The following is a 69195-nucleotide window of genomic DNA, read 5'->3' as shown; positions in this document are numbered from 1 at the left end:
ACAACGGTGAGAGCAGGGAGACAACAGTGAAGGTGGGGGAAGAGAAATCAGATTCTAGGTCTTTCTGTTTTATCTTTGTGTGTGTGTGTGTCAGGGGAGGCATGCCATGGGGTTTGCAGGATCTTAGTTCCCTGACCAGGGATCAAACCCGTGTCCTTGGCAGTGAAAGCCTAGAGTCTTAACCACTGGACTGCCAAGGAATTTCCAGTATGCTCTTTTATTTTGAAATTTTTCAAGCAAGAAAAGTCCCAAGAATAATACAGTGAACACCTGCAGATCTTTCACATGTCTTCACCACTTAAAAAAAAAAGTCCCTTTATTAGATGCTTGAACACGTAATGGGCTTCCCTGGTGGCTTGGAGGTAAAGAATTTGCCTGCAATGCAGGAGACGCAGGTTTGATCTCTGTTTCGGGAAGATATCCTGGAGAAGAAAATGACAACCCACTCCAGTATTCTTACCTGCGAAATCCCATGGACAGAGGAACCTGGTGGACTACAGTCCACGGGGTGGCAGAGACACAACTCAGTGACTAAACGACAAAGAATAGAAGAATGATGGAATTACATTTTCAGTATGGTGTCTGGATACATCTTAAAAACTCAGAAGCTCTGAGTCCTCTTTGTTCCTGACTTAGGGAAAACATAATGAAGCCATTCACCTTTTTTGTTAATGACTGCTAACTAGAAACCTTTTTTTTTTCCTTTTCTTTTATGGGCACCTGCGAAGAGATTTGCAAGATAGGCGTTTCTGCTTTCTCGTTTTGAAGTGGAGTTCTCGAATGTCAGGCCAGGTGCTAAATATATAGTGGGAAATAGTGGCTCAGGAAAACGTTTAGATATATTCAATAACCGGTTTGTTATGAAAGTTTATAATGCAGGAACAGCGAGATGGAAGAGAGGAAAAGGACAAGGTCTGGGGGAGAGAGGGCGGAGCTTCCTAGCCCCGCCCCCATCTCGCCCCATCTCTGTATGTTCATCAACCTGGAAGCCCCCTCACTTCATATTATTTTTCCATATTTGCTTTACTTTTATCTTCCAAATTTTTAAATTTTCTACTGTTTTCATTGTGTGTGTGAAACTATTGAAGTGGAACTCACTGGATTATGCACCGTGATTCCTACATTCTTTAAACATGTTATTTCCTTCAAACTAGGAATATAGCCATAATATGCTTATCAAACTCAAGGAAATTAATATTAACTCACCAGTATTATCTATTCCACAGTCTAATCAAATTTTGCCAGTTATCCCATGGTGTCCTTTACAGCATCTTTTTTTTTTTCCAGTTGATGATCCCATATTGCATTTAGTTCTCAAGCCTCTTTACTCTTTTAAGTTCTGAAAGAGTGTCTCAGGCTTTCTTTGTTCTTCCTGCCACTGACGTTTTTGAAGAGTAAGGGCCAGTTGCTTTTGTAAAGTGCCCTTCAATTTGGATCTGCCGGATATTTCTCAATGATTAGATTCAGGTTTTGCATTTGTTTGCTAGGACAGAAGTGATCCTTCTCAGCGCATCATATCTGGAGCCTCTTGTTGGGTTTGTCCCATCACTGGTCATGTGAACTTTGATCGCTCTGGTTCAAGTGTCTGTTAGTTTTCTCCACTGTAAAGTTGCTACTTTCCCTTAATGAATACATAGCTTGTGGACTATAAATACACAGCTTTAACACTATAAAAATATCCTATGTGCATGCCACACCTCCCTGCTCCAATTTCACCCAATGGTTTTAAATATTCATTCTTATCTGAATCCATTATTATTATGTTGGTTGTAAATTGGTCTTTTTTAATCTCTATTATCATTATTTTTAATATCTATTTATTTGGACACATCAGGTCTTAGTTGAGGGAAGCGGAATTTTTTTTTAGTTACAATGTGTAAATTCTTAATTGTGCCATGTGGTATCTTAGTTCCCTCACCAGGAGTTGAACCCATGCCCCCTGCAGTGGGAGCTGGGAGTCTTAACCACTGGATCGCCAAAGACCCTCTTGTCTTTTTGATAGTAGTCATTCTGACAGGTGCAAGGTGATAATCTCATTGTGGTTTTGATTTGCATTTCCTTGATGATTAGTGATATTGAACATCTTTTCATGTGTCTGTTGGCCATCTGTGTGTCTTCTTTGAAAAAAATGCCTATTTGAGTCCTCTGCCCATTTCTATTCTTTTTAATTTTTCTTTTTCCTCTGCCCATTTTTAAATCAGACTTTTTTGTTGTTGTTATTGAGTTGCACGGGTTCCTTATGTATTTTGGATATTAACTCCTTATCAGATACATGATTTGCAAATATTTTCTCCTATTCTGTAGGTTGTCTTTTCATTTTGTTGATGGTTTCCTTTGTGGAGAAGCTTTCTAGTTTGATATAGTCCCATTTATTTTTGCTTCTAATGTCAAATCTAAAAAGTCATTGTCAACACCAATGTCAAGGAGATTATCATCTATATTTTCCTCTAGTTTTATGGTTTCAAGTCTTACATTCAAGTTTTTAAATTATTTTGAGTTTACTTTTGCATATGGTGTGAGAAAGTAGTACAGTTTGTTTCTTTTGTAAGTAGTATAGTTTTCCCAACACCATTTAATGAGGAGGCTGTCTTTCCCAATAGCATATTCTTGACTCATTTGTCATAGGTTAATTGACAGTTTAATTAATTGATATATTAATTAATCAATTAAGTGTGAGTTTGTTTCTGGGTTCTCTGTTCTGTTTCATTGATCTATGTGTCTGTTTTTATGCCAGTGCCATACTGTTTTGATTACTGTAGCATGAGATGTAGCTTGAAATCAGGGAACAAGATAGTTCTTTGGGTTCATCTTATACTTTCCAGGCTCCAGTCTTGGGGTCAGCCATTTTCCAAGGAGCCTGGTGGAAGAGGCAGTCCACTGCAGCCCAGAGCATACTTGCACACTCTTGCTATGCGTGCATACATCCATGCATGCTCAGTCTCTAAGTTGTGTCCACCTCTTTGTGACCCTCTGGCCTATAGCCCACCAGGCTCTTCTGTCCATGGAATTCTTCAGGCAAGAATACTGGAGGGGGTTGCCATTTCCTTCTCCAGGGGATCTCCCTGACCCAGGGATCGAACCCTTATCTCCTGTCTTGGCAGGTACCTTCTTTTATCATTGAGCCACCTGTGAAGCCCACACTCTTGCTGATACGCCAACAATACATGGTCCTGGTCGTTTTGTGTCCAGGCAGTTTCTCAAGTTTGTGTTGACAGTGAGTAACGCTGAGGGATGAAGTAATGTCTCCCTTTCAGGACAAGGGCAAGTTTGCTTACCACCTACTCAAAAAGAAGGAAATTCTCCAAACTCAGAGTTCCTCAGCTGTGGGGCAAGCCTCTCCGTGTTCACCCCTGTGCGAATCGGGGAGTAAGCGGAACTGAAGCAGGCAGTGCACCTGCTGTTTGCTGAATGATGAGTGGTGGGTTTCTGTGTCTCTGACTCAGGAGTCTCATGTCTTTGTCAGACTAACTCGTTAGCTTGTGAGTTGGGTACAATCCCAGGCCCTGATATTGGCCTGTTTCAGTCACATGTCATGTACATATATTATTACTTGTGCAACATAAAAATTCCTGACGGAGGAAATGGCAACCCACTCCAGTATTCTTGCCTGGGAAATCCCATGGACAGAGGAGCCTCTCGGGCTACAGTCCATGTGGTCATAAAGAGTTGGACATGACCGAGTGACTGAGCACAACATAAATATCAGTTTTGATTTTTTCTAAAAGAAAGGCAAAAAAAGAAAAAAATCATACATATACCAAAAGTCAAAGCTTACAAATTAAAGGAACGTGAGAAAACAGCAGCCACCCAAAGAAGAAAATAGAGAACTCTGCTCATTCCTACCCAACAAAATTTGTTAATCCCTCTGTAGATATCTTCTCAGTGTCTTCCATGTAGATACCCACATTTTTATTAGTCTTCTGCAAAAATAAGATCATAGTATAAAGGGAGGGGGCTCAAGAGTGAGGGGCTATATATATACTTAGAGCTGATTCATGTTGTTGTACAGCAGAATCCAACGTGACATTGTAAAGCAATTATCCTCCAATTAAAATGAAAAAAGGAGGGGGAGCTTCCCTGGTGCCTCAGTGGTAAAGAATCCGCCTGCCAATGCAGGAGACACAGGTTTGATCCCTGATCTAGGAAGATCCCACATGCTGTGAAACAACTAAAGCCCATACCCCACAACTATTGAGCCTGTGCTCTAGAGCCCCGGAGGTGCAGCTACTGAGCCCACGTGTAGCACCTACTAAAGCCCGAGTGCCCTAGAGCCCGTGTTCCGCAACAAGAGAAGCCACCGAAATCCTGTGCAGCAACGAAGACCCAGCACAGCCAAAAGTGAGTAAATAAATATCAATTTTTTAAAATTAAAAAAATAAGATCATAGCATATTCAGTGCTTAATAACCACTTTGATTTAGTCAGGCAGTCCACGCCTGGGGCTGTTGCGGTGACCACCCCCAGCTTCTTGAGAAGTCCAGAGCCCACCAGGAATTTCACGCAGCCTGCAAAGGCTCTCACTGGCCCCCAGCCAGAGTCGAGGGCTTCCTCTTACCCTGGTATTTCCTGGGAGCTCCTGGGGCAGAAGTGCTAGCCTTGGGGGCACACCACAGCTTGGGGACCACAAAGGCAAAGGAAACCGCCTTCCCCTCCCATCTCCTCCTCCACACCCCTTGGTTTTCAAGCACCCATCTCCACTAGCCCTGCTCTGATCCCTATACCTGTTCCAGAGTCATCAGCTTGCCATCCCATTTTCCAGCGAAGATCCAGGAATCCCCATTCCAGAACCCGCCCACCATCCCCACCTGCTGAGACCCCAGAGCCTGTGACCCGGGACCCTGAAAAAGTGAGTGATGCCTCCCTCATCACACGGCAATGGAGGAGTGGGGCGGGTGGGGCAGGATGCTGGGGGGGGGGGGGTGGAGCCAGGGCCACTTCCTTTCCCCTTGGGGCCCCCGACCGCCAGTCTTACCCCAGCTTCAGGAGGAGTTGGAGCAGCGTGGTTGCAGCCCTGTGCCCTTTTCAAGTGAGCTGGTAAGTGGCGGGACGTGGTGGGGCAGGGGCCTCAGTGGACCTGGGAATGTGCCTCTGGCTTGAGAAGACCTTGCCGGATGATGGGAAAAAAGGACAGGGAGCCGTCGGAGCTGTGTGGGGTCAGGGCAGGGCAGGATGGGGGGCAATGGCTAGAGCGCACTGAGGGGTCCTGTGGGATAGAGTTGATGGGGGTGCTGCCAGCATCTTGTGATTTCTGCCACTAGTGAAAGCAAGGGTGGAAAAGGCCGTTGAACCGCAGAGCTCGGCCTGGCAGTTGGCAGGGAAGTGGGCAGGAGGGGAGGGCCTGGCTCGGTCCTCCCCCCACCCCCAGATCCTTATGTGTTCTACTTCTCCAACTTCCCCACCCTCAGGTCCCAACTCCTGCTCACGCCCGTTGCTTTGGAAATGATCCTGCTTCTCCTCCTCTTCGGGAGCGTGGGGGCAAAAAACATGACTGAAGCATCTCCAAACAGCGCTCCTTTGTGGATATCTGAAACCAGAACACGCTCTTTTTCTTCGGTCTCTGGGATCCCAACATTCAGCTCAATGACAACCAGTCTTACAACAAACAAGGTCCCTGAGATGGGTGATAACCCTGGGAACCAGACTTTCCCGCTTTCCTCAACTCCCGATACAGCCAATGTGGTGTCCTCTCCTGAAACTTCCCCTGCTGCCAGCAGGGGCAGTCCTGTATCTGAGTCAACAATCTCCCAGGAAGATTCAACCAAGAAGTCAACAATGCCCATGAAAATCTCTGATGGTCCCAGCATACCTGATGTCTCAGTAACGAAAACTATAGGATTCCCCACTATGACTGGTGAAACCATGGCAACTAGCCCTCTGGAGACCACCAATGGGACCAGTGGAACCCCTGTCACCATGGCAACTAGCCCTCTGGAGCCCTCCAGTGGGACCAGTGGAACCCCTGTCACCATGGCAACTAGCCCTCTGGAGACCTCCAGTGGGACCAGCAAATTCCTATTAACTATGGCAACTAGCTCTCTGGAGATCTCTGGTGGGACCAGTAGATCTCCTGTCACCATGGCAACAAGCTCTCTGGAGACCTCCAGTGGAACCAGGGAACCCCTTGTCACCACAGCAACTAACTCTCTGAAGACCATCAGTATGACCAGTGGATCCCCTGTCATCATGAAAACTAGCTCTCCTGAGATCTCCAAGGGGACCAGTGGACTCTTGGTCACCATGCCAGCTACCTCTCAGAAGACTCCCGTGGGGACCAGAGGCTCCCCTAGCCCTGGAGTAACAATATCCAGCCCAAATAGCTCCACAAACGTAAGCAGGAGGGACCAACTAATTCCAGCTCAGGGGGCAAAAGGCACCCTGCTGGTGGCTGTGCTTGTGGCCCTGCTGGTGGTCATTGTCCTCGTGGCATTAATCCTGTTGTGGCGCCGGCGGCAGAAGCGGAAGACAGGAGTCCTGACACTAAGCAGGAGTGGAAAACGCAACGGGGTGGTAGATGCCTGGGCTGGGGTCGCCCGGGTGTCTGATGAGGAGGCCATGACAGCAACAGAGGGAGCGTCTGGAGGTAACAGTGACTCTGATGGCCCCCACAGGGAGGGGTCTGGCCAGCGACCCACACTCACCACTTTCTTTGGTAGACGGAAGTCTCGCCAGGGCTCCGTGGCGCTGGAGGAGCTAAAGGCAGGGCCAGCCTCCAGCTTAAAGGGGGAAGAGGAGCCGCTGGTGGGCAACGAGGATGAGGGTGCAGAGGCCCCTACTTCTAATGGGCCAGAAGCGAAAGAGGTGAAGACCCCTTAATGCTCGAGAATCGCAAGACTGGAATTCAGAACCATTCCCGCTTTCATCACCTTCCCTCCCGTCATCAACCAAGAGGTTGATATCCAACCTCTTCATCCATCACCAGCATTTCCACCCAGCACCCTTTGGATTTCAATGCAGCACCTTCACCCTCAGTCTTTGTTCAGCTTCTTAACCCTGGCTCTTCTAGCCAGCATCCGCACCCAGCATCCACCCCCAGCACCGAGACCCAGGGCCTACACCCACTGAACACTTGCAAAACTTCCTCATCAACCCCTACTTCTCCCCATCACATTTTCTCCACATTTTGGTCCTTGAAACCAGCCGCTGAGTCTCTGGAAATGCCAAACTCCCTGGACTGATGATTTCTCAGCAGATACCAGAGTCTGGGAAGGAGTTGGCAACCCAGCAAGCTCCCACTTCAGGATTACTCTGGAAAGTACATTTGGCCCCATGGATTAGGACATTTGTCCCGGATTAGCCCATAAACTGCCCGTAACTCTGGGTGCCCATGGTCTGTGCCTGGCCAGCCTGGAGCATGGACTGGGTGGTGTCACCGCAGGGTGCTCTGAGTGTGTCTGTAATGGCCCCAGGCCCCTAGACTGGCCCACGGTCCCAGCTGCCACACTCCCCCCACCTCTGGACGGAGGTGGCCAGAGGCTTCGGTTGTTTCTCCTCCCAAGAGCAGAGGTGAGAAGTTTCTGGGCAGGTGTAGTTCTTAGAAGTCTTGGCGTCTGCGTGGGTCCACTCATGCGTGTGGTTTGTGTGCAGGAGGCGAGGACTTGGTGAAGTTTGTGAAGGACAGTGGGGGGTAGTACAGACAGTGTGAGGGAGGGGGCAGGGAGGGGGCAGGAAAGGCTGGGGAGATGCCATCCTGAGGAGGTGCTGAGAACATAGGCGCCCTTTGCTCAGATGGGGTGGAGGTGGAAGATTTAATTCTGTCTGTGGCCTGGCTTGAGAGAAAGACTGCATGTGTGACTGAGCGTGGTTCTTCAACTCAGCCACAACGTACCCCGTAACCCCCACCCCTACCCCCTCTTCCCCTCCCCCACCCCTCCAGCCACACCCTCCCCCACTTCCCACCCCCCACTCTTTCATCCATCATCCCCTCCCCTACCCCCACTACCCCGCCAACGGTCACACTGAGTCCCAGGACTCGCTGATACTGTTACCCGTTTAATGTGTTTGTCTGTTCTGTTCCTCAAAGGGGGGTCAGTGAGAGAGGGAGCTGTGACAAGTCCCAGAACCAGGAGCATCCCTGTGGCTCTGGGATGGAGAAAACGGGACAAGACACAGCTGCACTATCTCTGAGACCAGCCCAGGCTAGTGCCCTGGGCACCACGTGGGCCGGGAGGCCGTTGGTATTTCCCCAGGGCAAAGAGGAAATTTGCAAAGAGGAAGTTGTTGAGTTAAGAGGAGCAGTGACCAAGAGCAGACTTACCGACCTACAAAAGGAGAGGCCGGGGGACACCATGGTGGTGTGACTGCCAGGTGGTTTGGATCGGAGGGGATGTGGGAGAGGGGAAAAGGCTGGGTCAGTCAGTTCATGGGAGGGTGGGGGAGAGATGGGGAGAGAAGTGGCGGAAAGTGGCCAGGGACCCACCCAGAATTGTGCCACCCACACCCGGGCAAGCGGGGGTGGAAATCTAGTCTTCCCCACACATGTCTGGGTGCCTTTTTTTTTTGGCCATGCTGTGCAAGCAAGGAGGGATCTTAGTTCCCCAGCCAGATATGGAACCTGCACCTTTTATCTAAATAAAAAAAATAATAAAATATTGAAAATACTCATTTTGTCCTGATGGTAAAATAACATTTTTCCTCTTTTGCAAAATTGCCAGCACTTTCTAGTATCTTAAATAATAGAATTCTCTCACACACCCAACCATATATGGTATCTTATTCTTCATCTTATATTTTAAAACGCATGTTACTATTTTATTTTCAAAAGCACACATTATAATCAATTACAAATACAGCTTTGTCCAGTGCAAATTCCAGGTGGAAGAGGATTTTGGTCTTGAAAATCTACTCATGTAATTCACTTCTGCAGACAGGAAAAGGGTCTCAAAGCATGGTTCGAAGGATATCTCATTTCTAAAAGTGGATATTTACATTTCATTTTCCTCTGCATCCATAAGTCTGCTCCTGTTCTGGGAAGGTTTGGGGTCCAACCATTAGCCATCAGAAAACTCAGGCTATTCTGCAGATCATCTATGTATCCCCAGCAACCAACTGCCAGTGGGTGTCTTCAGGACAGCTAGCCGGACCATAGCCCAGATCCCCAGTGCTGCCAGCCATGGAGAGGGCCACATACTCACTCCTGCATGTGCGCGTGCTCTGCCTGAAGCCCGCCCACTCCCCATCTTGCCCACCCCACACACATCTTGACTTCTGTCCAACCTCCTCTTAACCATCAAGATGTTGCTCAAATGTCACTGCCTTTGGGAAGCCGCCCTAGCTGCCTGCATGCCCAGGAGTTTCGGCTCCACTCCTACAGTCCTCATTCGACAGTAAGAACAACTGGGCTGTCTCATGGGAAGGTGTCCTCCGTTCCTGTCGTCTTTATGACTCCAGATTCCAGAGCCTGGCATGCTTACCTAATATGTGTTTACTGAATGAAAGAATAAATGAATGAAAGAATGAACAAACAATGTTTTTCACGTAAGCCATGGCAAGATCAGATGTCTTCTGACTTTGGTTTTTGCAGGTACAAAGTTAATTATTAGAGACATAGCCCAACAACAAGTGGGAGAGCATGAAGAGAAACAGTTTGTTTAGTTAACACAGAAGCAAGGCAGAGATGCACACCCAGAGAGAAAGGGTGGGGGCGTCCCCGCTGTGAGGAGGAGCCAGATGGGTTTTTTGAGCAAAACTGGCATTCAGGAGCATGGCCTGAAAGCAGTGTGGCCGGAGATGGGAGCATCAGCCTAGTTCAAGTTAGATAGGGTGGGAGTCTGGTCTAAGGCAAAAGAAAATCAGACTTGAAATATATTTATCCAGAGAATAAGATTTGTAGAACTAATTGACTATTGAGATGATGGGAGGAAGAATGAAGTTAGACTCCAAGGTTTCTGTCTTGGGAGACGAAGATGCTGACATAATTATGTGAAAATGTAGAGAGATGAGCAGTGTGGGGAGAAAACTTGAGTATTTATGTACTTACGTATTTATTTCTATTTTGGCTGCTCTGGACAGCTTGCAGGACATCAATTCCCCACCCAGGGGTTGAACCCCAGGCCACAGCAGTGAAAATGCTGAATCCTAACTACTAGATGATTAAACTCCATGAGTTTGTTTTTAGAACTGTCAGGAGGGATGTTAGAAGTAGAGACCTGAAACTTTGGAGGGATCAGAGCTGGAGAAATAGAGTCATCTGAGTTTGCATAGCAATTTAAATAATGGCACTGATGGATAAATGCACAAACTGTATCATTCATTGTGTAGAATGAGAAAAGGAGAGAGCTGTGGAGAGAATCTTCTTGTGTTAGGGCAAGCTAATTGCTATTAATAAGCAACTACCAAATCTCAGGGGTAGAACTCAAAAGAAGCTTTTTCTTGCTTATGTAAAAATTTAGTGTTGGTATTTGGAGGGCAACCTTCCACGAGGTCACTCAGGGACCCAGGCTCCCTCTATCTTATGGCTCTGCCATTCCTAGGGAGGATCATGGGAAGACTGGAAGTGGCCTGTATCACTTTTGCTCACATTCCACCAGACAGAATTCAATCACATGGTGGTCTCTTTTCCCGGGAGGCTGGGAAATGTAGTTTAGCAGTGTACTCAGGAGGGAAGGGGCTTCCCAGGTGGTGGGAGTGGTAAAGAATCTGCCTGCCAATGCAGGAAGAGACATGGGTTCAATCCCTGGGTCAGGAAGATTCCCCTAGAAGAGGGCATGGCAACCCACTCCAGTATTCTTGCCTGGAGAATCCCATGGACAGAGGAGCCTGGCGGGCTACAGTCCATAGGGTCACACAGTTAGACACGACTGAAGCGACTTAGCATGCATGCTCGCCAGGAGGGAAAGAGGAACTGTCCTCGCCACACTGAGGGGACACCACAATTTGAGGAAGAAGGATCTGCAGGAGACAGAAGAGAGCCTTGAGGAGAGAAACCAAGAGAAAATGACATCTAGGGGGAAAAAAGGGAGAAATGGTTCGGAGAAGGGCTGTCAGGAACTAAGCCTAGACTAGTAGAGAGAGGCAAGCAAGGAGCTGAGGTGCAAGAATGGAGCTCGAGCCTGAGCTCCTTCACTTCTGTGCCCCAGGACCCTTGCTTTGCCTCATGTGAGTCCAGGTCCTGCTGGGGTCGAGTGCTGCAGAGGCAGAAATCAGAGAAGTCTGGAAAAAGGCCAGGGTCTAGCAATCAGTGGTCCCAGCAAGTTTAGCAGGTGGTTCCGAGGAAGAAATGGAATCTCCAGCACTTCTGGAACAGGAACTTGCCTGAAGTCCCAGTACCATAATTGGCAGTTTCCTGGTTTTCTTGTTCAGAAGCCCGGGGACCTGAAAGTACTTTGGAAAGAAGGAAGGGAAGGGAAGTGGCTATATGCTGAGTTTCTCTTGAGTCTCAGCTGAAACCATGAGGATAGTATTACCCCATTTTACACCTAAGGAAATGGAGGAACAGAAAAAGGTAAAGAGGTATCTGAGATCAAAAAGGGTGGAAGTAAGATCTCCCCAGTGCACCATCAGAAAGGCTCTCTGGGGCTTCCCTGGTGGCTCAGTGGTATTAGTAAAGAACCCATCTGCCAGTGCAGGAGACACGGGTTTGATCTAGGAAGATCCCACACACGGAGGAGCAACTAAGCCCGTGTACCACAACAACTGAGGCCACATGCCCTAGAGCCCAAGCTCCGCAACAAAAGAAGCCACCGCAATGAGAAGCCCATGCAGTGAAACTAGAGACTAGACCCCGCTCACCGCAACTCAAGAAAAGCCAGTGCAGCAATGAAGACCCAGCATGGCCAAAAATAAACAAATAAAATTATTATTATTCTTTTTTATAAAAAGGCTCTCCAGCCCTCGGAAGGAGCACAGCCTGGGGCAGGGCCTGGGAGGCTAGTGACTGGCAAGAATAGAAACCCTCCGCTCAGAGAGGAGAGGATTTCTGAGCTGTTGCAGTTGAGTGTCCTGGAGGCAGGAGGGAGCCCCAGACAGGGGCAGGGCTCTGGTGGGGTGATGGGGCTGGTCAGACCAGCCCCACGCACCTCCCTCCAGCAGCCCCACCCCCAGCCTCCGGCCTCTCCAAACACTGGATCCAGCAGTGGACACACCAGTCCGCCAGCTCCAAGCTCTCATGGACCCTGAAGGTAAAAAAGCCTCCCAGACCTCTCTCCCCCATGTCCCTGCACCACCCTCAGCCCCTCTTCCGACCATCCCCGCATCCCATCTCGCCTCCGTCTCCAGCCTCCCTCCTCCAAGATCCCTAGCTACTTTTACCCACCCCTGTCTCCCTCCAGCCTCTCTGAACCCAAGCACTCCTTTCTGCCCTCCAAAGGCCTCTTTCTCACTCTTGTTTCTCTCTCCACCACGGGTCGCCCAGTTGAGCTCTGGGGGAGAAGGGAGTTTGAGCTCTGGGAAATTCAGGGATGGCCTGGAAGTGGCCACATCTTTGAGGGTGCTGGAGGTGCCGGGTAGTGGGAGGCTGGAGCAGCTCCGGACTTTGCCCCTCGCTCACAGCTCTGGAGGAGTGAGGCAAAGTCCTGTCCCGCGTACCGCCAGGGTGGGGGAGGGGCCTGAGTCCTGTGAGTCCTGGGATTCGAATGCATGTAAGGAGCGATGCCCAGGGGAGGCTGGATGCAGGATGGTTCAGGCCAGGCTTTGGAGTCAAAAAACCTCTTGTTCAAATCCAGGCTTCACCAGGAATAGGCTGTGTGACCTTGAGCCAGTCACTTGAGGTCTCAGGGCCCCATTTCCTTGTATCAGCAAAATGATAATACTATTAATAGTTTCCTGCTCCCCAGGCTGGGGCTAGGGGCAGGGAGTGACAGGAACATGGAGGCCTCCCAGAAGCTTCACAGTCCCCTCCCCAGGCTTCTCCTTCACCAGCGCTGGCCTCCCTCTCCTGGTCCGATGCTTCTTCAGGGCCCACTCCTGGCCCCTCTGGTTTGGCTGTGGAACCAGTTCTTGGGGGGTCAAGACCAGCTCTTAGCTTAGAAATTATCTCAGAGGACCTGATAGTACAGTGGATAGGAATCCGTCTGCCAATGCAGGGGACACGGGTTCGATCCCTGGTTTGGGAAGATCCCACATGCCTCGGGCTCTTAAACTCCGTGTGCCCATAGCTACTGAGCCTGTGGGCCTAGAGCCTGTGCTCCCAACAAGAGAAGCCGCCACAATGAGAAGCCTGTGCTCTGCAATCAAGAGTAGCCCCCCCCACCCGGCTCACTGCAACTATGCTTCCCTGGTGGCTCAGAGGGTAAAGCGTCTGCCTGCAATGTGGGAGACCAGGGTTCGATTGCTGGGTCGGGCAGATCCCCTGGAGAAGGAAATGGCAACCCACTCCAGTACACTTGCTTGGAAAATCCCATGGACAGAAGAGCTTGGTAGGTTATGGTCCACAGGGTCGCAAAGAGTCAGACACAACTGAGCGACTTCACTTTTCTTTCCTTTCTACTGCAACTATAGAAAGCTGGTGTGCAGCAACAAAGACCCAGCACAACCAAAATTAAGTAAATAAATAAATAATTATTATTATTTTTTTAAAGAAATGATCTCAGAGTTAGAGCTTCGGTTCAGGTCCCATCCCTGCCACCAGCTAGTTGTGTGACCTTGAACAAGATGCTTAGCCTCGCTGTGCCTCGGTTTCCTCATTGGGTCAAGTGAAAACAGTGCCTACCCTCGGGTTGTGGTGAGGATTAAATGAGACAATATACGTCAGGCGCCTGGTACAGAAATCACTCAGTGCAGTTACACTGGTGAGGGTGTTGGGTCCTCACAATTGTCTCTCCAGCTCCGAGACCACCCCAGGTTCCAGTTCCATTTTTGGGATATGTGCTCAACTCAAACTCCTCTGGTGCCACCAGCCTCATTTTTGTTCACGTCTCACCAGCTTCCTACTCAGACCAGAAACCTCAGGGTCACCTTTGACAGCTCCCTCTCCTTTGAACCCCAATATCCAGACAGTTGCTGCGTCTTATGGATTTACCTCCATGTCTTTCTGGTCCTCCCTCCCTCTGGGGGAGCCTTCCTCTGAGTGGTGGCCTCCACTCTCGTGATGACACTAATGTTTTAACTCCAGGCCAAGCTAGATGAGTTGGCGCTGGGATCACTGACCGGGAGTTAAACCAGGAGGGAGTAGTCAAATCAGTGGGGTGAGGCAAAAAGGCTGGGGATGCGGAGGAGAGGAGGGGCGAGGACAGAATTGGGCCAAAAGCAGATGGCAGGCTGGGACTTCCCCGGTGGTCCAGTGGCTAGGACTCTGTGCTCCCAATGCAGGGGACCTTGGTTTGGTCCCTGGTCAGGAAACAAGATCCTGCATACTGCAACTAAAGATCCTGCACACTGCAATGACCAAGACCTGGCACAGACAAATTTTAACAGAAGCAGCAGATGGAAGGCTGGTGGCCAAGTTGTGAGCAGAGGGGGAATCCCAGGTCTGGGGGTGCGGAGTGCAGGAGGCAGTCCCTGTAAACGTTATCCTTTACCCTTTTTCTTGGTCCGCGGCTTCCTTGCCTAGGCTGTTGCAGTAGCCTTCCAACTTAGATCTTTCAGGGCTTCCCTGGTAGCTCAGACAGTAAAGAATCTGCCTGCAATGTGGGAGACCTGCGTTCGATCCCTGGGTTGGGAGGACCTCCTGGAGGAGGGCGTGACAACCCACTCCAGTATTCTTGCCTGGAGAATCCCATGGACAGAGGAATCTGGTGGGCTACAGTCCACGCAGTTGCAAAGAGTCGGACACGACTGAGAGCCTAAGCACATTACATCTTTCAAGAACCCTGGGCGTGAGGCTTCCCCGGTGGTCCCGTGGCTAAGGTTCTAGGCTCCCAGTGTAGGGGGCCTAGGTTTGATCCCTGGTCAGGGAACTAGATCCCACACACCACAGCTAAATATCCCACATGCCAAAACTAAAAAGATCTCGCTTGTCACAGTGAAGATCAAAGATCCTGGAGGGGGTAGGGGGAGCTGCAACTAAGACCTGGCACACCATTTATTTAAATAAATAAATATTTTTAAAAATTTTAAAGGAAAAAAAAAAAGAATCCTAGGTACATCTTGCACATGGAGACTTCAAAGTGCATTTTTCATCATGTGACTTCAGATCAAAAGTTTGATGGATTTGCCATTGCCTGTTAAGCGAGACCCTAACTGTTTCCTGTTATTCAGGGTCTGCTCAGTCTGCCCGCTTCCTCCCACTCAGCCCTCTCTCTCACCACATGCACCTTCAACTCCATAAGCCTCAGGCCTTCCTCTGCCCATCCAGCCCCAGCCTATTCTCAGAGCCAGCCTTCTCTTACTGCTCTCTCCTTAACAACAGGTCTTCTCTCCTTGTCTGAAGCCCTGTAGATCGTTTTACCACTTGTGTGACGGGCAAGCCCCTTTGGCTCTCTTTGGAGGTCATTTCGCCTCTCTAGGGAGAGAAGGGGAAAAGAAAACTTTTAGCTGGAAGCCGGGGTGCTAACCAGCCTCTGTCTCCATCTGGTGTTTGCCAAATGGATCAACAAATAAATAGATGGGAGAACAAAACTGCCAGAGTCAGACACCTGGGTTCAGAGACACCAGCTGGGTGGGCATTGGCTCGGGCCCTTCACGTGAGCCGCCCATTTCCTCCTCGTTGTAACCCTGTGCTTCTTTCATGAAACTGAATCTCAGAGAGGTTGGGAAATTGCCTAAGGTCACCCAGCATGTAGGTGATGGAGCCGGGATTCAAATCAGGCATTTCTGACCAACCCCGCCCCTGCCCCGGATCCGGGCTATTCTTACTGCACCAGGGACAGAAGGCTGGATCCCTGGGTTGGCTTGTAGAATTCTGTGAATAATGATATAATAAATATATAATAATTAAAAAATAATTTAGTGAATTATGTGATAAGGAGGGAGAAGTGAGGGGACTCTAGGGTCAGCCTGCCTAGACTCATCCTGCCTTCATACACTTTGGAGCTGTGTGAACTTTGGGCAAATTACTTTCTTATTCAGCGCCTCAGTTTCCTTATCTGTAAAATGGGGATAATAATAGTACCCACCTCATGAGTGTTGTTGGGAGGATTAAATGTATTCATATGTAGAAAATGCTTGGGACGGAGCTTGGGAAGGACATAAGTGTTAGCTGTTATTCTTATTATACACGATGTCACTTCAGATTCTATTACAGACAAGTGGTAGCAGGCACCAGAGTTTTAAGAAAAACCTAAAAATGCAAAACCTTTAAAACTGACATCTATTAAAATTTTTTTTCCAGTCAGTTGGGGAAAACCATCATCACTTGCTTTTAGCTGGAACATTTTGTCAGCCTCATATGTCACTGTTGTTCCAAGCACAAGCCACATGGGTTACACATGGTTACACCCGGTCACACATCAAATTAAGAACAAAAACTTGTGGTATTTGTCTTACGTGCATTTGCAGAACCTGCCTTTGTGCCGGTTCATCAAAAGCATGATCGAGTGCTTATTACATGATTGGAGGAAAGATGCAGGGATGGGAGCTCTGATTCTAGCCCATTTCCTCTTGGTACCAAGCCACTGGCCAGTTAGGGCAACATAGAAAAATCAGTTAATAGGGATTCCCTGGTGGTCCAGTGGTTAAGAATCCACCTTGGAATGCATGGGACGCTGGTTTGATCCCTGGTCGGGAAACTTAAGATTCTACATCCATCGGAGCAACTAAGCCTTTTGGCCACAACAATTCAGCCAAACATTCCAGAACCTGTGCACCAATAGAGAGGTTTGTGTATCACAACAGAAGATAGCATGTGCTGCCGGAATTAAGACCCAGCGCAATTAAGACCTGATGCAGCCAAATAAAAGAATTAGGAAAGTTTTTTTAAAAAAATCAGTCAACAATCCAGAATCCAGACGAAAATAGCAAAAGTGCCAGTGGTGGAGCGAGGGAAGAGGAATCTTCAAATAGTCTGCCAGAGTCTTCAGTTTATCTGCATCTTTTTACATTATTTGTACTACACTTGATCTTAGCCAAAAGGCCGAGAAGCAATACATTATTTGTAAAGAGAGAAATGCAGGAAATTTCCCCAAGCTTTGTGTGTGCGCATGCTCAGTCGGTTCAGTCGTGTCTGACTCTTTGTGACCCCATGGACTGTAGCCTGCCAGGCTTCTCTTTCCATGAGATTTCCCGGGCAAGAATACTCAAATGGATTGCCATTTCCTCCTCCAGGGGATCTTCCTGACTTAGGGATTGAACCCTCTTGCATCCAGCAAGAGGCAGGCGGATTCTTTACATCTAGTGCCACATGGGAAGCCCCAACCCACCCCCAACCCCTGCCCAGATGCTTCAGATTCCCTCAAAAACAGAGATGGCAGTTTTTTGAATCCTCTCCCCCTGCAGTGGAAGCACAGAGTCTTAACACTGTATTATCAGGGGAGTCCCAGAGATGCCAATATTAAAAAAAATTCTGGAATAACAATGAAGAAAGTATTGCCTTGAGACATCAGGGTGATACCTCACAGGGTCACACTGTACCCTCTGAAGTCCAGGTGTCCTGAGAGACTATTTACATAGAACAACAGCGAGGATAAACAGGGGACAGACAGGGCTTACAGCTGTTTCCTCGGTCCTGCAACTTCTGCTCAGGCAGCTGCAAAAACAGCCTGCTTCTCTTGTGCAGTTCCTTTCAGCTTCAGCAGCTAATTAGGAGAGCCTTATTTTCAAAGCTCCACACAGGAATTTCTGTTGTTCGAAATGCACAAGAGAGTTGGGGCTTAAAGAAATCCAGATGTACTTATTTGTTTTTCAGGAACATTCTGCATTTACAATAGCTGATCTTGCCTAAGAGAGCCAGACAGTAACCCTTGCTGGAGGAGGCAGTGTGGTTCTAAAACTAAAACTACCTTCTTTGGACAGGGAAGACCAGGGTCCAAGTTGGTCATTTTCTTTTCTTTTCTTTAATTTTTTTTTTTTTTTTTTTTTGCTGGAATGCATGGCCTGCAGGATCTTAGGTCCCCAACCAGGGACTGAAACCAGGCCCTTTGCAGTGAAAGCACAGAGTCCTAACCAGTGGGCTACCAGGGAAGTCCCATTTTCTAGCTATGTTCTTTAGGTAATTTCCCTTTGCTTTTCAGAACCTAGATTCTCTGTCTTAGTGACCTCTACCATGAAAAAGGGCAGTAGGTAGGATTTGTGACTTTGTGTATATATACATATATAGGCTTCCCAGGTAGCTCAGCTGGTTAAAGAATCTGCCTGCAATGCAGGAGACCTCGGTTTGATTCCTGGGTCAGGAAGTTCCCCTGGAGAAGGGATAGGCTACCCACTCCAGGATTCTTGGGCTTCCCTGGGGGCTCAGTCTATAAAGAATCCACCTGCAAGGCAGGAGACCTGGGTTCGATCCGTGGGTTGGGAAGATCCCCTGGAAAAGGGCATGGCGACCCACTCCAGGATTCTTGCCTGGAGAATCCCCACGGACAGAGGAACCTGGCGGGCTACAGTCCATGGGGTCGCAAAGACAGCGACCAAGCACAGCACACCACACATATATATAGCAAGTGCCAGGCATCTGGCACTCACCAAGGTATGGTAGTCACACAGGTTCTCTTCCTGTGGTTCAGAAGCTCTCAATTCTGTTATGAATTAGAATTAAGTTACCACATTCCAGACCAGTTACATCAGAATCTCTGGGGGTGGGGCCAAAACATTATATACATTTGGCACAGCTCTCTGGATAATTCCATTGTGTAGCCAAGGTTGAGAATCACTGCTCTATTCATCCTCCCAAAAAATTTCCTTGACCTTATCCTAAGCGAAGGTCCTCTCTCTCCTTTCCTTATCTATTTGTTTTACTTCTTATAGAGAAATTTCAAATGTATACAAGGTAAACAGAAAAATATAATGAATTCTCACATACCCATCATCCAGCTTCAACAACCACCAACTTTTGGCCAATCCAGTCCCATTCATATCCCCCCACACTTTTCTTTTGGCAGTGCCACTCCACATGTAGGCTCTTAGTTTCTTGACCAGGGATTGAACCTGTTCCCCTTGCGGTGAAAGGATGGAGTCTTAACCACTGGACTGCAAGGGAAGTCCCCACACCCTTTAATTTCATACCCTCTAATTTCTAACTTCCAAGACTATCTTAAAGGAAACCCAGCTCTCAAATATTTCCATACATAACTATCTCAGTATTTTGTTATTTTAAAATTGCTTTTAAAATAGAATTTTTTTGTATCATACCTCCAACTAATAAAATAATATTTTTAAAAAAAATAGAATTTTTTTGTATCACAACCATAATCCACTTAAAACAATATTTCCTTAATGTTACCAAACACCCAGTCAGTGTTCAGATTTTCAACTCTTTCGTAAATGTTCTAATTTGACTTCAATTTGTTTGTTTGAAGTAGGATCCAAATAAGATCCATTGTGACTGGTTAGTATGTGGTTTAGATTCTTTTAATCTTTGGTTTTCCTTGCAATGTATGGGTGGCGCTAGTGGTAAAGAACACTCCGGCCAATGCCGGACACTGTAAGAGACTCGGGTTGGATCCTGGGGTTGGGAAAATCCTCTGGGGGAGGGTAAGGTAACCCACTCCAGTATTCGTGCCTAGAGAATCCCATGGACAGAGGAGCCTGGTGAGCTATAGTCCATAGGGCTCCAAAGAGGCAAACACAACTGAAATGACTCAGCAAGAAATTGGGCTATCTTCTGGAGAGTTTCCTATGGTCTGAATTTGGCTGACTGTATCCCAGTGGTATGGTTTAACACGTTCTTCTGTCTTCTGCTTTTCTTGTGAATTGGTGGTTGCATTAGAAGTGGGATCTGACTCTGGTTCAGCTGCTTTGGCAAGAGTATTCCACAGGTTGAGGGTGTTCTGTCTGGAGCGCCCAGTAGTTGGTTGACTTTCCTCTCAGTGTTGGCTTTTGATTCAATTCCTGGATCCACTGGGTTACTAGGGTTGCAAAATGATTCCTGCCTTTTGGCAGAGTATTGGTTCTTGTTTTTGTTTAAGTAGACAATTCAAAGCTTTTTGGTAAATTTGCCAAGTTATGCCGCCATCACCAGACCATTTCCATCACCCCAGTAAGATCCCATGTTGTTCAATTTTCGGCCCCAGACAATTACTCATCTGATGTCTTGTGTCTCTCCATTTGCCTTTTCTGGACGTTTCTTATAAACCCAGGTATACAACAGGTGGTCTTGTGTGAGCACTGGTTCTTAACATTTCTGTGCATCTGAATCCCATGGGGAGCATTTCCAAAACTTGGGTTCATGGGAACCGCCCTGGAAAATTTTGATTCAATTGATCTGGGATGGACCTGAGCAGCAGAGTTCGGAACGCTTCCAGGGGATTCCGATGTGCAGCCCAGGGGGAGGGCCCACCTTTCTCAACTTGCCTCCCCCATCCCTCACTTCCCGTGACCATGTGGCTTCTGCCTCAGAAACAATCTTCCATTTGCCCCACCCCCACTCCCACCCCGCCCCGGCTCTTCCATTGATTTCTGCCCAGTTCAGGGCTTCCTCACTTTCTGTGAGGAATCTTTCTGGCCAGTTGCCCCAGCCTCCGTTTGCCTCCCAACCCATCTCCAGTTGATAGTTGAAGTGACCTTTCTTGAACTAAGTCATAATCATACCATTCCCTCCTTTAAAATTCTATAATGGCTCCCAAGATTTGTCCAAAGTTCTCAGCTAATTGGTTTAGCCCCTTTTTCACTCTGGCCTCAACCTCGAGTCATTTCCCCCATGAATCCTCCACAGCCCTCCCTCACCTCCTTTATCTTCTTGCTTCTGAACGTTGAGCATTTGCTCTTTTAGTGTGAAGTATCTTGCCCTCTCTCCTCCCCACCCCCTCACCCCTGCCTGGCAAACATGACTCATCCTTTAAGACCACTAAAACTCCCCGCTTCCTCAGGGGCGTTTAGTCATCTCCTCCTCTTCGTTCTTGGTAAGTGCTTCATTTATCCCATCAGCAAACACACCTACTGTGTGCCAGCATTCCTGCTGTTGTTCAGTCACTCAGTTGTGTCTGACTCTGCAACCCCAGGGACTACAGCACGCCAGGCTTCCCCATCCTTCAGCATCTCCCGGAGCTTGCTCAAATTCATGTCCGTTGAGTCAGTGATGCCACCCAACCATCTCATCCTCTGTCGCCCGCTTCTCCTCCCGCCTTCAATCTTTCTCAGCATCAAAGTCTTTTCCAGTGAGTCAGCTCTTCGTATCCTATGGCCAAAGTATTGGAGCTTCAGCATCAGTGCTTCCAGTGAATATTCAGGGTTAAATTTCCTTTGTGTTCTTGAGAGTGTTAGAAATATAAACTCCCTGAATTTTCGTAACAAGTCTATGGGGTTATCAGTGTTATTCCCATTACAGTTGGGACACAGAAGGTCCCTTGAAAGGCAGAGCCACCTGCCCAGGATCACTTAGCTAAATGTAATAAAGGCAATATTGGAACCCACACTGAGTGGCCCTGGAGTCTGCGCTCTGATTCCACTGTGCCACCTCTCTGCTCAGATAAGTATCATCAAACACTTAGCTTTAAACTGAACAATATAAGGGGACTTCCCTGGTGGTCCAGTGGTTAAGACTCTGCCTGCCAATGCAGGAGACACGACGAGCTTGATCTCTGGTCCGGGAAGATTCCACATTCCTTGGGGGCAATTAAGTCCTCGGGCCACAACTATTGAAGCACACCGCCCTGGAGCTCATACTCCACACCAAGAGAAGCCACCGCCATGAGAAGCCTCTGGGGCACAACTAGAGAAAAGCCTTTGCAGCAACGAAAACCCAGTGCAGCCAAAAATAAATAAATAACTTTAAAAAATAATATGAAATTGTCAACATACAAGCCGCACACTTGTTTGGGTCAGCGTGCCAGGCACTTGGGCTATAGCAGAAAACTCAGTGGACCTCTTGGCCCCAGAGAGAAAACACCAGCAGAGGATGACATTGATGGATGAACAAGGAGCTGGGTGAGCACGAGACCTGGTTTAGGGGGTCTGTGAGAGCCCCCGGCCAAGGAAGTGATGCCTAAGGGAAGATCTGAAGAGGACTGAGAGGTGAAGGGGGAGTCTGGGGTGAGGGTGAGGGAAGGGACTTCAGGGGGCAGGAACAACCTTAGGATAGGCGAAGCATAGGGGAAGGCCTGAAAGCTAAGAGAAAGAGCTGCCCATTCTGCTACCCAGCAAGTAGTACCTGGCACAGAGCAAGTGCTCAGCAAGGATTTGTCCAAAGAATAAATGAAAAATGGAAAGAAGTCAAGAGAGCTGGCACTAATACAATGAAAGTGAGGCTTTAAGCAGGAGAGCGATCCACTTAAATTTCCGTTTTTACGGTTTGATTTTTAAAGTCAGGTTTAATGAGGTATAACCACAGACAGTAAAATTCACCCTTTCCTGTGTCAACTTCTATGAGTCATGACAAATGCATCAGTACTGTAGCCACCATCACAGACAAAATCTAGGTTAGTTCAATCACATCCCCAAACTGGGTGCTGCTCCCTTCGTGGCCAGCCCCTCCCCCGCCCTCAGGCAACCCCTGGTCTGTTCTCTGTTGCTATCATTTTGCTTTTTCCAGAACATAGTTACATAGATAGACTCAAATAACATGTCGCCTTTTGTGTTTTTTTTGGCCATGCTGGGTTTTCTTTGCGGCATTAGGGGTCCCCTGCATTGGAAGGCAAATTCTTAACCACTGGGCCACCAGGGAAGTCCCAGTGTATCGTTTTTTGAATCTGGCTTCTTTACTTAGAATAATGCATTTGAGATGTGTGCCTGTTGGGTGTATCAGTAGTTCATTTCTTTTTTCATTGCCAAGTCGAATCCATTGTATACAGGCATCACAGTTTGTTTATCTGATACTCACCAGTCCAAAAATTCAAATTCACTTTAAAAAGTAAACATCACGGCACCTGGGTCTGAATGGAGTGGGGGCCTTTGCATCCACCTCTGCTCTTTGTTCACTGGCCTTTTGCCTGGCTGGATCGTGAATGGTGGAGGCAGGACTATGTCTTTTTCATTGACTTTGTTCCCAGCACCTAGCCAGGGCACAGCTGGCTCTGAGGAGGGAATGGGAAGCCACTTGGGTAGTTGTGGGGAAGAACATGGGGAAGGAGGGTCAGGTGCAAGCAGAGAGATCTGTGGCTGGGGTGGGGTGGGGCAGGTGCTTGTTTTGGGGAAAGAAGGGCTGAAAAAGAAGGGCCTTGGGCTTCCCAGATGGCTGAGTGGTAAAGAATCCGCCTGCCAATGCAGGAGATGGCAACCCACTCCAGTATTCTTGCCTGGAAAATCCCATGGACAGAGGAATCTGGCAGGCTACAGTCCTTGGGGTCACAAAGAATCAGACACAACTGAGCGACTGAGCAGGCATGCACCTTCTGAGAGTCGAGCAAGCCAGACTTGTCTGGCCTTAACTTCAACTTGGAGCGGAACTTCCCTGGTGGTCCAATGGTTAAGATTCCATGCTCCCAATGCAGGGGGTATGGATTCAGTCCCTGGTGGTGGGGGGACTAAACCCCACATGTGGCATGGCTAAAAAACAAAATCTTAAAAAAAAAAAAAAAAACACAAAATCTTCAACTTGGAGTGAAAGTAGGGGAAACAAAACTAAACAACCCCCTTTACAGGCTATCAAATTGTCACCCCTGCCCCCTTCAAGCTAAGTCCGTCTACAGCGCCCTCCACGAGGCTGTAGTTTGTCTCTTGGCTGACAGATGGCAATGTTGCACCATTTTGTGGTCACCCCATTCATTTCAACAGACACCGGCCGGCAAACATGCAGGAAGGACCTCAGAGAGCACTTTGCCCTTAACACTTAAAGGGCTCGCCCACACTCCTGAAGCTCTGTCTCGAAAAGCAAAGGCTCAAACACAATCTCCCCATGTTCTTTCCTCATTATACAACCCCATCTCTAGAGAGAAGGCGTGTTTTGGAGGGCAAAGGTGAAGGACAGACGCCCATGACCCTGAGGCCCAGCCAGCCTCACTCCGCGGTCAGTTTGCTTTATGACCTCAGTTGACTTGCCTTCCCTTTCTGGTCCTCAGTCTCCATGTCTATAAAAAGCTGAACGTCCAACTTTAAAATTCTTGGTGCTATAGAGAAGACAGGGATTGGAAAGACATACAGCTCCCGTTCTCCTGGGAGCTTCAGCTAGTAAATAACCCATCCTTCTATGCAAGGCAGATGGAAAAGCCGCAGAATGACATTTTAGGTGGCTGCATGTCTCTTATAGTTGACAAATAGCTGTTGATCCAGCACTAGGTTTACCAGTTACAATACAGGGCACTCAGTTAAACTTGAGTCTCAGATAACTGACAGATAATTAAGAGTAAGCATGTTCTAAACATTGCCTAGAATATATTTATACTAAAAAAACTTTGATGTTTGTCAGAAATTTAAATTTAACTAGGGGACTTCCTGGTGGTTCAGTGGTTAAGAATCCGCCTGTCAATGCAGGAGTCACAGGTTCGATCCCTGGTCCCGGAAGATCTCACATGAGCCCTGGCACCCTGGAGTCCATGATCTGCAGCAAGAGAAACCAGCACAGTGGTGCCGGCACACTGTAACTCCAGAGTAGCCCCTTGTTGCATAAAGATTGCACACGGCAATGAAGACCCCATGCAGCCAAAAATAAATAAATACATAAATTTAACTAGGTGTCCTGTATTTTTATTCGGTCTATTTGGCAACCTTGTTCAGCTTATAGGGCCTACCCAATGCCTCAGCCCCTCTCCTGGGACCCCCAGATCTTCACCCTGATTGGCTACTGCCCAATTCAGCCAGCTGTTAAATATTTTGACCATCACCCGGCTACCAGAAAGGCAGCCAACATGTAACGCCGTTCTCTCTCTTTCCCTCCCAGGCCTGGCGCATCTGCTGCCTCCTGCCACTCTGGCCGCCCTGGCAGACAGCTGGCTCCGAGAGGACTGCCCAGGCCTCAACTACGTGGCCTTGGTCTCAGGGACAGCCCCCTCGCAGGCGGTGCTGTGGGCCAAGTCCCCGGGGGTGCTGGCAGGGAGGCCCTTCTTTGATGCCATCTTTGCCCAGGTCAACTGCCAGGTCTCCTGGCTCCTCCCTGAGGGATCAAAGCTGGTGCCTGTAGCCAAGGTGGCCGAAGTCCGGGGCCCTGCCCACTGCCTGCTGCTGGGGGAGCGGGTGGCCCTTAACACGCTGGCCCGCTGTAGTGGAGTTGCCAGCACGGCTGCTGCCGCGGTAGAGACCGCCAGGGGGACCGGCTGGGCCGGGCATGTGGCAGGCACACGGAAGACTACACCAGGCTTCCGGCTGGTGGAGAAATACGGGCTCCTAGTGGGCGGGGCCGCCGCCCACCGCTACGACCTTGGCGGGCTGGTGATGGTGAAGGACAACCATGTCATGGCAGCCGGTGGTGTGAAAAAGGTGTCTATCTGTCCAGCTGAGCCCCTACCCTGGCCCTGCTCCAGCCCCAGCCCCATCACAGTCCTTCCCCGCTACCAGGGACCCCCAGCCACTCCTTGGTGAAATAGTGATGGCTTGGGGGGTGGGGGTTGCAAGACTCCTCGACCCCTCAGAGGTTCCATCTGTGAAGCGAGGGGTTGGACTTGCTTCTTCTCCAGCCTTCTTCAACTGGTTGGTATGATGCTCAAGGGCAAAGGACGAACTATTGGGAACCCAGTGTTGATAACTCTACGACCTTGGGCATGTCACTCAAACTCCCTGGACCTGTTTCCTTTATGTGAAACTGTGCTTGAAGACCTCTTCAGGTCTTAATATTCTGAGTCGATTGAACTCAGGTCCAAATGCCAAAGTGTGCTGAATCTGGCCTTTTTTTTGTCTTACAAAAATGGTAATTCCATGTGGTTTCCCCTAATGTGTGTGTGCTAATGTGCAAGAAGCCATTTTCATGCCCAGTTTCCTCATGAACCCCAAGTGTTAGTCACTCAGTCCTGTCCAACTCTTTGGCACCCCATGGACTGTAGCCTGCCAGGCTCCTCTGTCCATGGGATTCTCGAGGCAAGAATACAGGAGTGGGTTGCCATGAACCCCAAGCTCATTATCTATCTGGAGCCTTTCGCACGCCAGTCCCAGCACCCGGTCTCACTGTCGCCCTTGCGGCCTGCCAGGCGGTGCGGGCAGCGCGGCGGGCAGCCGACTTCGCCCTGAAGGTGGAGGTGGAATGCAGCAGCCTGCAGGAGGCTGTGGAGGCGGCCGAGGCAGGAGCGGACCTCGTCTTACTGGACAACTTCAGGCCTGAGGTGAGGCCAGGGCGGCTTCCTGGGGAGGGGCCGGGTCGGGGGCTCTCACCTCTCCCCGGTTCGTGTCCCGCAGGAGCTGCACCCCACGGCCGCCGCGCTGAAGGCCCAGTTCCCCAGTGTGAGTGTGGAGGCCAGCGGGGGCGTCACGCTGGACAACCTCCCGCAGTTCTGTGGGCCCCACATCGATGTCATCTCTTTGGGGATGCTGACGCAGGCGGCCCCAGCCCTCGATTTCTCCCTCAAGCTGTTTGCTGAAGGGGCCACTCCAGTGCCCCACACCCGCCGGTCCTAAAGCCGAGGAGGCTACCCAGGTAGTGGGATAAGGTGCTCTCATGAGACCCTCAAGGTTTCTTTAAGTCCAGCAGCCAACAGGACACTTTGGCGTTAGACTGTGCTGAAGCCGGCTCTGCCACGCACTGCCTGGGGGACCGCAAAGGACTGACTTCACCTCTGCTCACTTCAGTTTCCTAATCTGTAAAATGGGTCTAATCAACCTTACGGACTTCTTGGGGGTGATAATTAGCACAGAGTAAATGCTCAGTAAATGTTAGAAATTGCCATCATTCATCTGTTCTAAGATGCACTTTTTTTTTTCCCTCCACCCACTGAAGTTGCCTTTAACTAATAGCGTCTAATGGTCCTTGTCAGACAGACATGGATTGTCACGTAGCCCTTGTGGTCTGTGCATGTGGCTTGTAGGTACAACATGATAACGATCTATGTGGAAATTAGTCCAAAAGAACTCTTTCAACAAGTATAAGATAGAAATTGTAAGTAATGAGATAGGACTGGTTTGACAGTTTTCTTTTTGAGTAAGTGTGTATATTTTGGGGCTTCCCAGGTGGTGCAGTCGTAAAAGAATCTACCTGCTGATGCAGGAGATGCAAGAGACGTGGGTTCGATCCCTGGGTTGGGAAGATCCCCTGGAGGAGGAAATGGCAACCCATTCCAGTATTCTTACCTGGATAATCTCATGGACAGAGGAGCCTGGTGGGCTACAGTCCATGGAGTTGCAGAGTCGGACATGACAGAGCATGCAACGCAACGTGATGTGTGTTTTACAATCAATGGTGTCTTATATTTGAGGATATGTGGACCCAGCCTGATGTCCAGCTGGAATATTACACTTGATTGATGCCCATGTTGTACTGATGACTAAGTATTTCACGTTCGCCTCTGGCAACTATTACCATCTCTTTGGTTGGAGGTAAGGACCTGTTCATTCCTCACTTTTGGGGTCCCCAGCTGACTCCACCACCCATCCTTCCCCAGATGAAACCCCCATTGGGTGCTGAAGGCCTTTTAGGATATCATTAGTTGGGAGAGGTATGAAGCTGCTGAGCCTCTGAGAGGACCAGAACCAAGGTCAGTTAGGAAGTAAGGAAGGGATGGGTGGGGGCCCGTGTTCAGACATCAGACTTCATTTCGTGCTAGGTCAGGACTCAGAGGTCTAAACAGAGGGTCTAAATCCAGCCCCCCAAGCACACATGCACACACGCACCACTGAGGTCTTGCCCATTTGTGTGGCCATTCTAACCCTCACGTCAAACCTCTCTCTGACGTGGCTGTGGGAAGAACGAGAGCATGAAGGGCCCCAAGGGTGAAAGTGGTCCCCAGGGTGCTTCCTTCTGGAAGGGCTTCAGTCTAGAGTCGCCTCTCCCCTCCCAGAATCTACTCTCTTCTCCACCCTTTGCCAATAGGAGAGAAAAACAGGTCTCACCCACAGAGGCTCCTTCTTCAGGGGGAGACTGGAGGTCCCAGTCTGTCTTGAGGGATCTATTCTATCCCTCTGCCCCCTTTTCAACCCTGGAGACCAGTGATGGGAAAGGAGCAGATCAAGAAAAGATCAAGCTCACCCCAGACGGGAAAGCTCCAGACAGGCCAATACCTTCATCTTTCAAGCATCAGATGTGTGCTGAGCGCCTGCCATGGCTAGGCTCTGAGCACACAGTGGAGATTCATCTAGCAAAGATGCCGGGCAGAAGTGGCTGCTGTCTTGGCTGATGTCCTGAACTAAAGGGGCTATTCTCACAGGACACAGGCCAGAGACGCCACCTGGGCCACTCCTATGCTGCAATACACACTTCCACCCCAAGGCCCTCCTGTCCTGCCTCCAAGGAAACAAGGACACTCTCCGCTAGGTAGCCTTTCCTGCTCCAGGGATCTTAGATCTTCGAGGACCAGCTCCTCCGACCTGCAGGGGGATAACTGAACCCTCATGGAACTGGATGTCAGGACAGAAATGGGGACCCAAGATGAGCAGGGAACTGAAAGGCAAAACCCTTGGGCTCAAGAGGGAGTCAGAGTCTAGTAGCGGCAGAAGGGAGACGTGTACCAGGAGTCTCAAACTCAAATGCCTCTAGGATTCAAGCACATGAGACAAATGGGGGAGGCTGGAAGAAGACTCAGGGAAGAGAACTGTGGCCAACTGGAGAATGTGGGCGGCACCCACAGCACCCCAATTAAAATAGAAAAAAGCAGGCTGCCAGGCTGATTCTCAAGCTCACCCTTGAACAGAAAAATGAACCCAGTCCTCCCAGCCTGATCCTAAATGCAAGCACTGGGAGGGGATTCCCCCACCTGCCTAGAAGAAAAGGGAGCCTGGGAAGGCAAAAGCAATTCATGCTCTCCTTGCAAGGATGGATTTCCAGGCAGAGCAGACTGTGTGAACAAAGGGTCAGAAGTGGGAAATGCCTTGGATTGTTTGGTTAAGATCTGAAGCTGGGATCAGGAGAGGCAAGATGACTAGGAGCTGGGCAGCATCCAGACCACAAAATGGTAGGTCAGAGGACTTGGACTTTGTCCCGAGAACAATCAGATTGATGCTGGAAAATGAGATAAGCATATTTGCAGGAAGATCTATTTGAGGGGGCCAGAATGACTGTAGGCAGGCCAAGGGAAGGCTGATACCACTACTCAGAGGGCTTGAATGTGGGTCATGGCAGGTGGTTAGCAAGAAGGGAGGGCAAGTAGGAGAAACAGCATCTGCAAAGGTTCAGAGGGCAGATGGAGCCTGATGGGTTCAGGGCCAGAGGAAGAACTGGGTGTGGCCGTGAGGGTGAGGAGACAGGGGTAAATGGCCGAAGTCTCACATCTCACCTGGTGTCTATCTGCTATCTTCCTTCTTCCCTGACCAGCCTGGGACTAGGTGACTTCCACAGGCTGCCCCCTATCCAGCATAAAGCCCATGCTCATTAAAGCAAACATGCCCATCAAATCGGGTGCAAATCAAGGCAGCATATACTGCATCATCACTGCCGGCGGCTGGGGGAGAAGGGAACACACATTTATTTAACTGGGGGCCTTTGCTCAGCACGATAGGTCTCGTTCTCAGTTCATGCTTATGGAAGTGGGGATGTTAGTATCTCCAATTTGCTCAGGAAACTGAGGCTTTATAAGTTAAGAATGCCACTCAGGGTTAATAAAGTTGAGAAGCAGATTCAAAAATAAGTATTTGTTGAAAGCCTACTATGTGCCAGGCACTATCTTAGACGCTGGATATACAACAATGAGCAAACGGTGAAAAAGCCCTGGTCTCAGGGAGTTTATATTCTAGTGGGGGGCTCTGTGTGTGGGCGGAGCGGGGTAGGGGAAGGAATAGACAATGGAGTGTCGAGGGGAGAATAGACAATGAAAAAAAATACCTAAGAATACCGCCAAATCCCCTTACGGCCACCAGAGGGCACTGCAGTCACAGCACCGTCCATTCCGCTCTGAGTCCATCTTCCTTTCAGATTTCAAAGATACTAGGTTAAGAGGCTATGAATAATGTGCAGCATCTGCCCGAGAAGGAAAGCCGAGGAGGGGTGTGCGCCAGGCGTGTCTTCCACCCACTTTTCCAGCTTAATCCCCTCATCAGATCCCCCTCCAACTGCTTAGGGTATCTCAGTGACTTCAAGACCCTGTGTACTCCAGAGACCCCCAAGACTCACCAAACTTCCCATGCTCTACACCGCCCCCACCCCATTCTGCTAACACTTACTCACCTGCCCAGGGCCCTTCAATCCACCCACCCCCCTTCCATGCATCCATTTCCCGTCCCACCCCTCCACCCAACCCAACTACTGAAACACTAAGTGTGCAGGGTCAGGGTAGACAAGAGATCAAACTAGGTTAGCAGAGCCGGTGAACTCAGCGGGCCTGAGCTTTAGCGAGTCAAGGCCACAGAAAGCTGAAAGGATTTTAAAGCGGCAAGACATTATTGGCAAACCAAACTGTATCTGAAAACAATTCAACTTTGGATCTTTAAAAAATCCCACTGTGCTATTATGTGGTGCGGACACATGTATTAATTTATTGCTAGCCCTTCAAGACAGTAGGTAAAATTCCATAAATGTTTCAACATCTCCGTACATCGTTCCAATCACTTCCTGAGGAATAGAATATTTTGGCAGATACTCAGTAACTGCTTTTAAAAGCTGCTTTCTGAGGCCCTAAGTAACTCAGCTTGTAAAACCAAACTACAAAGATCTGAAGAGAATCTGACCGTGAGGCTCTAAATAACATCTCCATTGATCTCTGTGCACAGTAGATTTACTCCAGGTGACGCGGGCTTTATTTCAGGTAGGTAGTGCCCTTTGGATCCCTGGATCTAGTACAGCGCACTCAGGGAATGATCAGAGGCAAAGATCCTCTTATGTACCTCTAGTTTGGTGGGTCACTGGGTAACCTATTTCTTCTTCCAACTCTTGAGCTAAAATTTTCAGAAGACTTAGCACCAGCAAAGATCTATCTCATAAATCACTTGCTTCTTAATATTTGGCTGCTTATTAACCAAAGAAAAGATTCTTTTGGAATACTACATCAGTATATAAAGAACAATGCTGAAACTTCTCTGGTGGTCCAGTGGTTAAGAATCCAACTGCCAAGGCAGGGGACACGGGTTTGATCCCTTGTCCGGGAAGATTCCACATGCTGTGGGGCAGCTGAGCCCGTACTCCACAACTACTGAGCCTGTGCTCTAGAACCCATGCTCTGCAACAAGAGAAACCACTGAAATGAGAAACCTGCAAGTGGCAATTAGAGAAAGCCCTCGAAGTAATGAAGACCCATCGTAGCCAGAAATAAACAAGAACAATGTTGATTTCTTAAAGGCTGGATAAAAATCATGCTTCCCACATTAAAACAAAACAAAAAACAATTTTAAAGCCCCTTAACTGTAATCTCACCAAGAGCCAAAAATATCTCTTTTATTTTTTGCATGATTTGCTTTGTTTTTGAACATTAGGAGAATTCATTGAGCTTTGGCAAGCTTTTAGGTAAAGGATTGCACTAAAGTTATTTTTGTATTATTGGTATAGTAATTATCCAAATGGATGGAAGATTTCAAGGGCTAGACCAAGTCTTGCATTTTTAAATGCCAGTCTAATTCCAAAGGATGACAAGTCCATTGGGGGAAAGGTAGAAGACGCAAAAGAACTGTTTTTGTGACCTATCTGAGGCAACAGTTCTGTGATGCTCTGGATACAATAATTAAAATAGAACCAAAAAAATTCATAATCTTTTCTGACAGTTCATTTATCCTCTCCTGTCATTTTCACTTATTACTGCTTTCGAGATGTGGTGAATTTCACCTTGCTGAGCGCCAGATAATTTTGTAATCTGTAATTATACAGATGAATCTATATAATTCTTCTGTTGTTTATTCAGTCACTAAGTCATGTCCAACTCTTTGCTCTTCTATGAACTGCAATAAACCAGGCTTCCCTGTCCTTTACTACCTCCTTGAGTTTGCTCAAATTCATGTCCATTGAGTGATGCCATCTAACCATTTCATCCTCTGTCACCCCCTTCTCCTCTCGCCCTCAGTCTTTCCCAGCATAAGAGTCTTTTCTAATGAGTCGGCTCTTCACATCAGGTGGCCAAAGTATTGGAGCTTCAGCCTCAGCATCAGTCTTTCCAATGAGTATTTAGGGTTGAATGCCTTTAGGATTTGACCGGTTTGATCTGCTCGCAGTCCAAAGGACACTCAAGAGTCTCCTCCAGCACCACAGTTCAAAAACATCAATTCTTTGGCACTCAGCCTTCTTTATGGTCTATGGTCTCACATCCCTACATGACTACTGAAAAAACCATAGCTTTGAACTACATAGACCTTTGTCAGAAAAGTGATGTCTCTGCTTTTAAAGCGCTGTCTAGGTTTGTCATAGCTTTTCTTTTTCTTTCTTTTTTTTTTTTTGTCATAGCTTTTCTTCCAAGGAGAAATCGTCTTTTAATTTCATGGCTGCAGTCACTGTCCGTAGTAATTTTGGAGCCCAAGAAAATAAAGTTTGTCATTGTTTCCATTGTTTCCCCATCTATTTGACATGAAGTGATGGGACCAGATGCCATGATCTTAGTTATTTGACTGTTGAGTTTTAAGCCAGCATTTTCACTCTCCTCTTTCACCTTCATCAAGAGGCTCTTTAGTTCCTCTTTGCTTTCTGCCATTTAAGTGGTGTCATCTGCATATCTGAGGTCATTGATATTTCTCCAGGTAATCTTCATTTCAGTTTGTGAATCATCCAGCCGGGCATTTTGCATGATGTACTTTGCATATAAGTTAAATAAACAGGGTGACAATGTACAGGCTTGACATACTCCTTTCCCAATTTTGAACCAGTTCTTTGTTCCATGTCTGGCTTTGTTTCTTCTTGTCCTGCATACAGGTTTCTCAGGAGGCAGGTAAGGTGGTCTGGTATTCCCATCTCTTTAAGAATTTTCCACAGTTTGTTGTGACACAGTCAAAGGTTTTAACATAGTCAGTGAAGCAAAAGTAGATGAATTTTGGAATTCCTTTGCTTTTTCTAAGATCCAGCCAGGTCTTAGTTGTGGCACACAGAATCTCCCATCTTTGTTGTACCGTGTGGGATCTAGCTCCCCAACCAGGGATCGAACTCGGGCCCTCTGCATTGGCAGCACAGAGTCTTAGCCACTGGACCACCAGGGAAGCCCCTAGGTAAGTATTAAATGAATTGACCCTTCATCTCTTAACATTTCTTACATGTTTTCCATTTCTTTTCCTCTACATCCTGAAAGATGTTTAAAAACCTTTTCTGCCCATACATTCTTTTGATTAACTTTTTCATTTGGGCAATCAAATTTGCAATTTCCAAATTATATTATAATTTATAATTTTCAACTACAAAAGACATTGTGATGCACTGTCTTCCTAGAAGCCTCTGCTGGTTTCATGGTGTATTATCTTGTTTGTTTCTGAAACCATTTACATCAGATTGGGACTTGAACCCAGCCAAAACCCAGTTTGGGACTTGAATCCACAATTTTTTAATTAGAATCACTCACCCAATGTCTGGGCTTACTGAGGGTCAGGTTCTTTGTGTCTCAGTGCAGAAGGAATTCAGCGAGAGGCAAAGTGATAGCAAGAAGTAGATTTATTAATATAGAATGGTTTTAAGAGATGCAAGTGGGCAGGTGAGGGAGCTCTGCCCCGCGGATTGAGTGGGAGACAATTTCTAATGAAAAGGGGGGAGGGGAGAAGACCGCCTTCTTCAGGTAGACGGAGAGGCAGATGTAAGGCATACGTCATTAGGCATACAGATTAGGCAGAAAAGTGTCTGACCCTATGAGGTCAAATAGGATTATCTTGTTAGTAGAAGAATGGTGACATTTCTCCCATCTAGTAGCCTGGGGCATATCTTATGGGTTTGTTTATGGTTTTATAATTAAGCAAGCTTGCTTCATTGAAAAATGTTACAATAGCTTTCTTGCTGCTGCCGCTGCCACTGAATCACTTCAGTCGTGTCCGACTCTGTGTGACCCCATAGACGGCAGCCCACCAGGCTCCTCTGTCCCTGGGATTCTCCAGGCAAGAACACTGGAGTGGGTTGCCATTTCCTTCTCCCAATAGCTTTCTTGAGCTATCATTAACTTTCAATGCCCTCTCAAAATTTCCTAGGTTTCCTTCTCTATAGTCCCCTACTGGGACTTCTACAACTACTTGTTTAACTATCCAATTCTATCCCTATCATTTCCTCCAGGGTTACTTGTTTTATCTCTTCATCTTAATCCTTTTTTTGGTGCCCCTGATAATCAGTAAGAGGTGGCACATGTGGTTCTACCTGGCAGCTATGTCTAGCTCCCCAATGGGCCTTTCCCTGGACAGGTTGCAAGCTCTATGTGCAGGTGCGTTAATTGATTAAAATGCGTCACTTAGATCTGAGAGGTTGGTTCCCCTCCGCACCCCACCCCACCCCAGGTGACATTTGGCAATGCCTGCAGACATCTCTTCACAACTAGAGTTGCTGCAAAATATTCCACAGTGTACGGGAACGTGAAATGTTACCTGATCCTGGGACTTCCCTGGTGATCCAGTGGCTAAGACTCCTCGCTCCCAATGCAGTGGACTCGCCTTCGATCCCCGGTCAGGCAACTAGATCCCCCATGACATGTGGTGTGGCCAAAAAAAAAAAAGATAGGGAATCAAAATATCTAAGATGCTCACAGGAGACTGAGTAGTGTCCTTTGATTAACATATGCAGATCTTGGTTTTGGGGAAAGCAGTTTCTGGAGAATGCTGGAAGTGTATAGAAGCCTGCAGCAGGTTGCAGAGTGATGGGGAGATAAGCAAATGTAGCCTGCTAGGACAGACGGGTCCTTCCAGAAATTTAGCTGTGAAGATTTGACCTTGGTTATAGGGGAAATCGGCTGTTTGTTTCTGGTGATACTGTGAATGGTATTAATCTGACAAGCACGTGCCTGCTGTGAAACATCTAGAAATGCTGCATAAAATCAAGCAAACATCCTTTACAAAGCACAGCTGAGCTTCAAGAAACTAAGGGGAATCCCCGGAGCCACACACAAAGAGGAAATCGAAAACCAAAGGTGGGGGAGCTCATGGACAGTTGGCAAAAAGAAGGAGTTTGGGTTTTACCTCCACCTATATTTTGGAGAAGAAGATTTACCTGGGGCATTGAAAACTGAGACTCTAATATTCAGCTCAGTCCCTCAAAGGGTGACACTCTCAGTGAAAATGCAGACTAGAAAAAACAAAAAACAAAAAAACCCAGGGAGCACATAAGAACCCTTTGGGTCACACCCTGAGAACTGGTGGCAATGGAAAGGCTCCCCTGAGAGTTCATAAGCAAAGATGTGCCTTCATTTAAATTTGGGGTTCAAATTTATATGATTTATATAGTCTTGGAATGAAAGACTATAAATAAAAATGAACAAATAATATGGTTCAGGCTTGGTGATTCCCCTGAAGCATCCTTGGCTGGAGCAAACATAGAAGCTCTCTAAAGCGACACCCTGGAGCTGGTCACATGGATTTCCATGGCTAAGGCCCTGCTGGAGCTGAGTTCATGGCCCCAACTTAGAAAACATAAGAGGAAGCCAGCTGTCATGAATGAGAGTGAGCAGACACTCTAGAACTTGACTCAAGACTACAGAGTTTTTAGGTAAAGGACCATTCAGGAAGTATGCTTTATTTTTATGGTTTTGTTCATTTGTTTTTAATTCTTGGCCATGTAGCATGTGGGATCTTAGTTCCCTGACTAGGAATCGAATCTGCATCCCTTGCACTGGAAGTGCAGAGTCTTAACCACTGGACCACCAGGGAAGTCCTGAAGAAGTACATTTTAAATGCTGAAAGGCGTAAAGGAAGGACTCAGCATGAGAGAGTAACAAGACAGTGTTAAAAAAATGAAGAGAGGTTCAAAATAAAGGGGAGAAGGGAGGACTTCCCTGGTGGTCCAGTGGTTAAGACTTCAGGTTTCTAATGCAGGGGACATGAGGTTTATCCCTGGCTGGGGAACAAGGATTCCATGTGCCATGGAGTGCAGCCAAAAAAAAGGAAAAAGAGAAAGAGTAAAATGAATGCATCTATTAATCCATCTATTTATAGTCATTCCCCTTGCCCTTTCTTTGGGCTTCTGCTATATTTTAGATCCTGTTCTGGGTCTGGGGACATAAAGGAGATTTGGGGGACAGCAAGTTGGACTCTGCCTCAGGGAGATGACATTCATCCACACCTGAGTGTATGAGACCATCTTTCATTTTATCATATCCTTAGATGTCACAGCTAGGAAAGCTCCGATAGAGCATTGGTTTAACTTTCAACTCTTTCTGTGTCATGAGAAAGAATGTGAGGCCCAGGAATACAGAAATTGCTTTTCTCCAAGTGAGTGGGTGATAGAACCAGATCTGAGCACTGGGGCCTTGTCCCTCCACTGAGCCCTTGGTGCACAGGCGTCTAAGCTCTGAGCTCTCGCTTCCCTGGGACCGTTCACACCTCGTGGGCGGAGTCCCCACAACAGAGTCTGGTTAGCTGATGGTGACAAGGAGCAGTAACACTGTTAGCCAACTGTGAGTGACAGAGATGGGGCTGATCTGGTATCACTAGTGTCTTCCGGTCTTATCTCACCTCACTCCACCCCCACGCCAGCTGCTAGAGCTCCCTGAGGGCGGGGTCAGGTCTGATTCCTCCACCCCCTGGGCCAGGCTGGGAGGAACACAGACGGGAAGAGGGTGAGGTGGGAGAAGAGGGGAGGGTCCCTCAGCCTCGGGTGGGAGGGGAGGTGGGTGTGTTGGTTCCCTGACTGCTGCTCCAACTTCTGACATCCATGCAATGAGAAGGGAGGCTCCCTGGCCCTCCTGGCAGGAAGAGCAGAGTGTTGGCCTCTACCCCCCAGCATTTCCTGGGTGTGGATGAACTTGGGGGAGGGACTTCTGGCCGGCATTAAGTCACACAGGATGGCTGCTCCCAGGGCAGGTCATCTGGGGGCAGGTCTCAGGATGGCGCTAGAGTGTCTGCCACTTTTCTAACACTGCTGACAGGGCTTCCCTGGTGGCTCAGCAGTAAAGGACCCACCTGCCAACGCAGGATTGATCCCTGGGTCGATCCCCCTGGAGAAGGAAATGGCAAGAATTTTCCAGTACTCTTACCTGGGAAATCCCATGGGCAGAGGGATACAGTCCATGGGGTCGCCAAGAGTCAGACAGGATTTACCAACTCAACAACAACACTGTTGATCCTTTTAACAAAAAAAGGGTAAATCTCTAGGTCAATGCCTCCAGCAGGAAATCAAGTCTCTTAGAACTTGATATCTTTGTTTACATTGTATTTATCTCCATGTTTAACCTTCTATTTCTGGCCAGTGGTACTTGGTTTTCCATTTACAGAAATGATACACAACAGATTCCTTGTAAAATAAATTTATTAAGCAAAGAGTAAACCATGTGTAAAGAAAAATATAAAGTACAGGTGGTCAACTGATATGGCAGAAATCCTAACATTTAGGACTGAGGTTTGAGAAGTCAGATCCCAGGGAATGGAAATTCCTTCGCCTGCCCCCACCCCACCCACAACTCCTGGCTCCACGCCCAAAGGGGAGGTCAGCTGATACAGATATGGGGGCTCCATTTTTGTGGGGTGGAGCATTATAAGTAAGCCTGTCTTGGGGCAGCTCTGGCTAGCGAACTGGGAGGAAAGATGGCCAGGGACGCGGTTTTAGGAGCTGCCTTGCTCCAAGAGAGTGTTCCTTCTGCACTGGATCAAATTCAGATCTCCGTGGATCAGGCCTCCCCCCATGTGGAGGGGTAAGATCCAGAGGGCTAAGATGAGATGGCCTCAAGAGGACTTGCTGCCTGCTGACTTTTTTCAGGCTGTAGGTCCCACTGCAGGCAAGAGAGGGCCTTCTGTCACCAGCAGGGGGCCAAAGCCACAGTTTGTATCTAATAAGATGTTCTGTTGGATCTTGACCTCTCTGTATGTGTTTTTCTGGTGGGATGATGGGGGCCTGGGAAGCTGAATTCCTGTCTCTTCTGCTAGTAGCTGACACTCGTCATCACCACAGTCTGTTCTTCAGCATCTATGGGACCCTTGACTCCAGTGTTGGCATCTCAGGTACTACACGCGGAAGAAAGGTGGAAGCCGCCGTGTTGATGCTATTTCCTTCCTGTCTGTTGCCTTGAGTTCTTAATCCGAAGTGTGATCTTGGCAGCTTCTGATGCAGTGTTAACCACTCAGTTGTGTCTAACCCTTGGCAACCACATGGACTGTAGCTCGCCAGGCTTTTCTGTCCATGGGATTTCCCAGGCAAGGATGCTGGAGTCGGTTGTCATTTCCTTCCGCAGGCGTTCTTCCCCGACCCAGGGATCGAACCTGGGTCTCCCACATCACAGGCAGATTTTTTCACTGCCTGAGTCACCAGAGACAGCCCCAAATCCAGTTCTCTGCGCCACAGCCCCCAGCAGCTAAGCAAAGACACCACTGAGTTCCTGCCAAAGCACAGGCTCTGTCCACATCCAGGCCTCCCAGGCCCAGATCCAGGGGAACCGAAATCCACAAGTAAAAGGCCTGGGATGGGCATTCCTCCAAGGAGACCTCAGGTGTCAGCTCAAGTTCTTAGGAGCCTCGGGATCTTAAGATCCCTCTGAGGTTGGGCCTCCCCCCAGGGTCTCTGGAAGGCCAGTCCTCCAGGCAGGCCCTGGGGATTCAGAAACCCACGCTGCTTCGGCCTTCACGCCTCCAGAATGCTGAGATCTGCTCCAGGGTGACCCGAGGCTGCAGGCCCCACTCAAGATCGGGGCTTCCTGGCCGCACCCTCCGGGCCTGGGGGCTCCCGGGATACGCGCTGGCCTCTGGCCTCTGTTCAGGCTCAGCCCAGCTCACCAGGCCTGGAGCCTGGGGCCTCTCCTCCCAGACCTGGGGCCCCCAGAAGGTGCTCTGGGTTGGGGCATTGGGTGGGGTCTGGGGGACCAGGCTGCTGGGGGGGGAGCGTGGGGTTGAGGGAGCGGGCGGGGCTGTCGCTCGTGCCTCCAAGGTGCCCCCCTGGGCGGGCGGGTCTGGGGCCCCGCCCGTCAGCAGGGGGACCTCTGAGCCATACCAGTCCTCAGAGCGCTCTCGGGGCGTGCCTCTGGGCTCGATCCACAGCTCTCCTCCGGGGCGCCACACGAGGGTGGGTGCTCGGATGCTGGGGTCCGGCGGGAGGGAGCGGCGAAACAGGCGTTCGGCCAACACGGCTGTGGCCAGGAGGAAGACGGCGGCCAGAGCGGCCAGGGCCACCATGATGGGGATGCAGGGTCCGCAGGGCAGCGGGACCCACGAGGAGGCCTCCGTCTGCCCCGAGGGCGGCGCTGGGGTTGGAGGCATCTGAGGAGACAGCGGTCAGGAGAGGAAGCGCCTGAGACAAGGTTGATACCACCAGGAGAGACAGAGGGGGGCCTCAGGGGTGTGAACACGGGGAGGAGAGAGACAGAGGGGAGCCGGGCTCCCAGACATCTGGGTGAGAAACAGACCCACACAGAAAGAGGAGCCCGGAGACCCAGACAGGGCGGGAAGGAGCCAGATGGCCAGAGAGACAGGGCCCGCCGGGTCTGCAGCTAGGCCCTTCCTCGAAGCTATATTTTCCTCCCAGACTCCAGGGTGCCTCAGATAAACTTAAAGGGCCCTGAGGGCTCCTCTCCTCCCGTCTCAGCCCCCTCAGGTCTTGCCTGGAAGAGGAAGTGCGGGGTGAGGAAGTGAGACCTATCCCAGCCCTGCCCGGGTGTGTGGGCCGGCCAGCACCCTGGGTGCTCCTTGGCCTTCACAACTCTCCTTGGAGCTGGTCTTGCTCTTTGCAGGCTCCCCTGGGTTTGCCACCTCTACACCCGTCCCCGTCTCTCCGGCTTTGCCCTCACCTTTTGCCCGACCCCCGTCTTGTTTGTCTCTGCTCACCTCCTGGGGACCCTCTGGTCCCCCACCTTCAGGGGCCTCCTGCACTCCTCACCTCAGGCAGTGGGTCCCGGGCTTCTGACTCTCTGTCGGAGCCGCTCTTCCCTGTGTGAGCAGAGGGTGCTGGACAGTTGCCTCACAGGAGGGCGGAAGGGAGGGCACCACCTGTTGCTGGGCAACTGTGCCCTGGATGCCCCAGCCCCTGCCGAGCGTTTCCCAGGCAACCTGCCGGGGGGGATGTGGTCACTGCGGCGGGGAGGCTTTTCCTGCCAAGGGGTGGGGCCGGAATGGGCAGTAGCTCTGCCGAACTCCGTGTCACCCCATAGCCAGCCCCCAGACCTCAGAACACGTACGCGGAAGCCAAGAAAGAGACCCAGAGCCCATCCCGACCACCAAGGTGGCCCCTTCTACTTGCTCCCAAGTGGCTGTGGGGGCCCTGCACCGCCCACTGGGCCCTCCCCCAATCCCGCTTTTGCCATCTGCCCCCACCCCCTCCTGCTTGCCCCACCCTCTCCGTGTTTTTCATGAGCACGTATCTCCTTTTCTTCAGACCATTTAGCCCCAATTTCCGTTGGAAAATAGCTATGAGGTGAGGCTCAGGTAGCAAAAATGCCAGGCTTCTGGGAAGGATCCAGGTTAAAAAAATGTGCTTAGGCCTGTCTCCAAAATCACTGTGGATGGTGACTGAAGCCATGAAATAAAAAGACGCTTCCAAAAAAAAAAAAAAAAAGACGCTTGCTTCTATGCCAAACCTAGATAGCATATTAAAAAGCAGAGACGTCATTTTGCTGACAAATATCCGTATATGCAAAGCTATGTTTTTTCCAGTAGTCGGGTAGGGATGTGAGACCATAGACCGTAAAGAAGGCTGACTGCCAAAGAATTGATGCTTTCAAACTATGGTGCTGAAGAAGACTCTTGAGAGTCCCTTGGCCTGCAGGGAGATCGAGTCAGTCAATCCTAAAGGAAATCAGCCCTGAATATTCATTGAAGGACTGATGCTGAAGCTGAAGCTCCAGTACTTTGGCCACCTGATGCAAAGAGCTGACTCATTGGGAAAGATTGAAGGCAGGAGGAGAACGGGGTGACAGAGGATGAAATGGTTGGGTGGCATCTCCAACTTAACGGACATAAGTTTGAGCAAACTCCAGGAGATTGTGAAGGACAAGGAAGCCTGGTGTGCTGCAGTCCATGGGGCCGCAAAGAGTCGGACAGGACTGAGCAACTGAGCAATAACCACCAAGACCGTGAACATTTGCCATCTTGGCTCCTTTCTCTTAGCACTGAGGGTCAAGAAGAGCATCATCAGTTCCTGGACTTTGAGCCTTTCACAGATTGTCTAGTTAGACTCCCTCACTGACAGAGGACAGATAAGCCCTAAACAAGTTACATCTTGTGCCCTAAGTCTTACACCTCATGTCCATCGGAAGACGGGGGGATTTATAGATATAAATCCCTTCTCTGGCCAACAACCTGTATATAGCACAACACTTCCTAGGAATACATATTTCATTTTGCAAAATGACAGCCATTTAATGTGAAGGGCTACCAAAAATATGTTGAAATGTTAGTGTATTACAAAAGATGGTCACAAAGGCAGCCTGACTCAGACTGCTTTGCCCTTGTGGTTTTGAGGGAAGGGCCAGAAGGAGTACAAAATGTGGCAGGGATGAGAGTAGGAGGAAAGAGAGTCCCAAGGCTCTGTGCCTTATGACCTGCGTGAAACCCAATGATATTAGAATTGGATGAGATTATAAACCTTAAAATAAAACCTGAACTTAATGCCACTGAATTGGATATGTACAAATGATTAAGATGGTAAATTTTATGTTACATGTATTCATGGCATTAAAAAGGTTTTCTTTTTAAAATAAATTCCAAGTAAATAAAATCTGAAAATTGTTTTATCTGTTTTCTTATAAATAATCTGTCTTAAAAATAATTAAAGCACTAGGCGTTGTTGTTGTTTAGTCATTAAGTTGTGTTCGACTCTTTTGCGACTTCATGGTCTGTAGCCTACCAGGATTTCTGTCCATGGAATTCTCCCGGCAAGAATACTAGAGTGAGTTGCCATTTCCTCCTCCAGGGCATCTTCCCAGACCCACCCAGGGACTGAACCTACATCTCCTGCATTGGCAGGTGGATTGTTTACCACTGAGCCACCTGGGAAGTCCACTAGAACAGTAAACATTATTAAAAACCAGAAAGGCCAGGTATGTTTTTGTTTGTTTGTTTGTTCTCAGGGTATCAAACTGGCTGTTTTAATTCTTAACTGTTTTTCATCACTTACAGAAAGGCTTAACTTTTTTTTAACTGGCTCCTCAAGAAATTAAATATAGAATTACCATATGTCCAGCAATTTTATGTCTATGTATGTGCACAAGAATTGAAAGCAGGGGTTTCCCTGGTGGTCTGGTGGCTAAGATTCTCTGTTCCCAATGCAGGGGGCCCAGGTTCAATCCCTGGTCAGGGAACTAGATCTCACATGCCACAACTAAGACCTGGGACAGCCAAATAAATAAATATTTTAAAAAATAATAGTAAATTTTTAAAAAAGAATTAAAAGCAGAAATTCAAGCACATTTTCACACTAATGCTTATAGCAGCATTATTCACAATAGCTAAAAGACAGAAATAACTTGAATGAATTCACATGTCTATTGATGGATGAATGGATAAACAAAATGTTTATATTAAAAATATTGTTTATATTATATGTAACATTATTTAGGCCTAAAATGGAAGGATCTTTTGAAACATACTACAACATGGATGAACCTTGAAAACTCATGCCAAGTGAAATAAGCCAGACACAAAAGGACAAATACTATATGATTCCACTCATGTGAGGCCCTTAGGGTAGTCAAACTTGATAGATAGAAAGAACCCTGGTGGTTGCCAGGGGCTGGGAGGAGGGGGAATGAAGAGTTTGTGTTTAATGGATCTAGAATTTCAGTTTGAGAAGATGAAAAAGTTCTGCAGATTGAGGATGGTGATGTTTGCACAGCAATACGATTGTCCTTGATGCTACTGCACTGTACACTTAAAAACTGTTAAAATGGGGACTCCCCTGGCAGTCCAGTGGTTAGGAGTTGGTGCTTCCACTGCAAGTGGCACAGGTTTGATCCCTGGCTAGGGAACTAAGATCCCTATACAATACAGCAAATAAATAAATAAAGTTTCCAGCCATTGATATTAAAACAAACAAAAAAAAGGGACTTCCCTAGTGGTCCAATGCAGACTCTGTGCTCCCAATGCAGGAGGCCCCAACTCAATCCCTGGTCAGGGAACTAGATCCTGCATGCCACAATGAAGATAGAAGATTCTGCATGCTATGACCTGTTTAATAAATTTTTAACAAAAAACAAAAACAGTTCTCTGCAGCCCTAACCAGAAGCCCCATCTGGAGGTAATTGGACCTGATGGATTTTGAAGGAGCAATCAGTTGAACTGAGTATGTGTGGGGCTCCTGCCCATGCGGTGGCTTTTGTGAGTCCTATTTTTCTGCCATGGTGCCCCTAAGAAAATCAATGAGGTATATTCCAGACTGCGGCTTTCAGTGGCCAATACCTGAATCTACATCTTCTGATGATTACAGCCCACCAGATGGTTCCAGGAGAAAGGAAGGCTGAAGAGGCTCCCACAGCTTTCCCCACCTCTTGTCTGTACTGAGCCTGACCATACTTTGCCTTATTCTGGTGAAGATGGACTCTCTTAAGAAAACATCAAACTTCATGTCCTTTACGACACACCCGGCCGTCACTGCCCCGTTCATCAGAAAGGAATACTAACTCTATGGGTCATCAGTCACCTGAGATCCAACTGGAGGACTCACTTGGATCCTGGTTCTAGAAAACTCCTCCATCCAAGTTCATCCATCCTCCAGCTCTCCCATCCCGATGCCAAGGGGTAGCAAACAGATCTCGGATACATCACTTCACTGCTCACTGCTGCACTGTCTCCATAGAGCAGCCCTGGGTGGTCAAAGTTTATTTATTTATCATGGTTTCTATTGAGCTATGCAATTCACATATGGTAAGTTTCACCCTTTTCAAGCAAATAATTCAGTGGTGTTTAGGGTATTCACAAAATTGTGCAACCACCGCCATCTAATTTCAGAACATTTCATCACCCCAGGAGGAAACCCTCTACCCACTCCCCGTTCCCTGCTTCCCCCAGTCTCTGGCAATCACTATCTGCTTTCTCTCTGTATGAATTTATCTGTTGTGGATATTTCATATAAGCACAGTCATACAATTTGTGGCCTTTTGTGTCTTGCCTCTTTCATATCACATACTGTTTTCAAGGTTTGTCCATACTATTGCATGAATCAATGCTTCCTCCCTTTTTTATAGCTGAATAAATAACATTGCAGCACAGAATATTTAGGTTTTCTCTTCTATCTGAAAGTAGAGCATTCCTATGAAGCATTTCGTAAACTGAAATGGCATAAAATAAGGAAGTCATTATTTTAGGATGTATCTTGCTAATGAATGCACAAAATAAACAGAGAGAAAGCACAGATGCTCACAGACACAATTGAAGACCACGGTGACTGCACGCTGAGATGCTGAGTGTGGTTTCGGGGGAGGAGCTTGACTGTGCCACTCCCAGGCATGGGTAGGCACTGCCTCTATAACTGCTCATTACAAAAGAGACACAGTATTATTACTTTCGCCTTTTGCCTTTTACTGTAAAAGCAAAAATCCTCTTCAGATTTCTTCAGGCTAGTGAAAACAGGTACTAACGTAGGTCTTTCATAAAAGCGAAGTGGTATAAAGCGAACTTTCAAGAAACGTGGGGGATATCTGTACCACTTTTTGTTCATCCTTTCCTCGGCTATTACACAGTTTCCACTCTGGCTATTACAAGTAGAGCTGCTAGAACCATTCAGGTCCAGGTTTTTGTGTGGACATATGTTTTCAATTTCTCTTCTGTATATATCTAGGAGTAGAATTTCTCAGTCATATGGTAATTCTATGTGTAACTGTTTGAGGAACTTTGGGTGACCAAATTTACAACGGCTGAGTTCATCCACTTCTCCTTACTTTCGCTCAGACCTCATGTTCCTTCGGCAATGACAATTCCACACCTTCCCCGTCCACATTGCGGAGGACCTCAGTGAACCTGGCTCCTGGGTGAAATGTGGAGGCTACCAACCTCAGGCTAGAAGAGCATCACCAGCAGGCATTGGGGGAGACAACCGCGCTCTCGTCCTGCCATGCTTATCCCACCCATTCTGGCTGAAGCCCAAAGACTCCTTAAATAATGTTACTGCAACCAGAGTTCTGGGTTGCATGCTTCAAGTGGCCTTCATTGGCAGACGGGTTCTTTACCACTGAACCACCAGGGAATTACCTGAGCTTCCCATCTTAATTGGAGAAGGAAATGGCAAACCACTCCAGTATTCTTGTGAGGAAAATCCCATGGACAGAGGAGCCTGGTGGGCCATAGTCCATGGGATCGCAAGAGTCAGACATGACTTAGAGACCTAACCACCCCCACCCATCTAAATAGTTCTGAGGGACTTGGCAGTCTTCTTCATTTATGTCTGAAGTTCCATTTTTCACAAATCCTCAACTTGAAGGGCTGTTGTGGTGATAATACTAGATATGTTACATAAAGAGTCACATTCAGAACTTTGGTCCTCTTCCACCTTGATGAAACATTACTCCTCATCTTATCTTTCAGGACCCTGAAGAATCTGCCTCTTCACGTTAGGGACCACCTTAAACCTTGTTACCATTAAGGGTTGCTCTACATTGACCATCAGATTCCCCAAGCTCTGAGCCTCCCCTTTCTCTCATTCCACCCACTGGTCCACCTTATTGACATTTCTGTTTCCCGGTGCCCACATCCAGAAATCCATCACTGACTACCCGCCCTCCCTGACCTCACTCTGCTTCCTCTATAAACTTGACATCATTGTGAACTGCTTCAACTCCTCTCCTTCCAGCCCTTGCCAGCCTTTCCCCTTGAACTAATCCAACCACCTGTCCTTTGTCCTATTGGAGAAAATCACACAACCCATCACAGTCAGTGCGCCTAGTCACCCTTTAACATGGATCTGGGCAACCCTCTCTCCCCTCTGGACAGTGGCTCTTCCAAACCTTTCACTGCTTCCCTAGGGTCCTGCCCAATGCCACCAACCCTCCATCAGCCAATAATCTCTTCCGCTCCCCCATGAAGAAAGCTGAGGATTTTGGCAGGAGCCCCAGCTCTCTTCGTTGTTGATTCTCAGCTTCCCAGAGTGGAGTTGGCCCCCTTTGCCCCTTATCCCCACCCCAGCAAGGATGGATTAGTCATCATAAATATCATGGTCTGCTCTTGGCTTCAATCACGGCTTGCCTGGGGGGGTAATCTTCGGCTGCTGCCTGATCTGCCCTGATGCTGTTCGCTTGTAATGAAGGTTCTCACTTTGTTTGATGATCCATTCCCTGCCACTGACCATCCTACCCTGTTCTAATATCTCTATTCCTCCTATGATACTGCTCCTGGCCATAACTCATTCTGTCTTCTATGTGCCTCACAATTTACTGAGCACATTTTTCTATCTCATTTAATCCTCTTTGAGACTTCCCTGGTGGTCCAGTTGCTAAGACTCTGCATTCCCAATGCGGGGCCGTGGGTTCCATCCCTGGTCAGGGAACTAGATCCCGGTTGCTGCAACTAAGACCTGGTGCAGCCAAAATAATAATAATAACCCTTTGAAGTGGGTCTTTTTCTTTAAAAAATTATTTATTTATATTGAAGTACAGTTGATTTATGTTTCAGATGTATGACGAAGTGATTCGTTTCTACTATATAGGTTATTGCAAGGTTAAGTATAAGTGCTATAAGTAGAGCCTTGTTGTTGATCTATTTTATAATGATAGGGTATATCTGTTAATCTCAAATTCCTAACCTATCTCTCATAATCCTTTCCCCTTTGGTAACCCTAAATTTGCTTTCTATATCTGTGAGTCTATTTCTGTCTTGTAAATAAGTTCATTTGTATCTTTTTTTTCTTTTGACCATCCAATTTTGGAATCTTAGTTCCCTGACCAGGAATCGAACCCATGCCCTCTGTAGCGGAAATGCAGAGTCCTAACCACTGGACCACCAGGGAAGTGCCATCAGTTTTTTAATGAAGCAGATCTTATCCTTATTTTATTAATGACGGTCCTACTGTTAAGTCATTTCAGTTGTGTCCAACTCTGTGCAACCCCGTAGACGGCAGCCCACCAGGCTCCCTTGTCCCTGGGATTCTCCAGGCAAGAACACTGGAGTGGGTTGCTATTTCCTTCTCCAATATATGAAAGTGAATTCGCTCAGTCGTGTCTGACTCTTAGCGACCCCATGGACTGCAGCCTACCAGGTGCCTCCGTCCATGGGATTTTGCAGGCAAGAGTACTGGAGTGCGGTGACATTGCCTTCTCCAGTGACGGTCCAGGGAGACTTTAAGTAATTTGCCCAAGATAAGTGGCTGTGCTGGATGGACCTCAGCCAGCTCTTCTTTTTTCTGCGATCCCATCATCGGTGACCACACTTCCCTGGCCACAGGTGAGATCCTTTCCTTCTCTGTCCTCGGCTGAATCTCCATATGTCTGTCCACTGTGCTCATTCACCACACTCTGAAGATTATACATTCCTTTATGTTTACCCCTCATAAGGCTGTGAGTCCCTCCAGGTGGGAAACTCCATTTCCATTTTCCAAGTGACCTCAGTAAAAGTTTTTGATCACATGAAGTTCAAGCTACTTTAGCCTGTGTGTCTGATTAGTTGTGGCTAGTTGACCATTTTGCCTTCATGAAACGAGTGGATGTGAAAAAATGATGATACTAGAGAAGACGTGCAAGATCTCATGACCTTGGTACAATAGGGACAAAGTTGAGACATACTAAGTACTGTGGATGCTAATGGGCCTTCCCCAATGGCTCAGCCGTAAAGAATAAGCCTGTAACACAGGAGATGCAGGAGACGCCGGAGACTCAGGTTCTATCCCTGGGTTGGGAAGATCCCCTGGGGGAGGGCGTGGTAACCCACTCCAGTATTCTTGCCCAGGAAATCTCACAGACACAGGAGCCTGGCGGGCTACAGTCCATGGGGTCGCAGAGTCAGACATGATTGAAGCAGCTGAGCACGGGAGCACATGGATGCTAAAATCACTGACTCTCAGCTGGATGCGAGCAGTTGGTCTGCACTGTATTCAACTGGGGAGGAAAAGAACAAAATCAAGGCATATGTACAGAATGCTGGAAATGTATGATTTAGGTGTATAAATAAAACATGAGGGATAATTAGGAATCTTAGAATTTTCTCATTTCCACTGGATGGAGCCACTCCTTAGAAATGAGACACTGTTGCACACTTGATTCCTATAGAAACATTTCCTTGGCACTCACCATGCACCAGGCCATGTTCTGGAGTGAACCCTAAGAGGTGAGTACGGTTATCACCCTTTTTCAGTGAGGAAACAGAAGCAGAGAGAAGTAAAATAACTTGCCCCAGGTGCTCACTTCAGCAGCACATGTACTAAAATTGTAGGAAAAAAGAGATTAGCAAGGCCTCCCTGCACAAGGATGCCAAGCAAATTGGTAAAGCATTCCATAATTTTATTATCAACTCTCTACAAATTCTTATCTTCAGAGAAGATAATGTTTAAGTCTGCATCACAATCACCCTTGTTTACTTGGAACTTCGGCATCAGTCCTTCCAATGAATATTCAGGGTTGATTTCCTTAAAGATTGACTGGCTTGGTCTTCTTGTTTTACTGTGTATTTTTTTCTGGTCATCTCCCAGAACTGACTCTCCCCACCCTTAACATCTTTTGTCTTTAGATGAGGCTGGCGGGGCTGCAGCCACTTTGGTGAGTTGCTCAGTTTTTTCTGACTCTCTCCCATATATACGTGTTACTAAACTTTGATTTTCTCCTGTTTAAAAATATATACATGAGTAACTTGCCCCAGGCACACACCATCTGAGCAGTGGTGGCTGAATGCCAACACTTTGCTCTTCACCAACACCTCGCAGTATCTCTGTCTTAATGCATTTGCAGAACACATCACGCATGAGAGCAGATGACTCTTTGAACCTCATGTGATGTGTCAAGGAAACCAGATCTGCTCCTATTTTTAGATGATTCTTCCTGACACAAAGCAAGAAGGAGGGCATTGTGATGGAATGACTCCCACATAGGTAGCAACTTATCCAGCATATATGAGCACTGGCTGATTTACAACTCAGATGGACAGGGATTTCATCCCTTTGAATACTATATCGTTATACGTTCTGGAGAGTGATTATTTTTGTGAAGAGGAGCAAAACAGATTAAAGAAAACAGAAAACTAAACAAAGGGAAAAATAAAAAGTTGCAGTGAATAAAGCAATTCAGTAAGAGAAAGCAAAAACAGAGGTTAAAAAAAGTTACTGTGTAATTATATCTCAATGAAAGGAAATTAAAACCAGGTTCCCAAGTGACTTTAATTTGAATTGTTCAAGCCAACTTAGACAAAATTATTTTGCAGTCTTATGATGCATTTGACAAGATCTCCAGGATCCAAACTAAAGTTAAGCCAAGCTTTAAGATAAAGCTAACTGCAGATGAAAAAGATATGGCCTCCTAAACCATCTTTATCTTGAAGAGATCAAAAAGGAAGGCCATGTTTTGTGAAATTCTCAAGGGGGAGAATACACATTTACTCAATATATCATGCACCAGGTCTATTGCCAAAAGTTGATCTCATTATCTCCAATTTACAGGAGAAGAAACCGAGGCTCAGTAGGTAATGAAAAGAGTGAAAACCGGAATCAGGCTTTAAACCCATGTCTCTCCATAATACAGCAGTCTGCCCACAAATTCTTGGTACATTACTACAGGTTTCTGATTTCAAAAGTGACTAACTCATTTTGTAATATATACTCACATTGAATCATGATGTTGTATAGCTGAAACTAATATAATGTTGTATGTCAATTATATCTCAATTTTTTAAAATTATTAACATTGTACACTTACCTACCTGAATCTGGGTCTCTAGAGCCATTCTAGTTACTGCCCTAGAGGGTCCCAATTCTAGATTTCTAGCCTGACAATTTTCAACAAACAGCATTGTTATACCAAGAAACTCCATAAGAACCTTACCCTTTGACAGAGGTAGATATCACTTTTTTTCAAGTTTTTTTTAAACTACATTTCATAACAGGAAGCAACATTTTATATCGTGACCCACTACATATGCAGAGTGTTTAACTGCACTATTTCAAAAAACAATATAAGGACTTCCCTGGTGATCCAGTGGTTAAGATTCCACGCTTCTACTGCAGGGGGCGCAGGTTTGATCCCTGGTTGGAGAACTAAGATTTCACAAGCCGAGGGGCCAAAAAAGCCCCCCCAAAGCCCACAGTATTTAACTTTGTTAGATGCTCTGCTCTCTTCTTTTCTTTTCTATTCCATTTTTAAAATATGCTGGTCCTGAGCTGTTCAATTGATTTCATGGCCCACCAGTGTCTTAAGATCTACAGTTTGAGAAACACTGTACTTTAGGATTTGGCTTGATCTGGAGATTTTTTTTCTCATTTGATAAATGCAGAAATATAGGCTCTCCAGAATGAAGTGAGTTCTTTAAATGTCCACAACTAAGAAGTATTGAATGAAGGACCTCGACACAGAATTCTGCCTTTACACCCAGTATTCTTCTGAATACAGAATTTCTCCAGAGGAATTGTAAATGAGAAACTGAAGAACACCCACGTGCCCTCCCTGCAAGAAGAAAGGCTTAGCTACGTGAAAGAAACAGAGGGGGAACACTTCCTAGGAGTCTCGCTGCAGCCGAGGCATTTGACAGTCCTTTCTGGAGGACACCTGCTCTGGATCAGGTAAGATACAGGAGCTGGGATTCAGAGGTGAATTCATGGTCCCTGCTGTGGGAGGGGCTCCCATTTCAGTAGAGGAGTCCACGTAAACAGATAAATTACAGTGCAGGTGAATTAGAACCATAGTAGTGATGGAGGAAATTAAAAGAAATTAAAAGACGATTTCTCCTTGGAAGAAAAACTATGACAAACTTAGTGTATTAAAAAGTAGATGGAGAAGGAAATGGCAACCCACTCCAGTATTCTTGCCTGGAAAAGTCCATGGACAGAGGAGCCTGGCGGGCTGCAGTCTATGGGGTTGCAGAGTCAGACATGACTGAGCAACTGAACAACAAATGATGGAGGAAGCACAGCTGGAGGTCAGAGAAAGGAGCTTGATATCAGTTCTGAGCCTGGGAGAAGCGAGCTGAGAAGAGAGGCTGTGGTGGAGGGCACATGGAGCAGCTGCGGTGTTGGTGGTAGTGGTGATATGGCAGACTGTCTTAAGGGTAGAAGGTGCTGGGTGGGCAGAAAGAAGAGAGCATTTTAAGTAGCTGGACCAACATGAGCCAACTGTAGGCCACTGAGGGGCAACGTGTGGGGCATGAAGAACAGTGGGGTAGGGGGTAGAAGCCCCTTTTGCAACTTAGCAAAGTCACCTTTGCCCATTAGACATTTTTTAATATTAAAAAAGTTTATTTATGTAGTTTATTTAGTTGCAGCATGTAAGATCTTCAGTCTTCAATGAGGCATGAGAGATCTTTAGTTGCAACATGCAAACTCTCAGTTGCAGCCTGTAGGAACTAGTTACCTGATTAGGGTTCAAACCTGGGCTCCATGCATTGGGAGTTCAGAGTCTTAGCCACTGGAACACCGGGGAAGTTCTGCAAGGAACGCTTTTAAAAGGCAAAACCCTTCAGTGGCTCCCCTCACTCTCGGAAGGAATCCAAACTCCTGACCACATCTCCCTCGCCCTGCACCCTCTGCCCACTGGCTACTGCCCAGACCTCGCCTCCCACCTGCATCCCTTACTTAACCACCAGCCACCGTGCCCTCCTCGCTGTTTCTAAATTCATTTAACGTGCTTCCTGCTCAGGGCTGTGGTATTCATTGTTCCCTCTGCCTGGCCCACTCTTCACACAAATAGCTGTATTTCTCTTGATGACTTCAGTCAGGTCTCTTAACAAATGTTATGGACCAGAGGACCCTCCGAGCCTGAGAAGCAGCCTGCTTATCCCTCTTCATGTTCTCACTCTGATTTGATGGTTTTTTCATAGCACACCTCCTACAGTGATGTAGTTGTTCATTTCCATCCACCCCCGCTGGAACGATCCCTGGGTCAGGAAGCTCCTCTGGAGGACAGCATGGCAACCCACTCCATATTCTTGCCTGGAGAATCCCATGGACCGAGGAGCCTGGAGGTCTGTGGTCCATGGGGTCCCAAAGAGTCAGACACAACTGAATTGACTAAGCACGGATGCATGCGCCTGCTGGAGTGGGATGGGAGCTCTTGAGGGGTGGGATTTGAATCTCTTCCTCCTTGCTATCTCTCCAACATCTGGGGTGGTGCCTCCAACCTGGAGATGCTCCATAAACATGTGTTGAGTGAGTTGCTTGGCTAAGGGGGTGAAGGAGACAGTGAGAGAGTTGCCTGCGAGAGCAGAAAGCTTGGGAAAGCTTTGGACTTTTGGTCTATAGGACCAGGGCAGGTGTGCCTTTCACTGCTCATAGACTGGGACAGGTAGGCCCCCAGCTGGCACATGGGTTAAATGTGAAAGAGTTCAAAGGGGAGCTAATGAGGTAGAAGCAGAGGGGGGCCTGTTGTCCCATGGCCTCTGCCTCTTCCTTCTGGCTCCTGAGGTGCAGCATCAGAGCAAGCTCTAGAGGTATCTGCATCAGCTACACAGTGGCCTTCCTTGTCTCCAGGACGACAGAGGATGAACCCTGAGACCCCTCCCACTGGAGGAAGGGCATCTCCATCACGCTGGAGAGGGCACTTAGGAACTGTTGCCCAGAACCCAGGGACCCATCTGCAGGCAGAGAGGAGACCCTGGATCACAGTATTGTTGGGGTGGGTGCATGAAAATGAACCTATGACCAGTGTAAGAGACTATTCTGAGGGTCCCAGATGAATCATGCATGGAAATGTGAGGGCGTTTTCCCAAGGTGTTCCCTTCAGATCTCTTTGAGTTGCCATCTTTGATTTCCAGTATTTTTTTTCACAGACTGTGATATGCCCCTATTAAAGAAGAGAGAGATGGGTGAGAGTGAGGGGTGAGGGCAGAGTTAGACAGAGAGTTGGGGAGAGACAAAGAGACAAGGAAAGAAGAGAGGAACAGAAGGAAAAAGTCACTGAGAGAGGGAACACAAAGAGAAAACCTTGGGATAGGAGATGTCAGGGGAAGATCAAGACATTAAAGGAAGGAGAGAGGATCGGGAAAGAAAGGCAAGGGCAAGGAAGCTGCACTTGCTGGGACGGAAGCTGGGACTTCCCTGGTAGTCCAGTGGCTAAGCCTCTGGCGCTCCCAATGCAGGGGACCTGGGTTCAATCCCTGGTCAGGGAAAGAGATCCCACATGCCACAACCAAGACCCAGCACAACCAAATAATAAATATTGAAAGAAAGACAAAAGAGGACAGAATGGCTGGAATGAGATAAAAGTGGTCACCAGGATGTGCTTGTTTTGGACACGCAGAAGGTTGGAGAAGTGAGATCACACAGCTCAGCTTTTACTGCCCCCCTAGATCTCGGAATCTCCCCTCCAGGAGCCCCGCCCTACTTGCGGCTCCCCAGGGTGGGGCTCCTGGGATGAGCCCCAGATGAGTCCTCAGCCCCTGGGATGAGTCCTCAGCCCCAGATGGTGAGCCTAGAAAGGGGTGAGGTCCTCCGAATGCTGGGCTCCTGGTGGTTAATAACCAAGGCTAATGGTTCCAGTCCCTCCCTGGCCTCTGTCCTGACCTATTGCCTCAGTGGGTGAGAGGGCCAGTCCTGGAGGGATCCCAGAAGAGAAGGGCTGGCAAAGAGAAGAAATCAATGACACCAATCTTGGGAAGTTTCAGACCCACAGGAGGGAGCCATTGCCCTGTGTGGGCTGCAGCGCCAGGTCGATTCAGCTATGGTGCCAGGAGTCCTGAGGGCCCAGCACGGCCCCCAGGGGAGGTCTTGTCTGTTTTACTTCCTCAGCTCCCCATTTGCCCTCCCCCAGGGGAGGGGGATCTGCAGGTGTTGCCTCAAGTCACTCTTTTCAGAGAGAAAAAGTTTGTGAAGAGGCTGACAGATTGAGGATGGATGGGTGGAAGAAATAGAAAGTACAGCAAAATATTAGCCATGATAGGATTTCCCTGGTGGCTTAGTGGTAAAGAATTCACTTGCCAGTGCAGAAGACATGGGTTCGATCCCTGATCCGGGAAGATCCTGCATGTCGCAGAGCAGGCAAGCCCGTGAGTTGTCACCACTACTGAATCTGTGTTCTAGAGCCTATGAGCCACAACTACTGAGCCCTCCTGCAGCAACTACTGAAGCTCTCGCACCCTAGAGCCTGTGCTCTGCAACAAGAGAAGCCACTACAGTGAGAAGCCTGCGCACTGCAACGAAAAATAGCCCCTGCTACTCACAGCTAGAGAAAAGCTGGTGCAGCAATGAAGACCCAGCACAGCCAAACGTAAACTAATAAAATTATTTTTTAATGAAGTAGAACTTTGTTTCTTCTGACTCAATTTAATAAAAAAAATTAATCATGATACAATCTACATGGTGAGCATATGGATGTTCACTGTATATTCTTTCAACTTTTTTATGCTTTGAATTTTTTCATATAAAATATGAGAGGAGAGAAAAAAATTGCCCAGCAAATAGTATAAGGTGTTGGGAGTGTGATCCCTTTCCAAGAGAATCTGTATTTCAAATGCCTGGAGAGGGCAATGTTTATCCTGAGAGATGGCAGCTTGAAGGTAAGGGCACCAGCAGAAGCCAAATAGGGGAGGGAGAACCCTGGATAGCACCAGGTGATTGGTAGTGCTGCCCACCCACAGCTGCTGGCCTTTCGGTTGGTGATCTTTTCCCAAGTTTATTCTGCCTCTCCTGAGATCTAGGCCTTGGCCCAGAGTTGACCCCACCCTGCCACCTGTAACCCTTGGGGTAGGATAAGTTCCAGACCCTGCCTGACAACTGATCCTAGGAGTCTGGTCGTGTTTGCTCAGGAGGTGAGGTTCACACGATAAACAGCAGGGGGAGGGCTTGGACTTGGTATAAAAGATCTGGAAGTTTCTAGGGGGGCTGTTTTGCACTTGAAACTGCCAGGTGAGGGGTGACAGAGGTGTGGGCTAAGGGGTGACAGGGATTCCTGGATCTGAGTTAGGGGGAAATTCAAGGTGAGCTGAAGAAGAGACTTCCTAGACTGAGCAGCAGGAAAGACCTGAGTGTCAGCTAAGCGGGGCATCTGAATCGGAGCTAGTCTTAGATGTAAAGATGTCTGGATCTCAGCTGTAGGGCTGGGGACCCCTGGGATACACCCATGGCCAAATCTGTGTTAGTGGAGGAAGAGGTATGACAAATAGACCAGGCAGCTGGGATCTAATATCTTGAGCTGATTCCAGCTCCTTTTCAAACTTCTTGGGCTATCCCATCTCCACCAGAACTGCTTGGATGGTGATGCTGGCTGTCTCTTCTGTTACCATCTTCATTCTCCAAGTGACAGATAAATGCTCTAAAATGCTCTTTTCCTTCCAATTTGAGAAAAGGAACAACCTAGGAATTTAAACTATGCCCCAGATGCCCCACAAGCTGGGCCAATCCACCCCAGCCCGACTTCCGTTAGGCTTTTCTCAGACTCCTGGTTTGATGAACTCAACCATCTCTATGATTTGGAGATGTCCTCCACTTTTTTTTTTTTTTTTTTTTTTGGCTTTGCCATTTGGTTTGTAAGTCTTAGTTCCCCAACCAGGGTTGGAACCTGTTCTCCCTGCAGTGGAAGTGCAGAGTTCTAACCATTGAACCACGAGGGAAGTCCCTCACTTCTTTAGAAAATTCCTTTCCTGCTTTATCCTAGGAGGGAACAGGGGTTGACACAGCTTAGTCCAGATAGAAAGTCAGGATTGATCTGGCTTGGAAGGGAAGAGGAGGTTTGATTGTAGTCAGACAGGGGAGAGGGAGAGGGATTAAAGACACATAAGATAGTATCTGTGATGAACAGGACTAGAGACTATGGACAGTTCTTTCAAAGCCCAAGACTCAGTGGATGAGGTCTGAATTGAAGGACCAAGAACCCTGAGACTCAGCTGGAGGTCAGGGGTACCTGGGTAAATGACCTCCGAGGGGGTAAGGGCAATCATTCACTTTCTCCTTTCTTCTCACTCCAGCCTCAGGATGTTGACCATTGCTTTTCTCGCCCTTCTTTGTGCCTCAGCCTCTGCCACAGAGAGTAAGTGAGAAGCCTGAAGCCCAGGACTAGATCAGGGGAAGACAGCCGCCTGCACTGCTGGCAGCCAAGGCTTTTAGAGGCTGACTTGGGGTGGTGGGAACCGAGTTGTGGGAGGAAGAGGAGTGATGGGGAGAAACTGAGCTCTCAGGGAATTTCTCCCACCAATGCCTCCTTTCCCTCCAGTTCAGCCCAGGGACTCCTCCTACAGTGGAGAATACGGAGGTGGGGGAGGAGAACGATTCTCCCAGTCTGGAAACCAGCTGGATGGCCCCATCACCGCCATTCGCCTCCGAGTCAGCAGTTACTACATCGTAGGGTAAGCGTCTTTGAGATTCTGTACTTTGGCGACCTTCTAGGATCTTACTAAATTAGGAAGGTCTCAGTCACTTTGGGTCACATCAGCAAGTCTCAGGGACAACATGATACAGAAAAGTTATTAGATGACTTGGATTTGAGACCTGTGCTGCTGAAACCCCTAAGACTCCCACATGTGTGATCTTGAGTAAATCATATAACTTAAGCTCTGAAGGACTTGGGCGTTGTCTAGTTTACCCCCACCAGAGGTTTAAATCCCGCCTGGCATCCTCTGTCTCTAGCTTGATGCCTCTCCCCAAACGTGTGTCCTTCTGACACTGGAGCCTGGCACAGCACGAACAAGTCTCTCCCCTCATGGGGGCCTTTCAGATGTTTCGGGAAAAAAAAAATCCCTTTTCTTCTTTCAAGTAGCGGGTGGGGGCCCAATGGGAACATAGACTTTAAAAGCAAGCTCTGATTTTTACTGTCTGGGTGATTCCGGGCAAGCTGTTTTCCCTCTGTGAGCCTGTTCATCAGCAAGATGAGGAGCTGAAGTTCCGTGTATGACCTTCCAGGGCTCATCCAACCCTCACACTCTTCGGGGCTGTCATCTCCATCACTAGTCTGAAGGTCTCAGTCTGTAGGCCAACAGCTCCTGAATCCTGATCACCTTACTCAGTGTCTGCCTTCCTTCCCTCCTCACTCTGCCCCTAGTCTCCAGGTGCGCTACGGCACGGTGTGGAGCGACTATGTGGGTGGCACCTCGGGAGACCTGGATGAGATCTTTCTCTACCCTGGGGAGTCCATCGTCCAGGTGTCGGGAAAGTACAAGACCTACCTGAGAAAGCTGGTCTTTGTGACCGACAAGTACCGTTTCCTGTCTTTCGGGAAAGACAAAGGCACGAGTTTCAACGCTGCCCCCCTGTACCCCAACACCGTGCTACGATTCTTCAGTGGCCGAGCTGGCTCCCTCATTGATGCCATCGGCTTCCACTGGGACTTCTACCCCTCTGATTACGAGAGCTGCTGAGTTGCACCGCAACCCTGCAATGGGGACCTGGGAACCCACTCACCGCTAACCACCATCCACATGTCTCAATTAAAAAAAAAACAAAACCAACAAACAATAAAAGGGCATGACTACAGTTAGTGGGATATACCTCTTGACTCCGGGTAGGAATGTGCGAATCTCATTTCTGGCTACTTGTTGTGTGTTAGTCTGGGGAAGAGTGGGAGGATGAGAGAGAGAGGTGAAAGAATTCTGAGCTTTTCTTCATAATTTATCAAGAGGAGATAAGGTCTTCCCTAGTGGTCCAGTGGTCAAGAGTCTGCCTGCCAGTGCAAGAGACACTGGTTCGATGCCTGGTCTGGGAAGATCCCACATGTCAAGGAACAGCTAAACCCATTTGCCACAACCAGTGAAGCCCAGGAGCCCATGCACCGCAACAGGAGAGTAGCCAGGGCTCGCCACAACTAGAGAAAGTCAGAGTGCAGCATCAAAGACCCAGCACAGCCCAAATAACTAAGTAAATTTTACAAAAGTATTTTCAGTTGAGATAACTTTTAGAAACATAGAGGAGATAAGATTCTGGCCTGAACCGATTCTTTTTTTCAAGTGTTTACCCAAACTGGAGGCTGAAGGTAAGGCCAAGTCATGACTTATCACCAAACTCCAGGTGTTTCATTCTCTAGCGTTTTCCTCTTTTGTCTTCCTGAGACAGTGCCTCTCCACCAACAAACAGGCTGTCACCTCACTCTCCTGACCTCAACCCACTCACAATTCACGGGTGCCTGGTTCAGCATCCTTCGTTCTTCCCCAGGACCCACCTGACTCCCAAAGTTGAGCCTGAGTGCCTGCCAAGGACTCTGGCTATTTACCCCATCCTAGTTCCCATCTTTACACTAAGTCCTGGGTCCATGCTCAGCTCTCTCAGACCTCAGTCCTTTCCTCCAGAAGCCACCACCTCAACAGCTTCTACAGTGCCAACTGTTGTTGCTATCTAGTCACTCAGTTGTATCCGACTCTTTATGACCCCATGGACTGTAACTCGCCAGGCTCCTCTGTTCATGGGACTTCCCAGACAAGAATACTGGAGTGGATTGCCATTTCCTTCTCCAGAGGATCTTCCCAACTCAGGGATCGAACCTGCATCTCCTGCATTGGCAGGTGGATTCTTTACCACTGAGCCACTAGGGAAGCCCACTCTGCCAATTTTACCCTCAAAACAAAAGGGCATTCCAGGAGGTGGAGTTGGGGTGGAGATTTTCCATCATGTTTCCATGAACTGAAGGGGCCGCTTAGAGTTCAGGGGAAGTGTTAGGGGGACTGGACAGATTCAGCAAGGATTTAAGGGTATATAGTTGCTTTGGAAATTCTAGTTCCCGGTCCCAAATTTTTGACAGTTTTTTGTTTGTTTATTTGTGCTTGTGGTGGTGGTTACTCATTGCTCCCAATAGGTTTATTCACATCCCAGGGAATTTCGGTAACGTTTTTTCCCAATTAGACAAAAATAACAGTCATGTATATGTAATTTTATAAAGAAATATTAGTATGATACAAACCCATGACTAGTCTGTTTTGTATAAAAATGCCTTTATTTCTCTCAAGTCCATGGAATGGAATATTATGCAACTATATTTTTATTGATATATAAATCACATAAGATAAACTTCACCCCACTTTTTTTTTTTCATTTATTTTTATTAGTTGGAGGCCAACCATTTCACAACATTGCAGTGGGTTTTGTCATACATTGACATGAATCAGCCATGGAGTTACATGTATTCCCCATCCCAATCCCCCCTCCCACCTCCCTCTCCACCCAATTCCTCTGGGTCTTCCCAGTGCACCAGGCTCACCCCACTTTTTGACTGTGCCCCCGTGTCATGTGGGATGATTGGCATGGTTCTCCAACCTGGGATGGAACCCCCACCCCCTGCATTGGAAGCACCAAATCTTAATCACTGGCTGGCCAGGGAAGATCCATAAAATTCACCCTTTTAAAATTATTTTATTTATTTTTTGGCTGGGTCTTTCTTGTTCTTCATGGACTTCTCATCGTGGTAGCTTTTCTTGTTACAGAGCGCTGGCTCTAGAGCGCATGGACTTCAGTAGTTGTGGCGCGTGGGCTTAGTTGCCCTGTGGCATGTGAAATCCTCTTTGAGCGGGGATCAAACCATGTCCTCTGCATTGGCAGGTGGATTCTTAGCCAGGGGACCACCAGGGAAGTCCAAAATTGCCCCCTTAAAGTATGCCATTCAGAGGTATTTAGTGTATTCACAGATTGTGGAACCATCATCACTCTCTAATCCCAGAATACTTTCACCACCTCAAAAAGAAACCCTGTCCCCATGAAGCAGTCACTCTCCATTCTCCTCTCCCCAGCCCCTAGTAACCCTCATCTCTTTTTTGTCTCTATGGGTTTGCTTATTTCAGACATTTCACACAGATCAAATTATACAACAACGTGGCCTTTTATGTCTAGCTTCTGCCATTTAACATAGTATTTTCAAGTTTCACCCATGTTAGAGCATATATCAGTACTTTAATCCTTCTTATGGCTGAATCTGACAGCTTTTTGACAGATCAGATATTTGGTCAACTTTAGGAAAGCCTGTTTTTTTGTTTTTTGCACCCAGTTAGGGGACTGGCACCAAAGGGGCAGCCATGGCAGAAGGGAATTGAGGGGAGGGATTCCTGGCTTTTATCTAGTCCTTATTAGGTTTTCGCAGGAGATTATGATTAAGGAAAATGTCCCCTTATTTAAAAACTTGAGTTTTACGATTGCTGAATTAAGCTAATCACACATTTACCAAATAGTCCCTGCTAAAGGGTAGAAATACAAGCAGTACTGAAGATCTGGTTCTTTTCCTCTAGTTAAACTGTTGGTTTGGTGCCATAACAAAGGTGTTTTTCATAATATGCTAAGAGAGCCAAAAGGAGGGCTAACTTTCTCTGGGAGGTCAGGGAAGTCTGTGTGTGTGTGTCTGTGGAGGAACAGTACTGAGTCTAGCTTATGTAGAAATATGAAGATATGAGAACTACAAGTGGTTCAGTACAGGCAAAATGCAAGGCACAATTGGGCAAAAGATGAAGCTTCAAAGAAAGGCAGGAACCATGAACATAATACTGAACTATTTAAACTTTATGGATTATGGGATGGCATTGAACCAAATTTTGCCCATCAGATTGATATGCTGTACATCATTTTTCTGGTGTAAATTGGGGGAAATGGACTAAAGATAAAGAAGGATGAGATAAAATAGTTAAGAGACTAGTTCTAGGTCATAAATGATAATGTCTGTACAAAGGCAATAACATGAGAGAGAAAAGGGAAGAATTTGAGAGATTTGAGGGGGAAGAATTTGAGAGATTTGAGGGCTCAGAAGAATTGATAAGTAAATGCAAGAGGGTGAGTGAAAGAGAATCTAGGAGAATACCACATCAGTAGCTTGGGCAACTGGGAAGAAGGATATTCTCTGAGATGGGGAATACAAAAGAAAAACTAAATAGCTTTTGGACTCATTGAGTTTTTTTTTTTTAAGTTTACTTTCTAATGTTTATTTTCTTTATTTATTTGGCTGTGTCAGCTCTTAGTTGTAGTATGCAAGATCTTTGATCTTTGTTGAGGCATGCAGGATCTTTAGTTGCAGCATTTGAACTCTTAGCTGTGGCATGTAGGATCTAGTTCCCTGACCAGGGATTGAACCTGGGCTCCCTGCAGTGGGAGCACAGAACCTTAGCCACTGCACCACCAGGGAAGTCCCTGGTGTCAGCTCTTATATCCAACTTTGCTCTCCTTTGCTACTTAAGGATATAGTTTGGAAGTGTTTTTTTTTTTTTTTTTTCTTTTTAAATTATTGTTTCTCTTGGAATATCAGGTGTTTAACAATTGGAATTGCCACCAGGCAGATGCAGATGCCTAGGAAGTAGATCCAACCATCATTCCCTTTAAAGAGCTAAGGAAATTAAGGCACAAAGATGTTAAATATCTTGACCCCAGGTGCCTGGCAACAAAGTCCTGTACCTAAGCAATTTTTTTGATCTTAGAAGTCCTGACTCCCTGAGCTACGCTCTTTTCACTATTTCTGGCAGGTATCTTACCATATATCTGGGAACTGACCACAGATGTGAAAACCTGAATAAAAGTGTTAGTTGCTCAGTCATGTCTGACTCTTTGTGACCCCCATGGACTGTAGCCCTTCAGGTTCCTCTATCCATGAAATTCTCCAAGCAAGAATACTGGAGTGGGTAGTCATTCCCTTCTCCAGGGGATCTTTGAGATCTTCCCAATCCAGCGATCAACCCAAGTCTCCTGCATTGGAGGCAGATTCTTTACTGTCTGCACCACTTCAGTTCAGTTCAATTCAGTCGCTCAGTCATGTCCGACTCTTTGCAACCCCATGAATTGCAGCACGCCAGGCCTCCCTGTCCATCACCAACTCCCGGAGTTTACTCAAACTCATGCCCATCGAGTTGGTGATGCCATCCAGCCATCTCATCCTCTGTCTCCCCCTTCTCCTCTTGCCCCCAATCCCTCCCAGCATCAGGGTCTTTTCCAATGAGTCAACTCTTTGCATGAGGTGGCCAAAGTAGGAGTTTCAGCTTCAGCATCAGTACTTCCAATGAACACCCAGGACTGATCTCCTTTAGGATGGACTGGTTGGATCTCCTTGCAGTCCAAGGGACTCTCAAGAGTCTTCTCCAACACCACAGTTCAAAAGCATCAATTCTTCGGCACTCAGCTTTCTTCACAGTCCAACTCTCACATCCTTACATGACCACTGGAAAAACCATAGCCTTGACCTTTGTTGGGCAAAGTAATGTCTCTGCTTTTTAATATGCTATCTAGGTTGGTCATAACTTTCCTTCCAAGGAGTAAGCGTCTTTTAATATCATGGCTGCAGTCACCATCCACAGTGATTTTGAGCCCAAAAAAATGAAGTCTGACACTGTTTCCACTGTCTCCCCATCTACTTCCCATGAGGTGATGGGACCAGATGCCATGATCTTAGTTTTCTGAATGTTAAGCTTTAAGCCAACTTTTTCACTCTCCTCTTTCACTTTCATCAAGAGGCTTTTTAGTTCCTCTTCCCTCTCTGCCATAAGGGTAGTGTCATCTGCATATCTGAGGTTATTAATATTTCTCCCGGCAATCTTGATTCCAACTTGTGCTTCTTCCAGCCCAGCGTTTCTCATGATGTACTCTGTATATAAGTTAAATAAGCAGGGTGATAATATACAGCCTTGACGTACTCCTTTTCCTATTTGGAACCAGTCTGTTGTTCCATGTCCAGTTCTAACTGTTGCTTCCTGACCTGCATACAGGTTTCTCAAGAGGCAGGTCAGGTGGTCTGGTATTCCCATCTCTTTCAGAATTTTCCAGTTTATTGTGATCCACACAGTTGAAGGCTTTCACATAGTCGATAAAGCAGAAATAGATGTTTTTCTGGAACGCTCTTGCTTTTTCGATGATCCAGTGGATATTGGCAATTTGATCTCTGGTTCCTCGGCCTTTTCTAAAACCAGCTTGAACATCTAGAAGTTCTCGGTTCATGTATTGCTGAAGCCTGGCTTGGAGAATTTTGAGCATTGCTTTACTAGCGTGTGAGATGAGTGCAATTGTGCAGTAGTTTGAGCATTCTTTGGCATTGCCTTTCTTAGGGATTGGAATGAAACCTGACCTTTTCCAGTCCTGTGGCCACTGCTGAGTTTTCCAAATTTGCTGGCATATTGAATGCGGCACTTTAACAGCATCATCTTTCAAGATTTGAAATAGCTCAACTGGAATTCCATCACATCCACTAGCTTTGTTCGTAGTGATGCTTTCTAAGGCCCACTTGACTTCACATTCCAGGATTTCTGGTTCTAGGTCAGTGATCACACCCTTGTGATTATCTGGGTCATGAAGATCTTTTTTGTACAGTTCTTCTGTGTATTCTTGCCACCTCTTCTTAATATCTTCTGCTTCTGTTAGGTCCATACCATTTCGGTCCTTTATCGAACCCATTTTTGCCTGAAATGTTCCCTTGATATCTCTAATTTTCTTGAAGAGATCTCTAGTCTTTCCCATTCTGTTGTTTTCCTCTATTTCTTTGCATTGATCACTGAGGAAGGCTTTCTTATCTCTCCTGGCTATTCTTTGGAACTCTGCATTCAGATGGGAATATCTTTCCTTTTCTCCTTTGCTTTTCGCTTTTCTTCTTTTCACAGCTATTTGTAAGGAGTCCTCAGACAACCATTTTGCCTTTTTGCATTTATTTTCCTTGGGGATGGTCTTGATCCCTGTCTCCTGTACAATGTCACGAACCTCGGTCCATAGTTCATCAGGCTCTCTGTCTATCAGATCTAGTCCCTTAAAATCTATTTCCTACTTGCACCACTAGCGAAGCCCAAATAGTCCTCTGTAGAGTGCAGGGAAGACCAAAATGCCAATCCTCTAATGGTTCTTGAAGTGTGGTATAGGAAATTCTGGAGATCCCTGAGACACTGTTAGGGGTCTGCAAGGCCAAAATTATTTTCATTAAAAAACTGAAATACCATTTGACTTTTTACTTAAATTCTTTTTTGAGTATACTGCCGAGTTGTCAAGAGGTTATATGATGTGTGATATTACAACAGACTGACTACAGAAGCACATATAAGAATCCTGCTATTTCATCTTAAACCAGACATTGGGCATGCAAGCTCAGTTGTGTCCAACTGTTTGCAACCCCATGGACTGTAACCAACCAGAATCCTCTGTCCATGTGATTTTCTAGGCAAGAATACTGGAGAAGGTTGCCATTTCCTACTCCAGGGGATCTTTCCCACCCAGAGATAGAACCTGAGACTCCTGAGTCTCCTGCATTGGCAGGTGGATTCTTTATCATGGAATCACCCGGGAAGTTCAAACCAGACATTACGTTTGTAAAAAGGTAAAACAATGTCACTCTTCTTTTTTCTTTGCTTTGGAAAACAGTCATTTTAAAAATTAAAATGTTATTTATGTTATATGTAAAGAGTTTCTTTTTTTTTTTTTTTTGTAAAGAGTTTCTTATTGCAATTTTGGGCAATTTTTAAATGGAGACATAATTCATATAACATAAAATTTATCATTTCTAAGTGTACATTTTGGTGGTTTTTATTTTATTATTATTTTTTTAATTAATTAATTAATTAATTAATTAATTTTTTCAGTGGGTTTTGTCATACATTGATATGAATCAGCCATAGTTTGGTGGTTTTTAGTACATTCACTGTGTTGTGCATCTATCACCACTGTCGAATTCCAGAACATTTCCATCACCCCTGAAAGAAATTTCAATCTATTAGCAACAGTCCCAGTTCATCAATTCCTTACCATTCCCTGCCAACCACTAATCAACGTTCTGTCTCTACGGATTTGTTTCTGTAATTTTTTAAAGTGTATTAATACATGTTTCAAACTTGTATTCATTTCTAACCCAGTAAATAAGGATAAACCCCATACAAACAGAAGATCTTTGGAGTCTTAATTTTTAAGAATTCAAAGGCATTCCAAGGCCAAAAAATTTGAGAACCACTAGTGTTGTATTTGTTTTCTGATATGTTGGACATAATGTCTAAACCATGGCCCTACCAGGAGCTCAAAGATGGTTACGCTTCCACAAGGGCTAGGGAACTATTTAACTGGCTAGACCCACAGGACATGGGAGCAAGGGTCAAGCTGACCAAGATTTAAGTCACTAAGTAAGAGTCGGACCGTGCCTGAGACGGACCAGGGACACGCTGAGTGCTGAGTTACAAAGTAAAGAACATCCGAGTTGGTCTCCTCGGCTCAGAAATAAGACGTAAGAGGACGTACGTCACCTGGCCTTTACACCTGAGTGGCTTTGGGGTCAGCAAGAAGTGAGTGCAACGTGTTTATTCACAATCTAGACAGCGTCGTCCTGACCTAAATCAGGGACTAGACCGCTGACTGGCCCTGATGGCAAAGTGCCCAAATCCACAAAACGATTCCCGCCCCACAAAGGCGAGAAACAACTTCTGAGGCAAGAACCTGTAAAGCTGGAGATCACTGCCAGTCCTTTAGAATAATCCCCTTCCCGTGCAACATCTTTATTCCTGTAACGTGCTTTTATTCTGCCACTAAAATAGCGAAAGTTTTATTCAGTCAAGTGCCTTCGATCACCCTTTGCTCAATTCATACCACGATTCGTAGCTATTTGCGGCGGGGGGGATGAAGCGAAAAGTCTACACTTAACGCAAACCTACCCCTTGAAACCCAGAAGGTATCGGGAGACCAGTGCGCCGCAGCGCTCACTAGTGGCCCAAACGGCCACTGTCGCGAAAGCCTAGGGCGGCGGAGTTTGCGCGGGAGCGCCGGCCCGACGTCAACGGCTAAGTAGCCGACGTGCGCGCATGCGTTCTCCGCCAGGGGAAACTTTTTCTTGCAGGACCTGGAGGCGAGCCCTAGAGGGCGGGATAATGGTAGGCACATGCAGGAGCTTCCGGCGACGAGTAGCCGTGATTGGTGGAACCCAGTGGAGAGGGCGGGGCAGCGGGAAATTCGAATAGAGAGGCGGGCCCAGGGAGGGAGTGAGATGGACGCCGGGGTCCCGGCGCGGAGGCGACGCGAGATGGCGGCGGCGGTCTCGGGTAAGCTAGCCCGACTCGGGCAGGGCGGCTGCTGCAGCTTGGAGTCTTGCGGGGTGATGGGTCGGAGTCCAGTCTGGGCTCCGTGAGTTGTTCCGGAGATCGCGGAATGGCGTGGGGGCGGGGAGGAGAAAGCTGGGAGTGTGGGTGGGAGTCGCAGTTCTGCTTCCTGTTCTCGGTGTCGGTCTGTAGACCCGGGTTGAGACCTAGTTCTGGCGCATTTTTGACCCCAGCTCACTTTTCCCTTGTGAACTTCAGTTTTCTGTGTTAATAAAATGGGGACAGTGACCCATCTCGGAAGATTACAGGAGTAAGCGAGCGAAAAGTAGCCAACTTTATACTCTAACCATAGGGACAAAAGGGATCTAGATACACGTTTGGGGGGAAGAGTTCCTGTATGACGTGTTGTTTGGGTGCAGGGAGATCCCTGAGAGAGGTAAGAGGTTCAGACGGTCTGCAGCAGGGTGTGAGTTGACAGCATAAGATGTGCTGTTATCACAGAAAAGGGAAATAGGGACTGTTTCCTTTTCTTATAGCCCTGCAAGTCAGAACTGTTTTAAGTTTGGAAAGGTTACTAGGACATTCATAATCTTGCTCTACAGTCCTCCTCTACACTGAATTCTGGTCAGTGATTATAATGGGCACCATAGAATTTATCTGAGACCCTACTGTTTGTCGGGCCCTGTTTGGAAACAAACCTATTTAATAGGATGTCAAGCACATGTTGAGCCCTTGCTAGGGGTGAGGCACAGTTGTAAGTACTTTATGGTGATAAATCATTTAATCTCTACATGCTGCTATGAGGTAGTTTACTATTGTTCCTGTTTTACAGATGAAGAAACTAAAGAACCATAGATAGGTTAAAAAAACTTGCTCAAAGTTAACACAACCAGTGTGGAGTTAAATAGTGTTAATATTGGAGTTAAATAGTGGAGTCTGAATTCGTACTCAGCAAATCTGATTCTAGAATCTCTGCTTTTAACCATTTTGCTCAGGCACATGATATTCCTGTCGTCTGAGCACAACCTACCCTCAGCCTTCCAAGACCCACTGTGTCTGGTACATCGTAGATATTATAAAAATGCTTGAATGAATATTGTCCCTTCCTTTAGAGGAGCTTTAGTCTGTTTCAGTAGATAGTCATAAAAATCTATAACATCATGAAAAGCATTGAGAGGTATGTATAAACTGCTATAGGGAACACAGAATCTGAAATAAACTCTTGGGTATTCTAGGAAGACTTCATTAAGGGAGTGATATTTGAGGTGGGTTTCAAAGGTTGGATAGAAGTTTACTAGGCTTTATTGGAACGAAAAAACCACTAATTGATCTATTTCTTATTTATGTTGTAAAGAGAGGCCAAAGGTGCTCTCTTTGGCTCAATTTCCTTATCAATAAAAGAAGACTTAAGTTGAATGAAACTTGGGAATTGTGGGAGAGGAGAAAATTAAAAATAATTAGAAGTGCTAACTTCGCCCAACCTCAAAGTGACTTTTTAAAAAAATTATTCTTTTTTTTTCAAAGTGGCTTTTATGGTGAAATAGGCTCTTCTACCATTGGCAATTGTGTGAGTGTGCCTCTCTCTCCATCTTCCCCTGGACTCTGAGCTCTGGAGGAAGACTGGCAGTGGCCACAATTTATGTTATTCATTTGACAGATCTTAATTTGTTCAGCAAATACCCCCCGAGAGCCTACTCTGTGCTGGATGTTGAGAACATAAAGGCAAGCCAAGTAAGACTTGTTTTCACTGAATTCACAGTTAGATGAAAAAGACAGACAAATGTACAGCTACAGTAGAGTGTGATGGAGAATCTGGGGAGGAAGCAGAGGGAGAATAATCTGAAGGGAATGAGACTGAAGGCAAGGAGACCAGCGGGGAGGCTGTTGAAATGAAGACAACCTTGGCAAAGACTGCCCAGTAGGAAAGGAGAGAAGTGGACTTATTTTAAAAAGGTAGAATTAGCATATGTTAATAAAGAACTGGTGTGAGAAATGAGAGAGAAGATGGAGTTAAGAAAGCCTCTCTGATCTTTGGGGTTGGTTCCACTTATTTACGTTAGCGTAGAAGGAAGTTGGGGTTGCAGAGGGATGGGGAAGGATTCAGTTTAAGATGAGTGGAGTTTGAAATACCATGTAAGAGGAGGTGTCAAGGCAGCAGAGAGCATTCTGGTGTGGAGGTGTCAATTAGGAGTCATCAGCCTTGAGGTGGTAATTGAAGTCAGGAGCACAGGTGACACCATGCCCATGAAATTAGTCAGTCAGTAATAGTGTTCTCAACTGGGGGCAAATGTGTTCCCCATGGGGACACTTGTAATGTCTGGAGACATTTTTGGTTGTTGCAGCGGTGATGGTGCTGGGGTATGTGCTGAACATCCTACAGTGCACAGGGGAGCCCCACCCCCAAGAATTATCCAGCCCACAATATCAATAGTGCAGGAATTGAGCAACTCTGATCTAGAAAGAGGATAGAAGGAGCTTAGGAAAAACATCTAAGACTGGAAGAAACTGAGGAGTGACTAGACAGCTGGTGGGTGGCAGGGAAACTAAGGGAAAAGTGTATTTTCCAAAGGAAAGCGGATCTGGGGTGTTGAATACTGCAGGGAAGTCAAACAGGATGGGAACTGAACCAGGCTGTGGGCTTTAGCAGTGAAGAGGTCACCTTCTGCTGAATGATGACCCTTCTGGTGACCCTGCTGAATGATGAGGGCAGGAGTGGGTTGTTGCCTTGAGGGGAGTAGCAAGAGAAATGTGTAATTCAAACAATAGCTGACATCTGCTGAGTACTTACTGCTGGCACTGTGTTAAAACGCTGTATGTACATTATTTCTATGGCTCCTCACAATCTTACGCGGTAGATACAGTTATTTTTATAAAAAGAAACTGAGGTTTGAAGAGGTTAAGAAAGAAGCCTTCCCAAGGTCACATAGCTAGTAGATGGAACTTGTCTCCATCTCTGAGGCCCGTGGGGATGTAGCGTCTAAGAAGGCCCAGGAATCACATAATGCACTTTAGAGTTAGACCTTCATCTGAAGCTCTGTCACTAGCTAGCTATTGACTCTGGGCAGGCTAGCTAACCTCTCTATACTGTCATTTCCTCATTTGGAAAATGGATGAATGTATAACAAGATGCCTACTGGGTTTTTATCATGTACCAGTGCTGTTGTGCTTCCCAGGTGGCGCAGTGGTAAAGAATCCTCGGCCAATTGGCAGGAGACACAAGAAACATGGGTTTGAT

At 47.2% G+C, this 69195-nt stretch overlaps 5 protein-coding genes and 2 non-coding genes across 13 annotated transcripts in view; 5 read left to right on the top strand and 2 right to left on the bottom strand.

The window, feature by feature from the left end:
* Nucleotides 1-4743: 4743 nt before the first annotated feature.
* Nucleotides 4744-7866, top strand: SPN (sialophorin). 2 transcript variants are annotated; one of them, XM_065920359.1, is made up of 2 exons: nucleotides 4744-4845; nucleotides 5405-7866. In XM_065920359.1, exon 2 carries the CDS (start codon nucleotides 5439-5441, stop codon nucleotides 6810-6812), a length of 1374 nt encoding a protein of 457 aa, XP_065776431.1. In that variant the 5' UTR covers nucleotides 4744-4845; nucleotides 5405-5438; the 3' UTR covers nucleotides 6813-7866. The 2 variants fall into 2 exon arrangements, with proteins under 2 accessions (XP_065776431.1, XP_065776430.1); XM_065920358.1 differs by lacking the exon at nucleotides 4744-4845 and adding an exon at nucleotides 4966-5033.
* Nucleotides 7867-12054: 4188 nt separating this feature from the next.
* On the top strand, nucleotides 12055-32166 carry QPRT (quinolinate phosphoribosyltransferase). Of its 4 annotated transcripts, none has more exons than XR_010661642.1 (6): nucleotides 12055-12115; nucleotides 24772-25307; nucleotides 26012-26143; nucleotides 26217-26454; nucleotides 26985-27350; nucleotides 27844-32166. XR_010661642.1 is itself a non-coding variant. In XM_065924628.1 (5 exons), exons 1-4 carry the CDS (start codon nucleotides 12103-12105, stop codon nucleotides 26433-26435), a joined length of 900 nt encoding a protein of 299 aa, XP_065780700.1. In that variant the 5' UTR covers nucleotides 12055-12102; the 3' UTR covers nucleotides 26436-26454; nucleotides 26985-27502. The 4 variants fall into 4 exon arrangements, 2 of the variants coding, with proteins under 2 accessions (XP_065780700.1, XP_065780699.1); XR_010661643.1 differs by having other exon boundaries at nucleotides 28178-32164; XM_065924628.1 differs by lacking the exon at nucleotides 27844-32166 and having other exon boundaries at nucleotides 26985-27502.
* Nucleotides 32167-37281: 5115 nt separating this feature from the next.
* C2H16orf54 (chromosome 2 C16orf54 homolog) lies at nucleotides 37282-40187 on the bottom strand. 3 transcript variants are annotated; one of them, XM_065920356.1, is made up of 2 exons: nucleotides 39853-40187; nucleotides 37282-39236 (listed from the first exon to the last, which is right to left on the bottom strand). In XM_065920356.1, exon 2 carries the CDS (start codon nucleotides 39234-39236, stop codon nucleotides 38580-38582), a length of 657 nt encoding a protein of 218 aa, XP_065776428.1. In that variant the 5' UTR covers nucleotides 39853-40187; the 3' UTR covers nucleotides 37282-38579. The 3 variants fall into 3 exon arrangements, with proteins under 3 accessions (XP_065776428.1, XP_065776427.1, XP_065776429.1); XM_065920355.1 differs by having other exon boundaries at nucleotides 39801-40185; XM_065920357.1 differs by having other exon boundaries at nucleotides 39764-39866.
* Nucleotides 40188-46832: 6645 nt separating this feature from the next.
* Nucleotides 46833-46905, bottom strand: TRNAG-UCC (transfer RNA glycine (anticodon UCC)). Its single transcript has one exon. It is a non-coding gene; the product is annotated as a tRNA-Gly (tRNA).
* Nucleotides 46906-48287: 1382 nt separating this feature from the next.
* On the top strand, nucleotides 48288-48393 carry LOC136162166 (U6 spliceosomal RNA). Its single transcript, XR_010661999.1, has one exon. It is a non-coding gene; the product is annotated as a U6 spliceosomal RNA (small nuclear RNA).
* Nucleotides 48394-55995: 7602 nt separating this feature from the next.
* Nucleotides 55996-57374, top strand: ZG16 (zymogen granule protein 16). The gene is made up of 3 exons (XM_065920354.1): nucleotides 55996-56050; nucleotides 56234-56366; nucleotides 57059-57374. The coding sequence occupies exons 1-3, from the start codon at nucleotides 55996-55998 to the stop codon at nucleotides 57372-57374; spliced, it is 504 nt and encodes a 167-aa protein (XP_065776426.1).
* An 8534-nt stretch (nucleotides 57375-65908) lies between these two features.
* Nucleotides 65909-69195, top strand: part of KIF22 (kinesin family member 22) — a 14049-nt gene continuing 10762 nt past the window's right edge. Inside the window, exon 1 of the mRNA XM_065920353.1 lies at nucleotides 65909-65963. Within this exon, the coding sequence (XP_065776425.1) occupies nucleotides 65909-65963 (55 nt within the window). The remainder of the gene's footprint in view (nucleotides 65964-69195) is intronic.

The sequence above is a fragment of the Muntiacus reevesi genome, chromosome 2, assembly GCF_963930625.1.
Source record: "Muntiacus reevesi chromosome 2, mMunRee1.1, whole genome shotgun sequence".
Lineage (NCBI taxonomy): Eukaryota > Metazoa > Chordata > Mammalia > Artiodactyla > Cervidae > Muntiacus > Muntiacus reevesi.
Note: the sequence above shows the minus strand (reverse complement) of the source record. Positions and strands in the feature narration are given on the sequence as shown.

Excerpts from the sequence above, each read along its gene's own strand:
- ZG16 (XM_065920354.1), top strand. The coding sequence starts at position 55,996 with ATGTTGACCATTGCTTTTCTCGCCCTTCTTTGTGCCTCAGCCTCTGCC. Across the intron at positions 56,051-56,233 it reads CTCAGCCTCTGCCACAGAGA|TTCAGCCCAGGGACTCCTCC; the intron begins GTAAGTGAGAAG and ends CTTTCCCTCCAG. Across the intron at positions 56,367-57,058 it reads AGCAGTTACTACATCGTAGG|TCTCCAGGTGCGCTACGGCA; the intron begins GTAAGCGTCTTT and ends CTCTGCCCCTAG.
- SPN (XM_065920359.1), top strand. The coding sequence starts at position 5,439 with ATGATCCTGCTTCTCCTCCTCTTCGGGAGCGTGGGGGCAAAAAACATG.
- C2H16orf54 (XM_065920356.1), bottom strand. The coding sequence starts at position 39,236 with ATGCCTCCAACCCCAGCGCCGCCCTCGGGGCAGACGGAGGCCTCCTCG.
- QPRT (XM_065924628.1), top strand. Across the intron at positions 25,308-26,011 it reads CAGCCGGTGGTGTGAAAAAG|GCGGTGCGGGCAGCGCGGCG; the intron begins GTGTCTATCTGT and ends GCGGCCTGCCAG. Across the intron at positions 26,144-26,216 it reads TGGACAACTTCAGGCCTGAG|GAGCTGCACCCCACGGCCGC; the intron begins GTGAGGCCAGGG and ends CGTGTCCCGCAG.